Genomic DNA, 72,089 nt, shown 5'->3' on the forward strand with positions numbered 1-72,089 from the left:
TTTCGGCCCCATTTTATGGATGAGGCGGCCCAAAGGCAGACTGGTAGGAAGTCTTAATCCAGGTTTTGTTTGACACCCATGTCTCTGGGTCGAACCCCTCACTCTACCGGTTAAAATGAGCTGTTGAAATCACTAGAAGTGAAAGCTTTCCAACAGGGCCCTCCTGACCATAAAGTCACTCCTCAGAAACTCCCAAGACGGGAGGCAAGTACTTTGTGACTTACCTGATAGGCTTGATAACAGAGAGCTAAGATGGCAAAAGAGCCTGGTGGCCGGAATTGCAGCCCATTCCACGGAGAGAGGGAACACACAGTCTGTTCTACCCTCTGAAGGAGTCGGGTGGAGTAGGTGGCTGCCGTAGAAGTAGCCGTGAAAAGAAAACAGCTAAAATTGTAATGAATCCTTAAAAGCTGAATGCAGGCTGGCGTGAACATTTCGAATCCTTGGGAGCCTCAGACACAAGGAGAGCCCAGAATCCTTCAGCAGCTCTTTCCCACAAGCGTCTGCTGGTTGTTTACTAGAGAGAGAGAGAGAGAGAGAGAGAGAGAGAGACAAAAGGCACCACATATGAAGAGAGTTGACATTAATGAGGGTTGCACTCAGCTACTCCACCTGTGTTTCCTTTTATTTCAAAAAGACCTTTTTTTTCAAAATTAATTAATCCATTAAAAAATATTTTAAACCACCACAGAACTATATAGGGCAGGAAATGATAATAATAATAAACATACCCTTTCACGTCCCCGACCCTTCTAGCTATAAAGTATTTCATGGTAATGATGCACCATAGTTTAAATTTTGCTCCTGTTTATAGATACTTTGGTTGTTTTAAAAAACTCCTTTACAAAAAAATGCTGCAATAACTGTCCTTATCCAGATAGCTTTACGCCCATGAGTATTTCTATAACACAGATACATAGATAAAAATGAAATTATTCAGCCAAAGCCATGATATTTAGCAATTTTGATTAACGCTGCCAATTCAACAAAGCTGTTCCTATTTATAGCCAATTCTACTTTCTTTGGGAGCCCATGAGCCTACGCATTTCTTCCCACCCACCAGTCCTGGACGTGACTAATCTATTCAATTTTTACAACCTGGGAGGGGGGATCTCATTATGCTATTTCAATTCCTATTCCTTTTATTACTATTGAGGATGGGCATCTTATGTTTTTATTAGCCATTTGTATTTGAAAATTGAGTTCTTTTTCTTATTGCCTTACTATAGTAGAATCTTAATATGTTCTGGATAATAAGCTCTTGGGTGTTATACATACTGCAGACTTTTCTTCTAATCCTTTGCTTGTGTTTTAGTTTTGCTAATGGTGCCTTTCTTTAAGAAATACAACAAATGTTTAGCAATTACATTTTTCAGTAATTTTTTTCATGGCATCGGGGTTTTATATCCCCTTAGATGGACCTTCTCTGCCACAAATCAGCAAATTACGTGTTCTATATTTTCATCTAAAACTTTTATAATTTTGTTGGTCTGTTTAGTCTTTAAATCCATCTGTCATTTTTTGGTTTTGGTATCACAAATTACAAATCTAATTTTATGTTTATGTTTCCAACTGGATGATGAGTGTCACGTTATCATTTGTTAAATGATTGGTTCTTTTCCCATCTTTCTGAATTGACTTTTAGTGTGTATTAAATTACACACAAACATGGGTCTGTTTCAGTTTTGTCTATTCTATTCTATTGATCTTTTTATCTATACCTATAGAAACACCACACTGCATTAACTGGTACCAATTTATAGTATATTTTATTATTTGTTTGGACAAGGGATGCCCCCATCATTGATCTTATGTTAATTATGCTTGTACATTTTCTCTTCCAGATGAAGTTTGAAATCACTTTGTTAACCTTCATAAAAACTTTGTGTTTTGATTATGATTGCATCGATTTTATTTTTGGGGGAAGAATGGTCATATTCACGATATTAAGTCTTCCTATCCCAGAATGTGTCATAAAGTTATATATATTTCCATTTGTTCAAGTCTATTTTTATGTCCCCATTATATTCTATAATTGGTGAATGCTGGTATTAGGACAACAATTTTGAAATTCTGTAATCCCAAGCCTTCTTAAGTGTATTTTGTGTCAAATACACTTTAGCTAAATTTGGGCTACCTATGTGTGTGTGTGTGTATGTGTATAGACACGTGTGTGTAGTTACTAGTTAAGTTATAGTTAAGCACTTATATAGTTATAAACACATAGTTATATTTTTTCCATGTAAGTCTTATTTGTTAATTGTTAAACTTAGTTCCTATTTTTACTTGCTTATGTATTTGTTTTGCTACTATGAATGAAAATTTCCCCCATTACATTTTCAAATTGATTAACTGGTATATAGAAAATAATTTTAGAATTATATTTTCCCAAACTTCTGTCACATATACTTTAGCTAAATTTACATGTCTAAACTTATCCTACGTCTGTGTTATGGTCTGAGTTGTGTCCCCCCACTTCCCCCCATATTTAAATGTTGAAGTCCCTCACAGACATAGAGAACAGACTTGTGGTTGCCAAGGGGGAGGGGGGTGGGGGAGGGATGGAGTGAGAGTTTGGGATTAGCAGATGCAAACTATTACATATAGGATGGATAAACAACAGGTCCTACTGTATAACACAGGGAGCTATATTCAATATCCTGGGATAAACCATAATAGAAAAGAATATAAAAAAGGATGTACATATATATATAACTGAATCACTTTGCTGTACAGCAGAAATTTACACATTGTAAATCAAATATACTGCAATAAAAAAAATCGATGTTGAAGTCCGAACCTCTAGTACTTTAAAATGTGGTAAATTAAAGAGGTAATAAAATAAAAGTAATTAAAGAGGTAATTAAATAAAATGAGGTCATTAGGGAGGATCCTAAACCAGTATCACTGGTATTCTTATTTTTAAGAAGAGGAAACTTGGATATAGACACATACACAGAGGGAAGATCGTGTGAAGATTCTGGGAGAAGACAGCCATCTACAGGCCAAGGATCTGGGCCTCAGGAGACGCCAACCCTGCTGACATCTTAATCTCTGACTTCTAGCTTCCAGAACTGTGAGTAAATACATTTCCGTTGTTTAAGCCGCAAAGTCTGTGGTACTTCGTTATGGCAGCCCTAGGAACTAATGCAGTCTGTTGGGATGGGAGCGAGGGTTACAAGAGATATAGGGGCTTTCCAGGATTGTCACAAGGCTTACTATCCTTGAATGAGACAACCACAACATGCCTCCAAATTTGAAAAATGAAACTGCTAAAGTTGTATTTTTTATAGGTTGTATTTCACTGAAAAAACCCATCTGCTTTGTCTCTAGGGTGAGAAGGAATTTTATTATTAGATTCTCTGTTTGCATTCATCTTCTCCATTCTTTCTCCAACAATTGCTGTAATATTGGCCAATTAAAATAAGCATTGCCTTACAGCTCTAAGTCAAATAATGCTTGAAGCCTGGTTTCCTAAAGCATGATCACTTTTTGTATGTTTGTGTTTGGTCACCGTAATGGACCCTCTTATTTAGTCTAAATAGTTTTCAGTTGACCTCTTGGGTTTTTAGATAAACGATCATATTACCTGCAACAGCCAGTTTTTCTTTCTTTCTTAACGGATGCCTGTCTGCTCCCTCCACCACACTCTTACACTGGCCTCTAGTGTTTGCAGTCCACTGACCCCCCCCCAACCTCATGAAGCGTGGGGTGGCTCAGCGATGGAACAAAGCAGGGGGTCCAAGCCTCCCGTGAATCATCAGCAACTTCTTGATGCTGGAAAAGAGGAGCCTGACGACACAGAACCAGCCTCTTAAAAACAGCCTTTAAATGTTGAATCATTATGTTGTATACCTGAAATGAACAAAATAGTATGCGTCAAAAAAATAAATAATTGAAAATGAAAATAAAACTGTGTCCAGGGAACCACTGTCGTACTTGGGAGGGCACAGCTTTATCCTAGTGACTCTGCGTTATCACCTCTCTCCAAAGAGCAAGGGCAGCAGCCCCTGGCATTGGCTTAACAAAAGGAGACTTGGAGAGAAAAGGGGAAAATAGCAGGAGAAGCAAAAAGCAGGAAATGGGCGAGCGAGAGAGGTAGTGTGATCCAGGGGTGGGGAGCAGGCTGCGCTTATAGACTTACGTCTGTAGAAGCACATTTCTTTTTTTTTTTTTTTTTTTTTTTGTGTGTGGTACGCAGGCCTCTCACTGGTGTGGCCTCTCCCGTTGCGGAGCACAGGCTCCGGACGTGCAGGCTCAGCGGCCATGGCTCACGGGCCCAGCCGCTCCGCGGCATGTGGGATCTTCCCGGACCGGGGCCCGAACCCGTGGCCCCTGCATCGGCAGGCGGACTCCCAACCACTGCACCAACAGGGAAGCCCTAAGATGATTTTTTAAATTAGTGTTTTAATGTTTGAGCAGGCGCTAACTTTGGTGATTTTAAATATAGCTCTGAGAATCTCATTCTAATATAAGTGCTAGACATTTTCGATGCTCCCAGAGCCACTCATCAAGAGACACCATGGGGTAAGGTAAGGATCCCAGAACCCTGGTCTACTTAAAATGGGCCAAGAGAAATTACTCTCCTAACTCCAGGATATGGCATGCTGTAAAGATGTTCCACCTGTTGGCTAGTTACGAGCACCTCTAAATGGCTAGGGGAAGACAGACAAGTATCAGCTAGAATGTAAATGACTCGAAAACCTCCCTCCTCTCCTTTCTTTACTCAGTGGTGTCCTCCTTCCTACTTCAACAGTCCTGTGCCTATTTGCTTTCTCCTGCTTACTTGCTCTAAATGCTCACTTTTTGAAAAGCATCTGCTGTCAGTCATTCACAAGTTGGGCCAATTTTAGTCAATGTTCCAAGAATACTGCCATTTTAAGTCTGATTTCTTCCAGGGCAGTGAAGCTCTCGGTTTTTGCTTGAAGAAATATCAGGCGTTAGTGAGTGGATGGGGGAAGATCCTGGAGACCTGGAGACTCAGCCTCTGGGGAACCCCAGAAACCTGAATCATGACGATGCTGTGGTCCTTGTAGGTTAGGGAATGCAGAGCCCAGAAATGAACTTGCTCTCCATCATGGAGATTTGGCCCTACCCTGAGCTGTATGGTTCTCCTGGGTAGGGAAGTCTCTATCTTGTGTTTCTATCTTCATGTTGACTGTTCCAGTCTTAGTAGAGAGTAACAGGGATTCTTTACCAGAGGCTATGACTTTTGGAATCTCTGATACCTAAAAATATCAAAGAGTTGGCTATGAATCTGTTACTAAGAAAGGTTCAGGTAAGTAAATCAGTATTGAGCTGAGTTTCTTTCCAGACAGTTTCACCCATACTTTGACCTACTTTAAAAGACAAGTTGAGATAATGTGATAATGGTTATTTTATGTCCTTTGAGAATTTTTTGGAGATATTTTATGGGATAAATGAATCACTCTTTCCACACAGACAGACGGGGACTTATCAGCACAGTCAGCAATCTGCTGGCTTCCTAAATTGCAAGTCTATCAGTGGCCTTCTTTAAAGAACACTAAGGAGATGGTGGTCCTATCTCCAGAAGTTCCTGGCTGGACCCACAGCCCGACAACTGGGGCCTTGTCATGCCAAGACCCCACTCAACAGAGGTAGCTATAGTTTGCTCACCCTTTGCAGCCTGATCCCGTGGTGCCAGCACAGAGGCGGGGCCTCAAAACCTAGCTAACAATACTAATCAAGCCAACAGGTAGCTAAATTAGGTTTTAGGCTACTATTTGGGAAATACTTTGCTGTGTTAGCTTGGTTTTCAATGCAGGCTAAATTGATACTAAAGCTTATTCAATTCACCATGGTGTTCCCTCCAATTTATAAAAGCCAATAGCAATTAAGTGTGTACACAATGACATTTCAAAATTAAACAAGCTAATTTAGGAGACGTGCAATTTTAAGTAACTTAGAGCCACGTTAGAAAACTCTTTGACTCCTCCCTCCCCATCAAAGGGTAAAGAGGGCTGAAGTTGGTAAATATTTATTCACTATACCCTACAAAATGTCTTTTTTTGTGTGTGCGGTACGCGGGCCTTCTCACTGTTGTGGCCTCTCCTGTTGTGGAGCACAGGCTCCAGACGCGCAGGCTCAGCGGCCATGGCTCACGGGCCCAGCCGCTCCGCAGCATGTGGGATCTTCCCGGACTGGGGCACGAACCCGTGTCCCCTGCATCGGCAGGCGGACTCTCAACCACTGCACCACCAGGGAAGCCCCTCAGGGAGCTTCCTGCAGACAAAAGCAATGTCAAACAGGTTGGTCCATTAAATAAATGGCAGTTGAAGTGGTAGGATCTCAGATGTGTGGTCCTGGGGTGGCATGCTTCAGGCACAACTGATATTATTTGGAATGTGCCATGAGGATTGAGTATATGTGGAGACATCTCTTTTATAGGACTTGGTATTCATACGGTAGGCAGCCAGGTGAATATCCTCAACAGTAGATTTTTTCCATTTAGATTGTACTATTGATATATTTCTGAGCTGTAAAGCTTCCTAAATAAAATGGCAGTTTAAATTAGATAAGTGTGAAATGTATGCTTTTGGTAGGTGAGGTACATATGCATACTACACTATTATAAGTCGTATTATAATTTATTTTAAAAATACATGGTCATGTTAGAAAGCATATTTTACAGTGGTAAAGCAGCAGCGGTTTTTATTCATTACAAATTCTAAAAATAATCCAACTTTATAAGTAATAAGGAACACTGATTATCATTAAGGACATTTAAATTTAAAGTTACCTACTACACAAAAAAACTCTAATATTCGCATAAGACCAATGTATCTGTTGGTTTTTACAGACATAGAATTTCTGCAGGGTTTTAGGCCCTATCAACAGCTTCTATTAAGTACAATGATAACAAAATAAAGCAATGAAACAATTGGGCACCAAAGATGAAGAGCCTGTTAACCAGGCACGGGCCAGAGAAACCTGTCCTGTTGGCAACACAAGGTTCTTTACCAACTGAGCCGAGGCCCACGCACTTTCCTGCCCAAGGCTCTTAGTGCTGGTGCAGAAACTGCAGTGGTGCAGTTCCAGGAAGCAGCCATCCTTTCCATGAGTCATGGAGGTTCCTTGGTCCTTATCATTTACCTTGTACTCATGGGCTATTTGGGGCTGAAATTAAGGACCCCAAACTACCTTAGTTTCATGTGAAGTCTTTCACTTCATATCCTACCCTGTCATCACAAGCCCCCACCAACGGGGTAGCTATAGACGCTCATACTTTGCAGTCTGCCTGACCCAGGGTCTTGGTTATGAACCCCGTGGAGCTGCTGTCAGTGGTCAGTGAAGGCTCTTTAAGGCCAGAGATTATGGCAGTGGCTTCAGCCGTGATGAATAAAAGCGAAGATAGTGCTCCCAGCAAACAGGGTTGCCATTGGGTTGAGCCATAACAAAATGCATTTGAAATGAACATGACTAAACTGTGTACATATGAACAGCAATGAATGTTATGAAAACCAACCACTAAACCAACAACCACAACAGTAACAGATCAGGCCTCTCAAAATTCAGAAACCAGAAAGCCATTAAAAAATGTTTAAATATGATATACAAGGAGATAAAAAAAAAAACTCAGCTAAACAACAAAGTTAAGCAACCTCATTTTCACATCTACATGTCTGAAAAATGACCTGTGATGGCATTAGTTCCTACATGAACTTTGGTACTTTTTCCTTTGATATTTTAGGACAAGTTAGAAAACGTAGGTAGAAAATATAGAGAAGGCACTATTTTGGCACTAGTCAAAAACCAAAAACAAACCAAAAAACCCAGTTAATCACAACCCCCCAAGAAAGTCACGCTAATCATGTGAATATTAATATTCCATGACGCACACTCTAAACCCAATCCTTTAAAATTCTGTGGACATTGTGTTTTTAGTTTGAATTGTACTGTCGCTTGAAGCACATCAGGAGAAACCCAGACAGAGAACATCAGAAGCAACATCACACGTAAGTCAGAGTTGGAATCTTGGCACAATTTTATCATGTGGTTTATAATCTCAGAATGTGCTGATCTAAGAGGAAAAAAAGCTAAGACTAACCTGCTCCCTCTGGCACTACCAGCATTGGCGGCCGATTACTTTTCCTTATTCTCCCTGCATTCAAAAATATTTCGAAAATAGTTTGGTAAATACAAATTCTAATTCAAAAGATTTTAACGTCTACCTGTAAATACCCAGGACTTAGAAGATATTTTGGCTAATATTTAAAATAAAAGAAGTTTAAAAACCTTTTATTCAGAAAAATTTGAAGAAGACAGGCCCTTGTCTTTTAAAGGAAGGTAGTTCTGAAACATATTTTCTACCAAGTGTGGTTGATGACAGTAAAGTTTTATAGATATCATCATTAGTTTTTCATTAATGTATATAATACCTCAAATGATGTTTTGGCCTTTTCTTGATATTCATCTCTGGGGAAAATGTGATTAAGCAGTACTCTGTTTCAGTATACATCAAAAGTTCTAAATTTTCTCATAAATACTTTTTAAACTTGGATTTGCATAGCTACCTAGTTAAATGTAGGGTAGGCATGGCCTTTGTATGTTATTCACAAATCATCTTTCTTTTTTAAGAGTATAAAATAAAGGTGCTATTAAAGTTTTCCATTGAGAATGTTCAGAGAGCATATTTCCTAGTGCAAAAAAGAAAGGTAATTCAAGCTGTTTTTACTCAGTCACAATTAAGAGAACGTATATGTATTTTTTAATTTCTGAAAAGGACTTTATATAAGTGTGACTGATTACCAGTAAAACCTGTACAGAACATTTTGGCAATCCTAGGAAAGTAAAAACAAAATTTTGTTCAAAAGGTTATAAATTCAAATGTAGGGACAGAGAGGTGATAAAAGACCTGGTAGTACTGGCTTTTCCTAATAAGCACAAACCAAGACAGCAATGTCAGAAAAGGTGCAGCAGAAGCAATAAACAGAAATCCCCTAATGCCCCCGCCCCCAACTCCATTTCAGATCATAAAGCTCCTGGTATAATATACCAGACTTCAGTGATCTCATATTAGAAACATTATAAATATATTTTCCTTAAAGAATCTATCTATAGAAAATATTACACATATAAAATCGCTATATATTTCAAAATAGTTTAAAACCTAAAAGTTTTGCATAAGCATACCTATCAATATAAAACATTATTTTTTCTCCATCAGTTGGGTTTTTAAAATCTAGACAACAGTATTATTTCCAAACCCCATCCTAAACCCAGCTGACTTCTACACTGACGTTTGAAATATACACACACATATATATACGTGTATATGTACACACTCACACATACATACGAACATACATTTGACTTTTCACAGAAAAAAAGCATAGTCACTGACAAAGCATCTTTTCATAGATATTTGTATTTGTAAAGTGTTTCAAGGTAGAAAAATAATTTTTAACTAAATTCTGCTCCTAATTGAACACAGTGGGCATAATAGTTTTAGCTGCCTGTCATGTTCTAAACAAATTTCTTGATATTGTTACAGTAGAAGTTTTAATATTCACATATGAAATTCTTCATGTTCCCTGTGTGAAGGACCTGTTCTAGAATGATTTCAGAAAAAAAGGGCTTCTCAGTATACGGCAAATAACAGCAAGGACTTATGATTAGGCCCACAGTGCTTACAGAAATACTTTACCCCTTGTATAGCCAACTCTTCCTCTCCAGTAAAACATGCAGCTTAAAAGAATTCCGGGCTTCAGATTTTACCGTGTGCACCCTGGAAATTGTGGAATGTTAGTACTGAGTTCTATGTCAGAGATGCTACAACACTAGCAGCCAGAAACCCAGGCCTTCTACCTGTTTATTGGATATTTAATCACAATAAACTCCTTAACAATCATAACTTGCTTTTTAATGAAAAAAATAAAGTGACATCTCTTGGAAAAGCTGTCAGAAAATAAATGTTTTCCTTGCCTTTGGAGTAAGCTGGTCACCTGGGCTTGATAATGTTCTTCCTGGAAATATAACCCATACATATGTAAGTGTTTAGACTCAGTCTCATCTAGTGAACCATATAATTATTTGTAAGAAAAATAATTCATGAGAAGCAAAACACACTGCAGATAAGTAGTCCACTATTAGAGAACCCTATAAAGTAAAATACAGTAATTAGAGAATCTTACATTTAAAAACGAATTATTTACTCATACAAAGGTTATTGTGTTTCTATGGCTTTAATTCAATTTGGTTAATTTTTCAGCTTGACGTTTTAAACGATCATGTATTTTACCAAAATATTCTATTCCCCGACCACTGATGGGTTTTTGTAGAATACTAGAGCTTGTATCAATAGGTTTAGTGTAGTCATTTAAAAATAAATGAAATAAAAAGTGCTAAACAATTTATGGGATGGGGGAAGAAAAACATCCCTGTTTCCAAAAGAAACATCAGAGGCAAATTAGATCTGAACCCCTAAAATTGGGTCAAATGCCCTTTAATAACTGAATAGGCACTTTAAAATCAGAACAGGGGAATTTTCTTTCCTTGTATCCCTTCATTTTTTCCTTCTTTTTTGCATATAGTAGAAAGAGAATTTGCTACTGAGTTAGAAAAAAAAGTTGAACTGTGATTGTTTATTAAGTAATGGAAAAAAGTATGAATCATTCCATCAGTTGTGTGATCTGGGAGATTCTACTGGCTTATTTTAACTGACTTTTAAAACAGGGGTGCTTGGGGTCTACTTGTCCAAGCACATGTCTACTCTGATCTTCAAACATATCCTCATCTTTGCCACTTACATGAGCTTCCTACCCATGGGGACCGCGCTCACTCTCTAGCACAAAGGGTCCCAAGTAGATCACACTACCTCTCCCAAGCCTCTGACTGGACTGGGACAGGGCAGGGGGGAATATATCATTCACAGAAGGTGAAGGCCTCACATTTAAGGACCACTGTTCTCAAAGAAGACAGCAGTTCAAAGGGGTGCCTGACATCTGATGACACAGAGGGCTACACCTGCCCTGCGCAGCCCGGCAGACACGAACACTCCTATTGGCGAAGGTTTTAGCAAACTGTCACACCTCACGGAAGAAAAATCTGTACTAAAGCCACTGCTGGCACTTATAAGTTGTAGAAAAGGCTCATTTCCTATCCCCTCCTCTTACTCCAGACCAATGACAGACACTGTGATGGGTAAATGCATTTTTAGTATGTTCTAACTTGACATTAATAAAGCCTAATAAGGAAAAGCAACAGCTATTTCCCCAACCACACCCAGCACATACAGAATATTTTTCTATTCCGTGATTATCTCCATTTCAGTATGTGCAATATATGCTACCGATTAATGACAACACTGGAAAAATGCAATACAATAATAGCAAAACACCAACAACTTTTAACACCGATATTCCCCAGCATATACAAACGTACACACACACTCCCACAATCCCACCATTTGGGGGACATTCATCACTGAGGAGCGAGCTCAGGGTATTTTCCCTGGATGTATAATTCACCATCTGAGGAGGTGCTGTCCAGGCGAGTAAGTATAAATTAGGGTGAACTGTGTCTGCAGCAAACCGATGACAACCTAGCATGACGATGACATCCGTCATGGTTCACTCCATGTAGGATATGTACGTGAAGACTGTGGACCAGCTCTGCTCGTGCAGGTACTAGCATTCACTTGTCTTTTCATGGAATATGAAAGGTAAACTCAGGTTTCTTTGGTGATGGTCATTTGCTTGAATGGCAGATTTTTCTTCTGTCGCTGCATTAATGTTGTCTGAATAAATATCTTCATCATCATCGTCATCCCTCGAATTACCCTCCAGGCTGTGTCTAATGCCATAAGCGAAGTAAATCAGGAAACCTTTTAGAGAAAAAAATCAGTGTCTTAGGTGTGTCAGAAAATGGCTGTTTGTATATGGAAAATTTAATGCAGAACTTAATAGTGCCTTTTGCCTTCTCTTTCTGTGCTGTTTTAGAAGGACGGAATGCAAGTACAGGATATCCCATAAAAGGTCCTTGATAAACATCTTCCCAGTAGAATGTGCTTCTTCCTTTTTAACCTGCAATCTTTATATGCGTGTTTTTTTTCAATAAATATTTTTCAGATGTTTATGTAGAGAAATTTTTTTTTTTTACTTTCTCAACACTCAACACTCCACTTTAAACAAAAGGATCTGTGGGGGAAAATCTCATATACATCCCCCAGAACGAGTGGCGGGTTAACAAAGACACAGTCAGATATTTTGGAAAGCAGGCCCTGTGTGAACAGGGGACATGTGTGTGCCTTACACACGTTACTGTCACCAGGAGAGGATGAAAAACTGTGTACTAAGCCAACTGTTTATTAACAGCCATGCTGACTGGGGATCAGAGAGGAATGTTTTAAGTATTCTCGCAAGATATGTAGGCATTTTGCCGTATTGTAGCTATATTTTAAAAAATTGGTTGAGCGTTTTGGGTTGATGTGAAATGCATTATAATTTTCCCATGTAAAATCACGGGAAGCAGGCTACCAATGAGTATTTGGTAAGTCCAGTTATTAGGAGTGATTCTATTTCCTCTCATGTCATTCGAGGTTTGAAGATCCAACCCTCCTTGTCCTCAAATAAAGGTACTGTTATCACCATTTTACAAAGAAAGTGAGGCACAGAAGCAGGGGTATAACATGGCCTAGGTGACACAGCTAATACATGGCAGGGGTGGATCGAAACGTGGAGAGTCTGGCTCTGTAGTTCATGCTCTTCACCAAGGTCAAGTACATGACTAAACCTCAGTGAGCTACAACTTGAGGAAAGAAGCAGTGGCTTTTGGAAAGGCAGGAAGGGTAGAGAAGCTCTCCACCAGATTACAAAGAGATTCTTCTGGGCTCAGAGTAGGGGAGAGAGTTCTATGGTCCTGTTCCCCGGGGGTTTGGGCTCAGCTTCCTGGCAGCACCTGGGGAGGTGGCGAGATCACAAAGGAATGGCTTTGTGGTACATTATGGAGGGCAGAGCCGACTGCCAAGTGATTATCGTCAGGATCCTGGCCCTGAGGCAACAGAGCCACCTATCAGAAGTGGCCACAGTGACAGAGAGAATACTCCAGAGTAACCTGCGTGGAGGGATAACCTTTGATGCACCCAATTCCTTGACACAGTGTCAGATCCCCCAAATATGGGCAAAACTCTAGTGTGGGTATGGGGGGGGATGGGCAAAAGTGACTAGGTTAAATCGCCTATCAACTCAAGTGGGTTGGTGGCTTGAGACTGAAATTAAGTTAATTTACAGCCACAAAAGAGATTCATTCGTTCATAATAAGAGATTCATTCTTATTAAGCGAATGGGAGGACTGTCAAAAAGCATCAACTCTCAAACTCCTCAGGCCATCAAAACCAGTGCAGACTTAGCTCTCATTTCTCACTGCTTCACCTTTCAGCCACTTCAATTCATATTTTTAAAGACAGTTGGTGCTCAGTGCTTTAGTTACAACAAAGTTAAACTCTTCATTTCTATGTCAATTTTCACATAGGAAACTGAAGAAGTCATGATGGAGAACAGTGCAGAATAGATATAAGTAAGCTCACTCATGTTACGCAATGCCAAATTCCACCCCAAGGCATTCTGATATCAGAAAAGAAATTTCTTGATATAAGCACATTCAAAATGTTGCCAGAAATCCACTGGCACTCTGGAAGGAACTGGCTTTGGAATCAGACTCTAGGGCTGCCATTTGCAATTTAGATTCCTTGACTTTTAGGGGCTTCATTTTTCTCACTCAAGAAGTTAGAAAAAATAGGACCTATAGAGTTTTACAGGGCTACTGGGAGAACTGAATTTTACAAAAGTATCTGGAAAAGTAAGTACTCAGATGTTTAAAAATTGGGAAAGGAAGAAACTGAAAGAAAAGGTCTTTATTTCTAGGAAGGGGGAGTGGATGCATTTCTCTAATCACAGTGCATGACATCAGAAAAAGAGAGCCCACGTTCAGAAAGCAAAAACATTAAAACACCTACCAAGCGCCATCCAAATGCTAAATCTGATCCAGGTGTCTGCACTCAACTGGACCATCAAGTAAATGTTCACCAGGATGCTGAAGGCTGGCAAAAATGGTAAGAATGGAACCTAAGGGGGGAAATATCTTCTTAAATATACTCAAATTTTGAAAGCACATTCCCCAAATTATTTCGACATGGTGGCAACTAATTTGACATACATACTTTCACACTGTGTCAGTAAGTTTATATTCTCACAGAAAGGACAACCTGAATAAAGACCACTCATCTTGAAAATACTAAAAGGAGCACCATATTTCACATTGTTTACTGCAGCCCAAAGCAACAGGGGATTTATCCAGCCCGCTAACACCTGCATCATCACCAAGATGCAATTGGTTTCAGGGTTTAGTTTACTTTAGGGTTTACCGGTTTAGTTCAGATATCAACAGGGCATCCCTCTGGAACTGGCTACTCATGGTATCTCAGGGGGATCCTACTCTTAGTTCAAATGGGACAAGAAAATTTCACTTGCAGTGGAAGGGCTTTTGGTGGAAATAATCTTCCTGGGAGGGTACTGAATTTCCAAAATAAAATATTCTAGTTATTCTTCTGATACTTCAGAATATCGGACAAGAAATTTGCTTACTATTATATAGAATAATGTGATGGGGGCACATTCACGTTTTTGAAAAGAATACTTTAGACAAAAAGGAGCATCTCAAAGAATTGTGACACTCTTGTTCATTGGTTAACGTCATCAGAAGTGCTTTTTTTTTTTAAAGAAACAATTCACAAAAACTAATGTACAAGAGAAAATGTGGATAATATTTAGGATTTCCAATCCTCATGACACGTACCATAAAGGCTACTTTTTGCTGATTCTGAGGCTGCCTCCAAATGATGAGCACAATGGCAATGCAGAGAACAAGCAACAGGACAAGAAGAGCGAGGCTCCACGCTTCCAGCCTGGCAATCGTGTGGACTCCACGCGTGGTCAAAATACTCAGGCCCAAAATGAGAAATGCTGCAGAGGTGACACGTTCGGGAAACAAAATCGGCACACGCCCTTCACTCAGACTCCTATGTTCAAAGAGTCTATTTTGATAAGACATCAAGTTCTTTCTAGATCTGCTCTGCCAAATACTAAAATTCTTCATTTTTATTCTGGGAAGAAATGGCTAATTTCCCTGATTTAAGAAACACAGCTCGCTTACTCATGACTGTCTCCCCTTAGAAGCCAGCCTCCCCTCTGGGCACTACCATCTTGCCTTTCGGCTCATGGGCTACAGTCTCAGATGAGACCACGTGGATTGATGGGATGTTGTCCGGGGTGGCTACTTCCCTTTTTGCAAATGGGAAAAGCAGGTCTGTTCATGTTCAGCTGTTGTAAACGCTGTTTATGTAAACAAATAATATATGATCTGCATCTTTTTTCCCTATTTCAGAGAGCGACATCACCGCCCACCCACCCTCCTCTGACCATCAAGTCTGCATTAGGGGTCCCTCCTATGTGCTCTCAGAGAAACCTGTACTGCTCTTAGCTTGCCGCCAACAGTCCTGTTCTGCAAAACCCAGTGAGAGCAAGGACCATCCCTCTTGATATCCCAAGTACCCAGCAGAGTTCCAGCCACACTAAAGATGCTCAATAAGTGTTTCTGAAAATATGCAAGATTACATAACTGTGGGTGAGCCAACAGGATCTGCTATACTGCCTCGCAGTCTCCTTGGGTCTCCGTTCAGCTATTGCCAGGTGTACTTTGCTTCACACAGGAAGCATCCTCACAGCTGACAAAATGGACCAATTTTGTACTTCTGCCACTCTCACCTTAGGGAATTTCTTCCTTTCTTCTTCAATTACCAAGATATAATCAATTTATCCTGCTAATACAGAGATGAGCTCAATGACAAGTGACCAGTTAGGTTCAAATCTCAGGACTGAGGGTAATGCTAACATATCCTTTCATCCTCTTTCACATCATACCTGCTGTACCTACATATACCTGCTGGGTCTTTATAATGTACACAGTTGAAGCGGACTTACCGAGGAATCCTACCAGAAAGCTCACGAGAGAAGCCGACTGTTTTGTGGGCAGAAGCGAGGGGCTGACGAGGGTTCGCAGGCTGAAGCCCTGTCCTGGCAGCGCAGTGACCTGGGACGCGCTTTTGGAGGCAGTGTTGGCACACGATCCCAGAGCTTCTTTCTCAGGACAATATTTGGGTTGCTCGTAAGATAAGCCAGGCTGGTACCTATTCCCAAATAAAGGCATGTGTCTTTATTCTCAACGGACACTTGGTCCAAATGAAACGAGCATCTGAAACTCTAAGAGAGACATTTCCATTCACAGCTGGTGCAGTAAATCCACACGTCTTGTGGCTGCAGCCCCAGAATGTACTGAAGCAAGCCACACACCTGCTCAGTAGAATATCTGCAGCAACTCTGAATTTCCTCTGATAGCCACTTGATTAGAAAGTTATGTACATTAGATGCCGACGAGAGTTACATTTTATTTTATTTTATTTTTTTAAACATCTTTATTGGGGTATAATTGCTTTACAATTGTGTGTCAGTTTCTGCTTTATAACAAAGTGAATCAGTTATACATATACATATGTTCCCATATCTCTTCCCTCTTGTGATTTTGAATTATGGTTTTCTCAGGGTATATGCCCAGTAGTGGGATTGCTGGGTCATATGGTAGTTCTATTTGTAGTTTTTTAAGGAACCTCCATACTGTTCTCCATAGTGGCTGTACCAATTCACATTCCCACCAGCAGTGCAGGAGTGTTCCCTTTTCTCCACATCCTTTCCAGCATTTATTGTTTCTAGATTTTTTGATGATGGCCATTCTGACTGGTGTGAGATGATATCTCCTTAAGAGTTACATTTTAAAGTGAGGCAAGTGTGACAACAGGATGATTATTCTGGAAATATCTATGTCCAAAGGAGACGCACTTCACAAAAACAGCACAGAAACTCAGGTTAAATATCAGCTACAGAGTAACATACAGCCTTCGCTTTGGCCTTCAAAGGCCTCATTGCAACCTGTCTCTCCGGCCTCATCTCCCTCATCTCATACAGCCACCTCCCACCCATTCTCCTCTATCACTGATCCCCTTCACCTTTAGCTGGCATCAAGATATCAGCCTGCTTCAATTCCTAGTATCTGCCCAGTCTCCCCAGTGTGGTCTTTTCCCTCTGAGCAGCCTTTGGTTAAACTTAAAAGTAACATTTGTCCCCCATCCAAAGAAGAAATATGCTCACTGAGAAAAAAATACACAAAAAGGGGGGTACGCAGAAGAAAACTGAAGCCACCCATTACACCACTACTCAGTATGAATCACTGCTAGCATTTTGGTACACTTTCAGCCAGGTATAAATGCAAATATGTGTATATATACGCAAAAATCATTTCTTCGTGCAAATGTATGTTACTATTTAAATAAATTCAGATGCTACATATAGCTTTGCATCCAGAAACTGATATATTTCTCCATATAATTAAATATTTTATTTGCTGTTAGAAGAGTCAAATGATAAAGGTACCCTTCTTTATTTAACTATTCTTTTTTTTTATTGAAGTGTAGTTGATTTACAATGTTGTGTTAGTTTCTGGTATACAGCAAAGTATCTGTGTGTGTGTGTGTATATATATATATTCTCTTTATCATATTCTTTTCCATTATGGTTATTTTAGGATATTGAATATAGTTCCCTGTTCTACACAGTAGGACCTTGTTGATTATCTATTTTATTAACTATTCTACTATTGATATTCAGTTTAGTTCAAATTTTTCACTATTGCATATATCTGTGTGTGCCTCTTTGATTAAATCTTTAGCATAAAAGCTTAGCAGCTGGACCACTGGGATTAAAAATATAGTATTCTTAAGTGTTTTTATACATTATGAGAACTTGCTGTTCCCACAGATTAGGCCTACCTTTGGTAATTCTCAATTTTAGTTGATTCTTTGCTTACAGACCAAGTATGCTAATTATGCTTTGTACTCACGTTTGTATGTCTGCGGCCTCTCACCTCTGTGAGACAGCTAGCTCCTTGAAAGCAAGGTCAGTGAGCCCTAATTTTCCCCAGGCCCCACATGACACACACTCTTCAGAACCATCCGGCAATGAGGACAACTCACCTGAGGATGAGAACACAGGCTGCGACCAGAGAGTAGGCCAGAAGGGTGCCGATGGACATCATGTCCACGAGGGCCTTCAGGTCAAAAAGAAATGCCATCACAGCTATTGGGAAAAGAAAGAACAGGGAAGAAAACAGCCTGTGAGAAAATTCCACACAGTTGATAACTTTCAAGTCAGGGATAAGTGATGGGCACTTTTTTGTTTTAGTGCCAATGGTAAGTCAAAGTGTAGAAAGTGTATTTCTCACAGTTAATGAGATGTTCTTTAGGTCATACAAACTGCTAACAGAACTTCAAAAACCCTCGGCTGTCTATCTAACAAAACACATCTACTTTGATTACTTAAAAAATATTGGCCTGACAAAGAGTGAAAATATTATATGACAGAATACTCTCCTTTGATGTTTCAGAAGAAAAACACTGCTAGGAAATATTGGCTGGCTCCATTTAAAAAAAACATAAAAGAATTTGAACAGAAGAGCTTTCATTATAGATGTTATATCATCATCTTAATTCCCATCTGCATTCTGAGTTATATCTTCTACAGAATAAAATAATGTCCAATTAAATTATGTTTCTGATAGTGGCTAAATTCTACTCTGATTAAAACCACACAATCTGACTAAATTTGAGTGATCTGTGACCCGTCCCCAGGCCCCAATAATGTTAAGAGGCAAAGTATAATTTATACATATTGAATAGTCAACTTGCACTTAGCAACGTTTTTTCTCCATTGAAACATCAAAATAGTGATGATATTAACTTGAATTTACCAAATAGTTGTCCCTATCATAATAAGTAGAAAACACCACATTCCACTCATGGGGTGTTCCAGACACCTCAGCAAGCTTTCTATCTCTATGATCTCCATTTATCTTCAATTCAATAATCCTATGAGACAGGGGAAATTATTTAGATTCAGCTTTATAGCGCAGTATTTGACTGTTTTTAAACAAAACCCCAGCAATTTCACATGGTTTAACTTAACAGGATTATTATACTCTTTTTTATAGACAGGCTAACTTAACAAGGTTACAACTAGTAGGTAGAAGCGGGGTTCCAGCTAAACCAACATGCCCGTGCCCCTTCTATAATAGCACATTGTTTCTTTAAATACACCCCATGCCTTACTCTGAAAAATCTCCATTGCTAATATAGTTATACATCAGATTAAAATTTTAATATGTTTTGTAAGAACCACAGATAACCAAAACAAGGTAGCCAAAACAGAAGAAAATGATTAATTATCCATACAAGCTCTTTGATTTAAGTTAAAAACAAGCAAAGCAAGATGTGGGACTACAGAATAACAAAACATAATATTTTAGAGCATTAAAAATGTTATAATTATCTTCTTTTAATTATTAATTTCAATATCTTATTATGCTGGCAAATTAAATTCTTCCTGAAGGAAGAAGAGTACATTTTAAAAAATTATGAATACATAGTAGAGAATTAATGGGCAAGATTTTACTGGGAAAAAAAAGCTTTTATGGAGTAAATAAAATATGTTTTTCTTTGTCAAGATTTATGAACTATCTTTAATATCATAATGCACTGTTTAATCATAAAGTGGGCCTTAAATCATCTAGTGCAACCTTCATTTTATGGGGGCAGAAATCTAAGCACTGAGAAAATAAGTGATTTGACCTCCCAACATACATCTAATAAAGTGCCAAATTTATTACAAAACATTATAAAGTGCAGTTGTTTAGGCAAATACTTTCTGACTCTGAAAGAATCCCATTTCATACATAATTAAGCATTAGTGTTCTCTAATCTAATTTCCCCCAAATTCAGAGCCTCAACAAAATTATCATTTTTTGGTTTGAATTTCTACTACCAAGAGTGTTTATTGTTTTATCTATAAAGCTGGCTAAAGTCTTTCTCTTCCTCTCTTCCTTAAAACAGGGGCTTTAAGGCCATTCTCTTGATCTGTAAAATCTCTTTGAAAATTTCCACATGGAATAAGAATCTGGACAACTAGGGTGCCTGCTGGATGCTGGTGGGAGACCTTGACGCCCAAGGAGATGGGTGGAACCCCCACATGAACCGGTAGGACGTAGGGGGACTGAGAGGGGAAGAGAAGTGGAGGCCGGACAGGACCAGTGCCCTGGAGGGGTGGCTGGAAGGGGGAGGGGTTCCCATGCCTGGAGGGACACTCGGGACTCGGATCAAAGGGGAATGCGCTGAGCATTTCCCCTGCCCAATTGGCCCGGCTCTCAGGCAGGTCCTACACCCTCAGAGGGCCCCTCCAGGCCGTGTTGCTCCTGGGGGCTAGGAGGGAGGTTGGGGGAGAACAGGAGAGGCAGGCGGGAGGGGCCCTCCAGGACCGGAGGAGCAGGAGAGGAGGGGAGGGTGCTTGCCCCTCCGACTCGGACCAAGAAGCCTGCTGTTCTCTCAGGCCGGGTCCCTACCCTCTGAGACCAGAGGCACAGCCAGGACCCCTTCTGTTGAGCCTAAGCCCCACCACCCGCAAGGGCCTTTTCCAGCTCTGTGGGTCCTAAGCATAGGTCCCACCCACTGCCAAAACCCGGCGCCTGCCTAAGTCCCGCCCCCACAGCCAAGGCCTTTTCCACCTTTTTTTTTTTTCTCCTCTTTTTTACTATTGTGGTTCTGTTTTACCTTCCAAAAGTTGTTCACCTATATTTTTATTTTTATATTCTTTCTGACATATCTGTTAGTTTCCTAGTCTAATTTTATTTTTTACTCTTTGTTATTGTTCTCCTTTTTTTTTTATTGCCACCCCATGCAGCTTGTGGGATCTTGGTTCATGAGCGGGAATTGGGCTGAAGCTCCTGTGGTGGGAGCTCCCAGTTCGAACCACTGAACTAACAGAGAACCTCAGACCCCAGGGAATAAGAGTGAGGTCTCCCGGAGGTCCTCATCTCAGCACCAAGACCCAGCTCTACCCAAAAGGAATCAATAACAGAATAACTGAGGCAGAAGAATGAATAAGTGAGCTTGAAGACAGAATGGTAGAAATAACTGCTGAAGAGCAGAATAAAGAAAAAAGAATGAAAAGAATTGAAGACAATCTCAGAGACTTCTGGGACAACACTAAATGCATGAATGTTCAAATTACAGGGGTCCCAGAGGAAGAGGAAAAAAAAAAGGGTCTGAGAAAGTATCTGAAGAGATTATAGTGGAAAACTTCCCTAGTGTAGGAAAGGAAATAGTCACCCAAGTCCAGGAAGCACAGAGAGTCCCATACAGGATAAGCCCTAGGAGAAACACACAAAGACACATATTAATCAAACTGACAAAAATTAAATTCAAAGAGAAAATATTAAAAGCAGCAAGGGAAAAGCAAAAAATAACATACAAAGGAATCCCCATAAGGTTATCAGCTGATTTTTCAGCAGAAACTCTGCAGGCCAGAAGGGAGTGGCAAGATATACTTAAAGTGATGAAACAGAAAAATCTACAACCAAGGTTACTCTACCCAGCAATCATTCAGATTGAATGGAGAAATCAAAAGCTTTTCAGACAAGCAAAAGCTAAGAGAATTCAGCACCACCAAACCAGCTTTACAACAAATGCTAAAGAAACTTCTCTAGGCGGGAAAGACAAGAGAAGAAAAAGACCCACAAAAACAAACCCAAAACAATTAAGAAAATGGTAATAGGAACATACATATCGATAATAACCTTGAATGTAAATGGATTAAATGCCCTAACCAAAAGACACAGACTGGCTGAATGGATACAAAAACAAGACCCATATATATGCTGTCTACAAGAGACCCATTTCAGACCTAGGGACACACATAGACTGAAAGTGAAGGGATGGAAAAAGATATTCCATGCAAATGGAAATCAAATGAAAGCTGGAGTAGCAATACTCATAGCAAATAAAATAGACTTTAAAATAAAGACTGTTATAAGAGATAAGGAAGGACACTGCATAATGATCAAGGGATCAATCCAAGAAGAAGATATAACAATTATAAATGTTTATGCACCCAACATAGGATAAGGCAAGGACAATACATAAGGCAAATGCTATCAACCATGAAAGAGGAAATCGACAGTAACACAATAATAGTAGGAGACTTTAACACCTCCCACTTACACCAATGGACAGATCATCCAAACAGAAAATAACTAAGGAAACACAAGCTTTAAATGACACAACAGAGCAGATAGATTGAATTGATATTCATAGAACATTCCACCCAAAAGTGGAAGAATACATTTTCTTCTCAAGTGTACATGGAATATTCTCCAGGATAGATCATATCTTGGGTAACAAATCAAGCCTTGGAAAATTTAAGAAAACTGAAATCATATCAAGCATCTTTTCTGACCACAATACTATGAGATTGGAAATCAATTACAGGAAAAAAACTGTAAAATACATGGAGGCTAAACAGTGCACTACTAAATAACCAAGAGATCACTGAAGAAATCAAAGAAGTAAAGAAATACATAGAAACAAATGACAACAAAAACACGATGACTCAAAACCTATGGGACACAGCAAAAGCAGTTCTGAGAGGAAGTTTATAGCAGTTCAATCTCACCTCAAGAAACAAGAAAAATCTCAAATAAACAATCTAACCCTACACCTAAAGCGACTAGAGAAAGAAGAACAAAGAAAACGCAAAGTCAGTAGAAGGAAAGAAATCATAAAGATCACAGCAGAAATAAATGGACTAGAAATGGAGGAAACAATAACAAAGATCAATAAACCTGAAAGTTGGTTCTTTGAGAAGATAAACAAAATTGATAAACCCTTAGTAGAGCTATCAAGAAAAAAAGGGAGAAGACACAATTCAATAAAATTAGAAATGAAAAAGGAGAAATCACAACTGACACCGCAGAAATACAAAGGACTATAAGAGACTACTACAAACAACTATATGCCAATAAAACGGGCAACCACGAAGAAATGGACAAATTCTTGGAAAGGTACTGAACCGGTAAGACTGAACCAGGAAGAATTAGAAACTACAAACAGACCTATCACAAGTAATGAAATTGAAAGTGTAATTAAAAATCTTCCAACAAAAAAAAGTCCAGGACCAGATGGCTTCACGGGTGAATTCTATCAAACATTTAGAGAAGAGCTAACACCGATCCTTCTCAAACTCTTCCAAAAAATTGCAGAGGGAGGAACACTCCTAAATTCTTTCTATGAAGCCACCATAACCCTGATACCAAAACCAGAAAAAGATATCACAAAAAAAGAAAATTATAGAGCAATATCACTGATGTACATAGATGCAAAAATCTGGAACAAAATAGTAGCAAACAGAATCCAACAACATATTAAAAGGATCATACACCATGATCAAGTGGGATTTATCCCAGAAATGCAAGGATTCTTCAATAAACACAAATCAATCAATGGGATAGACCACATTAACAAATTAAGGAACAAAACCCATATGATCATTTCAATAGGTGCAGAAAAAGCTTTTGACAAAATTCAACACCCATTTATGATAAAAACTCTCCAGAAAATGGGCATAGAGGGAACCTACCTCAACATAATAAAGCCCATATACGACAAACACACAGCAAACATCACACTCAATGGTGAAAAACTGAAAACATTTCCACTAAGATCAGGAACAAGACAAGGATGTCCATTCTTGCCACTCTTAGTCAACACAGTTTTGGAAGTCCTAGCCACAGCAATCAGAGAAGAAAAAGAAATAAAAGGAATACAAATTGGAAAAGAAGAAGCAAAACTGTCACTGTTTGCAGGTGACATGATACTATACATAGAGAATCCTAAAGATGCCACCAGAAAACTACTAGAGCTAATCAATGAATTTCGTAAAGTTGCAGGATACAAAATTAATGCACAGAAATCTCTTGCATTCCTATACACTAATGGTGAAAAATCTGAAAGAGAAATTAAGGAAACACTCCCATTTACCATTGCAACAAAAAGAATAAAATACCTAGGAATAAACCTACCTAGGGAGACAAAAGACATGTACGCAGAAAACTATAAGACACTGATGAAAGAAATTAAAGATGATACAAATAGATGGAGAGATATAACATGTTCTTGGATTGGAAGAATCAATCTTGTGAAAATGACTATACTACCCAAAGCAACCTACAGATTCAATGCAATCCCTATCAAACTACCAATGGCATTCTTCACAGAATTAGAACAAAAAATTTTACAATTTGTACGGAAACACAAAAGACCCCAAATAGCTAAAGAAATCTTGGGAAAGAAAACTGAGCTGGAGGAATCAGGCTCCCTGACCTAAAACTATACTACAAAGCTACAGTAATCAAGACAATATGGTACAGGCACAAAAACAGAAATATAGATCAGGATAGAAAGGCCAGAGGTAAACACATGCAAATATGGTCACCTAATTTACAACAAAGGACACAAGACCATACAATGGAGGGAAGGCAGCCTCTTCAATAAGTGATGCTTGGAAAACTGGACAGCCACATGTAAAAGACTGAAATTAGGATGCTCCCTAACACCATACACAAAAATAAACTCAAAATGGATTAAAGACTTAAATGTAAGACCAGACACTATAAAACTCTTAGAGGAAAACATAGGAAAAACACTCTTTGACATAAACCACAGCAAGATCTTTTTTGACCCACCTCCTAGAATAATGGAAATAAAAACAAAAATAAACAAATGGGACCTAATGAAACTTAAAAGCTTTTGCACAGCAAAGGAAACGATAAACAAGACAAAAGGACAACCCTCAGAATGGGAGAAAATATTTGCAAATGAAACAACAGAAAAAGGATTAATCTCCAAAATATACAAACAGTTCATGGAGTTCAATATCAAAAAAAAAACAACCCAATCAAAAAATGGGAAGAAGACCTAAATAGACATTTCATCAAAGAAGACATACAGATAGCCAAGAGGAATGTGAAAAGATGCTCAACATTGCTAATTATTAGAGAAATATCAAAACTACAATGAGGTATCACCTCACACCAGTCAGAATGGCCATTATCAAAAAATCTAGAAACAATAAATGCTGGAAAGGATGTGGTGAAAAGGGAACCCTCCTGCACTGTTGGTGGGAATGTAAATTGGTAAAATCACTATGGAGAACAGTATGGAGGTTCCTTAAAAAAATAAAAATAGAACTACCATATGACCCAGCAATCCCACTACTGGGCATATACCCTGAGAAAACCATAATTCAAAAAGAGTCATGTATCACAATGTTCATTGCAGCTCTATTTACAATAGCCAGGACATGGAAGCAACCTAAGTGTCCATCGACAGATGAATGGATAAAGAAGATGTGGCACATATATACAATGGAATATTACTCAGCTATAAAAATAAACGAAATTGAGTTATTTGTAGTGAGGTGGATGGATCTAGAGTCTGTCATACAGAGTGAAGTAAGTCAGAAAGAGAAAAACATATACCGTATGCTAACGCACGTATATGGAATCTAAAAACAAATGGTGCTGATGAACCTAGTGGCAGGGCAGGAATAAAGACACAGACATAGAGAATGGACTTGAGGACACGGGGAGCGGGGGAAACTGGGGTGAAGTGAGAGAAGCATCGACATATATACACTACCAAATGTAAAATAGATAGCTAGTGGGAAGCAGTGGCATAGCACAGAGAGATCAGCTCAGTGCTTTGCGAGTACCTAGAGGGGTGGGATAGGGAGGGTGCGAAGGAAGCTCAAGAGGGAGGGGATATGGGGATATATGTATGCATATGGCTGACTCACTCTGTTGTACAACAGAAACTAACACAGCATTGTGAAGTAATTATACTCCAATAAAGACGTATTAAAAAAATTTAAAAAGAACTGTGAGAAAAAAAAAAGGATCCGTCCAAAAGCATTTTACGTGGATATTATGACATGCCAAAAGGTAGGCAAATGGAATTTGTGTTGTGTTTTTTTTTTTTAACATGACTTAATATCAAAACTGTTGAAAGGGAAAATAGATTCCTAATGGGGTTTATGACCGTATAGGTATTAGTAACTCTTAGAGAACCATGATGGCCCAGGAAGTGGGGTTAGCCACCATACTGAGGGCAGTGATAACAATGACCAAGTATAAATTATCTTTGACATTTCTTATATTTAAATAAGAATGGGTAAACTTTAGCTTTTCAAAAATCCTATGGTCGTTTAGCAATATTCAACTTAAATCCTGGACGAAAAAGAAAATATTGAATCATTATTTTTAATTAACAATTCAAGTATTAAGTAATCATTCTTTAATTAACATTTCGTATGTCAATAAATAATTTTATGTGGTCATTCATCGATCTGAAAAGCATTTGATAGCTGATATATAGTGAAGAACCATTACAAACCTTTGCACATTAGTTAGAAGCCCCAAAGGTTAAGATAACGAAATACGACCAAATCCCAAAGGGTCAGTTATGAATTTCGGTAGAGCACCGCCACCACAATTTGCAGATGTGATTCCAATGTTTATACCCTAATTTATCAGTGATTTTGTTCTTAACTTACATGCACAGCAAGCAGACCCTCTTTATAAGTCCATGCATGCGCATAAAATGCTCAAGTCCAATGTTGAAGAATCCTATGTTTGTAAAGCTTACCAGAGATGACCCCTGCAGTCAGTGTGGCAGCTACTGGTGACTGCCTCTTACTCACTCTGGCAAGAAATCTAAACAGTAAACCATCCCGGGCCATGGCAAACAGAATTCGGGGCAAAGGAAACATGGAACCCAGAAGACTAGAACAGAAAAATTCATAATCCACATGTGAGTTATTACAAGTATTATTCTAGATGAGTATATACTGGTAAAGACTGGACACACTAAAGTACAGAACCTATAGCAAAAAAAGAAATTCAAAATCGGAAATATTCACAAAAAAGTTATTAATCGTTATATATATATAAACAGAAAATGACCTAATTTTCCCTTTTTTTTCCAGAATCCTCGATGAAAAAAGATCCCCCTTTACTTAATAAAAGTCAACTCTCTCACCTGCCACCGCACCCGATGATAAAGTAGCAATTATTGGTGTCTTCGTTTTGGAATTGATTTGAGCTAGACATTTGAAAAGCAACCCATCCTCCGCCATAGCATAGATTACACGAGGCATTGGGAAAATGGATCCAAGAAGACTGAATAAAAAGCAAACACATGCAGTATGGCAAACACATTCATGCAAGATTACATCCCAGAACTGAAATTAAGTAATCGCATAAAACTCAGCATCACAGCTATGATTATGAAGTCTTGTTATTTTTAAAAGGTATTATGATTGGGCATTTAAAAATAGATACCAATTAACCATTGTGCTACTTATTATTCTCTTACAGATATTTGCCCAGCACAATTATCAGACTAAAAACGATACTGCAAATAATTTGTGCAGGCCCATGATTACTACTAGATTAAAACTAAGGAATTAAGACCAAAAAAAAACCAATTATATCATTAAGACATTTTTAACTTAGAAAATAAAATTTATAAATTGATATGTAATTACAGAAAAGATTAAGTAATTTGATTTTATAGTATAGTCACTTCATTTATTCAATAACTACACATTTTTCATATTTATTTTACCATTATTTTTCCTCATATAGTGTGATCTTTGATCAAATTAATAATTCTTAGCATCATAAGACAATCAAGACAGAAAAAGACACACAAAAAATCAACTCACTGTATATTTAGTACATAAAAACAGCCGCAATTAAACGTTAGTAACAGTGCAGTTTAAGAAAACGATTTTTTGCTTTAGATGTTTTGAATTACTTGTGCGTTTACTGGCTGCATCATTCCATACATGAATTAGTTGTAAAAAATAACCACTGAAAGAGAAAGTAAGTAAAATGTATTTTTTAAATCCGTCTTCTTTATTTTTTAATAAAGCTGGGTTGAGTTGGCCACAAATAAATCTTTGTCCATCTCTCTTCTAAGACCATGGTGGCAAGGTATCACCACAGTTCAGATTTCTGAAACTGTTTGAAACTATTTAGAATAAACCTCAACACTGGCAGATGGCTAAGAAACCAACAGGGGTAATTTCTAATTGCTGCTTAATATTATCTTGAATACAAAATAAAAGAGAGTTTGAGGGGAAAAAAAGCTAGGCTGATGAATTATACCAAAAAAATTCTTTTTCCAATTTCAGACTTTTAGAAAATTATTTTCACTTCAAAAAATTAGTAATCAAGCAGAGATTAATTTTTCTCTTCGTAAGAATGCCCTAAGTATAGCATACTATAAAACTCAAATGAAATATCTTATGATCACATGTTAAATTAAAATATGAGTAGCTCAGGAAACTTGAGAAACGAATCGTAAAATATTAAAATAAGCAGCTACTGAAAAAAAATAAATAAAATAAAATAAGCAACTACTGAAAATCTGAATACTTGAGATTCAACTACTCTTTTCGCATAGATTTATACAAATTTCCACCATTAACTTGAGAACAGTAATTTCCATTTCTACACCAAATTCACTCTGATCAGTGCTGACAGGAAGAAGTCTCAGTGCTTCATAATAAAAAGCACATTATACTTAACAATGCCACAGCATATAGCTTCCACTCATTACAGACATGATATTATTTTAAAAGACAGCAGAAAATGTCAAGTCTGCACATAAGGTCTCAATTGTCTGTAGCACTACAAGTAACACCAAAGCCAGCAGGGGAACATACTAGTATAAGTACATATATATATATGAATATGTATGAAATATATAAGTTTGTATTAATGCCATTATATATCCACAGAAGCTTGGATCATCATTATCTTGAAAAACTGAGTTTTAACTGACGGGGGAAACGTTTTTATCACTTAAGGTTTTGATATGGCAATTTGGGCGAACTATTCAGAGAATACAGTTGTATAATGTGTTCCTCCTATTAGGATTATTTTTAAAACATACAAAAGCAATTCTTTAGGCACTGACTACCTTTGCAGTAGCCCAGACAGCCCTGCCCCAAAGGCAATGCAATGTACCTTGTTGACAAAGCACAGAGGGAGCCTGCTGCAACGACATATTTGGCTGGACCCCATCCAACGTACTCAAATGCTACAGGAAGGGGGCTTTTCTCATCGAGGAGGTAGTATGGCATCATCAGTGTTAAAGCTGCTGAGACCCCAAAATAGGCCATAAAGCAAACGAGCAGAGAAGTCACAATTCCAATAGGAATAGCTTTCTGAGGATTCCGGACTTCCTCACCTAAGGAAACATAAACGAAAGATTTGCATATTTAATAAAACATGAATAGGTAAAACATGAATTCTTCATAGTAATTCTACTCTGCTCTGTCCCTTCTGTTTTCTCAGCTTGCTCCATCTATGCTACATGACGCTTCTTCTCTTCTTGAGGGTCCTGTGCTGTCACATAAAGATCAAAGCCCGGGTTTCCCTGGTGGCGCAGTGGTTGAGAGTCCGCCTGCCGATGCAGGGGACCTGGGTTCGTGCCCTGGTCCGGGAAGATCCCACATGCTGCAGAGCGGCTGGGCCCGTGAGCCAGGGCCGCTGAGCCTGCGTGTCCGGAGCCTGTGCTCCGCAACGGGAGAGGCCACAATAGTGACAGGCCCATGTACCGCAAAAAAATAAAAATAAAAATAAAATAAAATAAAAAAGATCAAAGCCCAGAGGCAAGAAGAGAAAGCAAGAAATCCTGCAAGTCAGTTTCCCATTTCCAGAAAGAAAAAATGTTATCCCAGCACTATTAAATGTTTAGGGATAGAACAGAAGTCTTAATCCATTTGGAAAATGATTCCTCCACAGAGATTACACATCATGGCATTCTGCAGGCCCTTAATTATGAAGGCTTCCATATATATGAAGACAAACTTCTACTCAGTGCATTGATTTATATTAAATTTTAGTTTTAATAAAAAACAGCACTTTTTCAATCTTTCTAATACAATTTGGCAGTTAAAACACCCTAAATATGGTCAATTATAAGGCCATGCAATAATGTGAACCCAGAGGAAGCATTTAGAGACTAACTAATTGTAGCATGATTACTCTGTTGTACAGGATAAAGAGAAAAGAATTACCACAACGTATTTCGTCCTGTTAAAGAAGAAACAATTTAAGAGCATGATCATCGTTGTTACTCACTGTGATAGCACTTTCAGACCAAAGCCCTTTCAGACCAAAGGTTAAGGGTAGTAATTATGACCAACACTTATAAAGTAGTTGACAACTTGCAAAGTATTTTTCATAATCTTAGGTACCCTTCATAACATCTGAGAGGTAGGTATTGCTCTCCTGATTTTGACAATATGGAAACCAAAGCTCAGAGAGTTTCACTACGTTTCTTTTTATACAGCAGGTGTTACTTCTGGGTCTGGAACAGCCCTTATTATCCCAAATTCTACTCTCTTCCCTTGAACCTCTGTTGTCTCCTATGGGTACCCATGTGGTTCAAAGAACAATTTTTCCTTCGACATAGAGCTAAGAGTTTGCTCTTACCAGTTGTTGCAATGCAGTCAAATCCCACAAAGGCATAAAAGCAGGTTGCAGCCCCAGCCAAAGTTCCTGCAAAGCCATAAGGCATAAAGCCACCAGCCCCATAGATACTTGTTCCATTTTCAGAAGGTGGCTCCCTAAGGAAGAGAAGAAGCACATTGGAAAGTCATTTTCCTAGAAAACTGCTTCTTCAAGCAATTTGTCTCAAACTACAGCCTCGGAAGGTTATTGTGTCCATCAGCCCTTGGAAGCTGATGTGTACAAAACTGAAGGTAAACTCTGATTTTTTTCACCCTATCCTAGAGGATGTGGTGGTGTTCTCAATAATGGCACCCCTCTCTGATCACCAGCACTCAACTAGAGGCTGATCATTAGCATAAGCAGAAGACTCAGATCCACTCTGGCTGGAACTCATAGCCAGGCAGGATTTTGAGAACAGAGACCCCATATATGGGCCATGATCTGAAATAAAGACAAGAGACTTTCTCTTCTCGTGGACAGTGGGGCAGACTGTACATCTGAAAATTTTACTAAGAGGACTTTTGACAAGGTGAAATAAAATTCTCTAATCTTGATTAATAATACTGAAGTTGAATATTCTATTACATGTGAAAAATTGTATAAAACCAGAGGATACTAAATTTTTGTCTCATCAGAATGGCTACAAACAACATATGTAAAGAAAAACATGTACATGTACATCACTTCATGTAATAGACATTTTTGTGATCTTATTTACACATAGGAATATTATGCTTAAATAAATATTAGGATGAAACCTTTCATATATAATTAATTTAATATTTGAGATTATCAGGTTTAAAGTTAAATACACAGACAATTCTGCTTATGCAATCAATAACATTCTCAAAAAAACGAGCAGGAGTGAAAATTACTACAAGGTTGAAAGGATGCAATGGAACCAAAGAGTGTCCCCAAAGGAAAAAATAAAGGATGCATGACTCAAAAATGCTCTTTGTTATTTTGAGGTGACAAGTCTTTGGAGGGAAAAAACCATCCTTCCAATGGTTAGGACCTGTCCTTGCTCTTCCTTAAAACTGGAGCCAGGCTTGAGATTAAGAACCAGCAACTGCATGGCTTTAAGCAGCTGCTCCGTAGTGAGCACACCTATGCATTCAGGAAGAACAGTCTTGAAACAGAACAGACCTTCAGAAAGTTCTCTGAAGCAAAAAGTTTGAGAACAGTTTTTCTAGAGGAAAATGTAACATAAGACAAAAGCAAGCAAATATTTTAAAAAAACCTCAAAATAGGAGAGGAAAAACCCGAATATTTAACCTGGCACTTGCAGATATATTTTTGAGAAACTCTTCACTAATCTTCCAGTTTGCCACGTTTCCTTTCACAAACCCAGCGACCATAACAAAGAGAAGGACCAGGATATTAATGGCTGTGAAGACTTTATTCACCCAAGCAGACTCTTTTACTCCAAAAGATAAAAGACCTATGGAAAAAGAAAGGATATTTTAGTGTTTACCTAACCTTTAGGAAAAGGCAACAGCATTTTGAGACAGTTACAAGCTTTAGGATATCAGTTCATCAGCATTCATATATTTAACTGACATTTACCCCTTTCTATTGAGGGTTCTTAGTCACCTAACTGTGAATAAAACTAACTTGATTTCAGAATGCAGACTGTGCTCATAGCCAGGAGATCCCAAACTCTCTGATAAATGAATAAATTTAGTAACTGGCTTTTATTATCAATGGGTAGGTAAAGTAACTTAATTTTAATGAAATGCTGTTCTAAAAAGCCATTTCAAGGTTAATGGCTGAAAAATTTTTAAAATAAAACTCAATCATATTGTCTGCCTCATATTTACAGAATACATTAAACAAAATAATTATTCAATTGTCATGACAAAAAATATTTTGTTAAGTCTATTCATTTTAATAGTTTTATTTTTATATTCTGATTGTAAATGCAATCAATTTCCTATTCAAGTAACCTGAAGATACAGAAAAGGAAAAAAAAGAAAGGAAATAAAGATCAAGTGTAAATTCCTTTCCAGAATTTTGCACACACACACACAAAGACACACAGGCGCACATTTACATGTCAACAAACATATAACCTCATTTTTAACAATCACATACTCTTCTACTGTATGGAGACACTACATTTTACTCCTATATTTACAGACCATCAGGTCACTGTTAGTTTCTTACAACCATAAACAGTACTGACCTAATCATCCTTTTATAAATATCTTTTTACACTTTCTAATTATTTCTTTACAATAATTTTCTATAAGGTAATACCATATCAATGGTATACACTTTATGTAAGACTTTTGGTTCACACCATCAAAACAGTCTCCAGAAAGTTTGGCCCAATTTAAATTGTCCATTTTTTCCCATTAGGCTATTCTTATTCATATTGATTTATAAGACTTATTTATACAATAATGCTATAAGCTCTCTCACTGTATATGTATAGAGCATGTTTTCCCTAATTTATCATGTACTTTTGATCTTAGCGTTGATTAAACATGTAAGAAAGTTTTAGAATATAAATTTTTCCTCTTTAGTTTCTACCTCTAGAAAGATTTTCCCTAATATTAACACCAAAACATTCACTTTAGTTTCCTTCCACTACTTTCATGATTATATCTATCATATCTATATCTTTAATACATCTTGTATAAGATATGAATTATGGATCAAAGAAAGTTTACTTTTTACTGTTGGGGAAATAACTGTGACGAAAGGCTTATATCACATACATACTTGCTTCTTCCCCGTATCTGTACCACCCATGATCAAATAAGCAAAATTATCCAAGTAGAGATGAGAAAAGCTGAATTTCATTCTCCTACCTGTATAATTCCCAGAATTATACAAGAATACAACTATACTAATATAAAGGAAAACTTTATGGTCAGTACAATTATTGACTCTGTCAGTACAATTACTGACTCTGTGACTATCTGTCAGATTAGGAAACACTATATAACTCTACACCTTGGAAATATACACTGTACTACTATACATTTGGGAAAATAACAAAGCCACCACCAAGTTTTATAAAAGTTTCCCAATACCCCAAGTGCACTCTCCATTCTGAGATCCCCAACTCCCACCAGTAAATTAGCCTTCTCATCTAAATGCTGCATACATTTCCCTTGTATCTTTAATAAAACAACTGCCTCAGTTGACAAGACATTTGGCATTACAATATGAATAAAGATTACAACAGGAGGTTTTTGTCTTTGAAGTTTCTAAGAACAAAGTTGTCATGTAATCTTAGCCTGTCCTGAAAGAAAAGACATGATGGTTGATGAACATGGGACATAAAATACAGGCCAAGGCCTGAGTCTTGCCATGGAATTTAATGACTGAAACTGTGTCATAACTACATGCTTCTCATCGTTTAGAGATTAAAGCTGAATATTTAAGGTCACTGAAACCATCCTTAAATAAAATGTGATGTAACTAATTTAATGTTAGCTAGGCGGTTGAGAAACCGAAACAAATAAAACCTATCACCTGTTGAAAACAATTCATGCAATTTTTCTTGACATTAGAAGGAAAATGCCAAATAACTTGGACCTATAAATTTTGTTCATGTCCCTACCCATATCCCTACCTAAAACATTAAATTAATGGCTAACATTTTAAAGGGTAAAGTTATTTTTTTAATTATGTAATTTTATAAGGAAAAATTATAGAAAGATAGGGAGAAAGTAGCTAGTGATAAGGTTGGACAGGAAAGCAAGGGTCTATCAACCAGGAAATGGGAACAAACATGGACTTTATTCTTAGTGCAATCCTTGATGGATTTAAGCAGGAGTGCCAGGTAGTTTGACAATCAAAATTGAAAACGCTCAAATAATTAAAACAAATATTAGGGGACAGCAGGGATGAGCTATGCCTACAAAATAAAACTGCCGGCCATCTAAGAGCTTACTATGCATCAAGCAAAAAGCCTGCACAAGATAAACATTGACGTCCTCATTTTATGGATGAACAAACTGAGTCATGGGAAGATTAAGTCACTCAATGTTCCAAAGACAGGAAGTGGCAGAGTAGAACTGAAAACCTGGTCACTCTAATTCCTATGCCTTTCTAAACTATTATGCTACACAACTGATGAAAACAGGAAAATTCTAGTATCAAGTATGTTTGTCTCCATAATGTCTGCATTAAAAAAAATGACGGATGGTTTGAATATGCTCCCTTTTTCAACCAGATGTCTACATTATATAGGCATAAATAGAAAGAATTTCTTCTAGAAACAGTATGCTTGCAAATATCCTTAGTTGTAACTAACAAGATGAAATAAGGCCAAAAATTTTATATCCTTCCTTATTGAAGCTTTGTTGCCATTCCTGCAAATCTCCAATTAGTATTATAAAATGTATGTACCATATCTGATTATTTAGTGCATTCCAGGTGTCACGGACTCAGAAGTACCATTTCTACCGTTCCATGTAATTTAGATTTATTTTTGAAACATACTTATGACAGAAGATAAAATGTGATTCTAGCTAGTCACAAGGCCCACAGATGTCCAATAGTAACTTATGTGTATAAGTATGCTGCCTAACCTTCGAACTCAGGTCCCAAATTCAGTGGTAACCTATTTTCCTGGGACAACTAGCCCGGCTCATCTTAGGGAGAAGTGTAATTGGTTTTCTTACCTGCTAGAAGTAATATAAGGCACACAGCAAAAAAGTCAGGATACTCTGCAAGGCCAGTATAATTCATTTTGAAGTATGTCCTGAAAAACTGACCAATCTGTTTGCTAAGAAGTTCATCAAAGGTGCCACTCCAAGCCCTTGCAACACTTGACGTTCCTTCCAAAACACAGAACATTCAGAGAATACAAAGTCAGTGGGAGAAAATTAACATAACATCTTTTGCTACTCTATTCTAGGATAATCATGGGTTAGTTCAGACAGAATTGAACATTTAATCACACATAAAATTATCTTGATAACTTTATAATTACACAACAGCAATGAAATGCTCAAGTCCATAACTGTGGAATCAGGCAATTTTATTTGCATTAAAGAGCTATCGTTTTTTAAGAAAGGTTTTCAAACCCACTAAGTGATGGCATATTCAGAGATGAAGCAGAATCACTGAATTTTGCAACTAGAAGGAGACACTGTATTTAGAGATGAGAAAAATGAGACACGCAGGGATCAATAGATACATTCTGATCACCTAGTCGCTAATTAATGCAGACCTATCACGGAACCCTAAGGCCGCTGACTCAGGAGTGCCATTTCTACCATTTTACCCAATTTGGTTGATTTTTTTGCACATACCTATCACATAAGATAAAATGAGATTCCAGCCAGTGATGAAGGCCCACAGTTCTCCGACAGTAACGTAAGTGTACAAATAGGCAGACCCAGTCTTGGGAACTCGGGCCCCAAATTCAGCATAGCATAGGCCTGCCATCACGGAAGCCAGCGCAGCGATGAGGAAGGAGACCACGATGCTGGGGCCAGAATCCGCTTTGGCAACCTCGCCAGCGAGGACATAAACTCCGGCACCCAGAGTGCTTCCAACGCCCAGGGCAATGAGGTCCATGGTGGATAAGCAGCGGCACAGTTTGGTATCTTCTAGACTGTCCAGAGTGACGATTTTTCTCCGGATCAGACATCGCGCAAAAGACAGCGCTGCTCTGCAGGGAATCATTCTGAAGATGGCAACCTGAAGAAGAGAAGGGAGGGGGTTGAAAGCTGATCTGGAACTGCCATCCGTCCAGTTACCCTCCCAGCTTCTCCGCACAGCTGTGCCACCTGATTGCTTTCACTCCTTGCTGGAGGTGAGGCCCGGAGCAATCAGAAGGAGGGTTGAATGAGCCAAAGCTGTGATTTTCTCAGAGCTCACTCTGATGTGGCCTTTTAGAAGGATCTGCCACAAATGACTTATTTGGGGAGCAAAGGAATAGGAGCCTTGGGCGATTAAAAAGATTTGCCATTTTTGCTTGTTGTTGCAATTTTTAAGGATATGCCGATAGAAATATATTCCAAGAGGTGGCTTATTTGTTGCTTCAAGCAAAGGGGTAAATCACCTCATCTTTCTGGTTCTCTCTCTGTCTCTTTTCTTCAATCATTCCTTGAATTCATATTTTTTTAGGCCTTATTACACGCCAGGGATTGTGCCAAGATTATGTCTAGTATGGTATGGAACGCTGGTATGGCCTCCAGCTTTACCAGACTTACATTCTAGGTATTGCCTAAAAGCAGGTAAAAACGCCATCATTATGTGGTCTACAGCTTTATCAAATATGTGTGAGCTCTGCTTTCATTTCCTTGTTTCATTTTAATGTGGAGCCACTTGAACCTTCTAGAATTAAAAGAATTCCACCCAAAACATGCTTAGGGTTTTCTAAATAAAACTGCTATTCACTTATGCTTTAAGTATGAATTTGTAATAAAACACACATGCTTATTCATATTTACTTGCAATTTCTAAATAAATAAATAAAGTCAAAGTCCATGCCAAGTTGGATATATTCTTTTTTAAATGGAATTTGAATAAGGTAGACAGAAGGTCTCATTTGCCATACCTTACAGGCCCAAACAACCTAACACTGAAAAAAAAAATTCGTCAGGTTATAAAACGTGGATTTAGTAAGGAAAAAATACACATATTATAGTAAAAAGTCTGAAGCAAAATATACCAAAATATTAACAGTAATATTGGTAATATACAATATATATTATATAGCTAATATGTTTCTAAATTTACCTCCAATGACTATGTACAACATATACAAAAGAAATATAAAAATGAAAAGGCACTATATGGCCTTGTCTACAGAGACATATAATTCAGAAGACTAAGAAATAACTGAGGAATATAATAGTATATACAGCTTCTCAGTCAATAAAGTTAAACGTATTTAACTTTTAGAAGTTCAGAGTCATGTTTACTCTGATTGCACAGTGATCTACAGAGGCTGAATGTTATCCCTTCAATCTTGTTATGCTCATTATCAATAGCTTAAACTCATGAGATCACAGCTTGACATCTTTGAAGAACTTAGGGCTTTCTATCCTATGAAATAAATCCTTGAACATTTCTCGACCTTAATCTCTATAAAAGAAAACTATTATTAAAACTTATTTTATTTAAAAACAGTAGTATAGGGCTTCCCTGGTGGCACAGTGGTTGACAGTCCGCCTGCCGATGCAGGGGACGCGGGTTCGTGCCGCAGTCCGGGAAGATCCCACATGCCGCGGAGCGGCTGGGCCCGTGAGCCATGGCCGCTGAGCCTCCGCGTCCGGAGCCTATGCTCCGCAACGGGAGAGGCCACAACAGTGAGAGGCCCGCGTACCGCAAAACAAACAAACAAACAATAAATAAATAAATAAAAATAGTAGTATAATAAATTTTCTATACTGAATCTCAATGACTTACTGCTCATAAGAGAAAAACATTTCTGGGATATAAATAATCCAGTTTCATGCTAACCTTAGTATATAAAGCTAACTCACTCAACATTATTCACACATCAATATAAATGCAAGTCCTTGATGTTGAAAGCAGCTGATTCAAAGAATATAGAGAAAAATCCTAAAGAAAAATGAAAATGAGTGAAAAGATCCTTGATAATAAAAATAAAGTTTTACACATCATTATCTTCCACACCACCTGGCACAGTGCCAAGCATGGCACTTCACAGATACTTGTTGAAAAATTTGCAAAAACAGATGACATCTCCCATTTTGCCCATACTTGCGCTTCCAAAGTCAAAATCTATCAAACTTCCATAAATCAAATGTGTATCAATTTCTACCCTTACCTAGCCCTTAAATAGCTATTTCTCATATAACACATCTAGAAGATAAGGGAGAGAAGTGTTTTGCTTAAAAAAGAATCAAGTGAAAAGCTGGAGTTGTACAAAGGCCAACTGAGGTGGGAGGATGGCAGTTGAAGGGATTTATAAATGCTGACCTTCAATAATATTTAAGCATTTTTATACAACAGAGATGTGCAAAGATCAAGAATTAGGGATAACTGCCAACTGAAAAATGCTAAGAAATGAAGACCCACTGAATTTTAGTAATGATTTAAGATCACAGGAAAATGGAACATGTCATACACAACTTTAGGAGACAACTGATGTACAGAATGAGGCACACCTGTTAGTCATTAATTAAACAAAACACTCTTGGTAAAGTGATTGATTAACCTCACATGTTATGAATAAAAGACAAATTCTACAACTATTGCAAAGGAATCTGGAAGGAAGCAAGGAAAACTAAGAAGAAAGGAGAGTGGTATGACTGTGGGTGAGCTTTTATTTATTTTTTTAATCCTTTTTTTGGTAATACGGTCACCATGTTGTTTTCGAAGTTTCTAAACCTCCCCCAACACACAAACACAAGATAGCATAAAAATAAAAAAGAATAAGCAAGCCAACCGATAAACAACCTTCTTTGAAATGCTAAAAATAGTGAAAAGTTTTCTTAGTAACAGTTACCCAAAATGAATAAATGAGTGACCCTCATCCTGTCAATAGAAAAGTGAATTTAATTCACTCCAGATTACATGGGAAGCAGAACTATTTACAGAAACATACAGCTTTAATCAGAGAAGATCTGATTGCTACTGCCTCTTTGCTATTAAAAATGGAAAGTATTTCATGTTCAGTTTTTCTGCGTTGCCCTGAGCAAATAAGTCAAAGCTGCCACTTGTCAAGCATTCATTTGCTTTTGAGTAACAGAAATGCAGACGTCAGAAACGCTTCTCTGAATTGACAGGTTAGGCAATGTCCTTGGCAAACAGCCTTAACTACGCACAACTGATAAAATACTGATTGCAAAAGCTATGATACAAAACCGACTTTGCAGAAATATAATGAGATGGGAAAAAGCAATGTAAAAACATACTGGGTCAATTTAATGAATCGTTTTTAAATAAACATTTATTAAATCCTAGCAGGTGTATCATATAGTCAATAAAGAGAAAAGAATCCCGTGCTTTGGTTAAATATGTTTTTGTGGAGATACACTGATATATGGAAGTAGAGTAGCAACAGGAGAATGACAAAAAATAAGATATTTGTGTCTAATGTAATATAATCTGATATTTACTTTTTTAAAATTTAGTAACTTTTCCTTTAAAGCATTTAAAAAGATATGTTCCTTATGTAAATGGTTATGACAACCTTACTCTCATTTCTAGAAGGTCCTTTCATTGCTGAAAAAAATCCACTCATACTTATTCTTTGACACATGTCCGCATTTGCTGTCCCTGCCTGGGCTCTGGTGTGTTGTCGCATCAGCAAACGACTATGCAGTGAAAATACGCAAGGATTTTGAAGGTGATTCTATTTGGTCTGGAGGACAGAGACTGTTTTCCCAATAGCAGACAATGATCCAAACCATCATACCCACTGTCATCTGTTGCCACCATGACCAAGGATTGGTACTGAGTATGAACCCTACATAAATGTAAGTAAAGGACAATGATGTTAGACTTTGGGAAGAGGCCCATGCAACACTCATACCCATGACCTGAACCTTAAAATATAAAACTCTAATCAACATTCCTATGAGGTCACAAATGATTCTGGTGATACTAGAAACAGACACGTATCCTTTTTCAATAAACAGTTATTTTACTAATTGCTAAGACAGTGGCCTCTCTACTGAGGCGTAAAATATGCACATATTTGCTTAGATCTGAAAATGTAATTAGCTAACAGAAAGCCTCGGAGGGATCTGCAACAGCTCAGGCAGCAGTAAAGTCTGTGAGTGGATTTACTGAGTCTGGTGATAGATCTTTCTGAGTCCCTTCCCCCATCCCCAGCCCGAAGTATAACAGTTTTAAGACATCTAACTCCCCGATGGAGCCCTTATTAATTCTTGCCAGAAAGCTAAATTCCCTCCTCAGCAACTTGGAATTATCCCCTTCTCAAACTTCTTCAATCCAGGTTGTAAACTTGACCATGTAGAGTTTTAGGTCAAATAAATCCCTAGGCCTGATGATATAACAACACTATATATAGAGCAGACCTCTTTTCCACAACCACAGAAATCTTGCAAAATCTGCTAATTACAGTCAAAAGTTGATCCTGGATTTTCACTTCGGTTCAAAAGTTTGACGTAGCATTTAGCTGCACAGAAATGCAGCTCCTCCCCTACATAAAGGCTGAAATTTCAAACTTAATCCTCGGTATCAGTATCACAGGCCCTGACAACAAATCTTATGGGAGATAGGAGCTGCGGGGGCAGGCATTCCAACAAATCCTCACTGGATGCTCTCCTCTGAACCCTATAACCAACTTTCTTTCCTCACGTGATTGCTGGTTTCATGGTGAGATATTTGCACTTTCTGTTTTGGGCCTGATAGGGAAAAAGGGATTAAACCATGTTAAGCTTGGGAACTTTGCCCCATTGTGTGTGTGTGTTTTCTCTGAACTAGAGCTTTGGGGTTTGCAATCTCCAAACTCAACATCAATTACATTTCTATAACTTTTTTTTTTTTAACATCTCTATTGGAGCATAATTGCTTTACAAGGGTGTGTTAGTTGCTGCTGTATAACAAAATGAATCAGTTATACATAAACATATATCCCCATATCTCCTCCCTCTTGAGTCTCCCTCCCTCCCACCCTCCCTATCCCACCCCTCTAGGTGGTCACAAAGCACCGAGCTGATCTCCCTGTGCTATGCAGCTGCTTCCCACTAGCTATCTGTTTTACATTTGGTAGTGTATATATGTCCATGCCACTCTCTCACTTTGTCCCAGCTTACTCTTCCCCCTGCCCGGGTCCTCAAGTCCATTCTCTACATCTGCGTCTTTATTCCTGTCCTGCCCCTAGGTTCTTCAGAATCATTTTTTTAGATTCCATATATATGTGTCAGCATACGGTATTTATTTTTCTCTTTCTGACTTACTTCACTCTGTATGACAGACTCTAGGTCCATCCACCTCACTACAAATAACTCAATTTCATTTACTTTTATGGCTGAATAATATTCCATTGTATATATGTGCCACATCTTCTTCATCCATTCATCTGTCGATGGACACTTAGGTTGCTTCCATGTCCTGGCTATTGTAAATAGAGCTGCAATGACATTTCTATAACTTTAAAGTTCAGAAAATATTTTCAAATTTTACTGTAGGCTAAATAATTTAGTGAAAGGGGGAAAAAAGATATGGACATAATACCATGGAATTACTGATCTTTCTTTCATTCCTCTTACTTTTAAGAGATTAATTTCTCATAAAATACACCAGAAGTACAATGCAGGATAAAAGATAATCAGAAATGGTAACTGTTCACTTTGGTAGGTAAAAATCAAAAACAAACAACAACAAACTTTTGCATTCAAACCTGGAATGCAAATACCAGGAAACAAAATACCCTTTCACATACATTTCACTTATATTTGGTCCAAAACTTATCTTTTCACCAAAGCAAAATTTCTGAACAGTATCATCCTCCAAAGCTTTCCCCAGAGAGGTGAACACAAATGCAGAAATAAGTAAAAGTGAAGGACACAGCTGAGACCACTATAAAGTCACAATCATTGTGGCAATAATATTTATGTTTCCTCCCCTTTTATATCAAATCGGTACTACCAGGAAGTTAAACTATTTCAAGATTTCTGACACAGAATCCAGACACAGACAAGCATCTTTCTAAGGACATCCAAAGCAAACAGCTGATGGAGAATTCTAGTTTGTATAGGCAGCTGGTGCTTCAAAACACGTCAATCCATCTAGCTTTATTAAAGGCCAAATTACAGGAATAAGGCATACCTAGCTGTCTCATTCAAATAGATGCAGAGCAATTTAAAAAATTAAGCGTCCAACTTTTGTTTTAGGGTTGGAGAAGAGAGGAAGTAAAAAGAAAAAAGAAAAGAAGAAACAGAGCCCCCAGCAGCTGGGTAATCAGAGTATCTGCCCAGTCAGCGACCCACTCACAGTCAACGATCTTGGTGGCTCGCTTCAGCCCCGGGCAGACGCCCGTTCCCATTTAGGCTGAGCAATCTCCGGCTAATAAATCACTCCAAATGCCAGAGGGTACCACCTGTTCCCATTCTCCAAGCAGCAACTGAAGGAAGTGTCCTTGGCTAAGCCCAGTCACCCTTTACATGCCATTTCAAACATCAAGAGATACCCTTTGCAAAGGTATTTCACACCCGTCACTACTCTAGGAAGTGCTAGGCTAATAAAGATGGCTAATGTTTGTTGACCACTTACTGTGTGCTTACTAAGCCCCTTTAATTTATTCTTTCATGAACCTTCACAATATCCCTATAAGATCAGGACTCATATAGTATCGATGAGGAAACTGAGGCAGACAGAGGTCAGCCAATGTCACAGGTAGATGTGGAGCCAGGGATGAACCCAGCAGCCATGACTTTGGATCCTTTATTCACAGCCACTAGGTTGAGCTGCCATCTCGCCAGACAGCTTAGTCATTGCCCACCTGCCCACACCTCCTTGGAAGAGAATCTGCTCTCCTCATAGCACTCTCCTCCCATCCCCCAAGCCACAGGTAACCGGACCAGACACCTGACTCTGGGTTTAATATCCAAAGGCCAGGTACACTCATTCAATATTCTTGAAAATCTGAATGACACCATTGAATGGGTCAGGTCCTTCCTGATGTTGAGTGTGTGAGCCCTCTGTATCCATTCAACAAACTTCCTGTTCACTTACTCTATTTTGAGTGATCTCTGTTCCCTGAAACCAGAGGCAACTGATGAAGGTCAAGGTGGTATCAGTAGGGCTGGCTCCAGCAACCTTACTCCTGATTTCAACCCTTCAAATCTTCTGCTGCTTCCTGCCATATCTGGTGGGTTTCCTGATAATTCCTCTTCTTTCTAGAGCAGGTGTCCTGATGGAATAACTTGAATTTGTTTATATATTTCTCCAGTAAGGTACCCATAGAGTTTAATATGCATTAGGTCTGTCCTTTATGCACACGCACAGACACATATACCCTCTACCTGAGAAAGGTGACTTTATATAGGGCAGAGAAAATCTATTCTTAGACATACATCCAACCTGGGTTCCTGGTACCACTATTTCTCCAATGCCCACTACTGAGCCAGGAACATCCTCCACCTTGTCAAAGACCCAGAAATAGCAAACAGAGGCTCTATAGCGCTTACTAAAGATGTTTAAAACATTTTGTTCACCAATGAATTATAGTAGTAAACCAGTAGCAGAGCCATTATTCACCTAATGAAGGGAGGGAAAATAAAGGAAGCACTGGAAATATTTTATCATACTCGAGAGGGTTTTTAAGAGTTTCCTGAGTCACAGAAGAGAAGTTTCTCCACACCCCTGCCTTTAGACCTTAACGTTAGTGGGTTATTTTTTGTTAAAAATTGCAGATTTCCTAAAAGCACTTTTCACCCTTTTATTAGTTCCACAAATACTTCGGTGCACACCACTAGGCACGGAAACAGCCATGAACAGGCTGCCAGAATTTCTCCCCTCATGGCACTGACAGTGGAGTGGGCGGCGCAGACAGCGGCCAGTTCAGTATCCTGAAGCAAATGCTTCTGCACAGGGGAAGGCGGGAGGGGCCCACAGTGAAACCACACAACTCAGACTGGGACTTGAACCCAGCAGAATTCAGACTGAGACTTGAACCCACAGTCTTTTTTTTTTTTTAACATCTTTATGGGGGTATACTTGCTTTACAATGGTGTGTTAGTTTCTGCTTTATAACAAAGTGAATCAGTTATACATATACATATGTTCCCATATCTCTTCCCTCTTGCGTCTCCAGGTGGTCACAAAGCACCGAGCTGATCCACGGTCTTTTAATTAATTGAGATCACACACCTCATCTTAGGATTTACTGAAGCTCAGGTTCTTTATGTCTCATCGCAGAAAGAATTCAGTGAGAGACAAAGTGGTAGATAAGAAGTGGATTTATTTAGAGAGATACGCATTCCATAGAGAGAATGCAGTCTGTCTCAAAAGGTGAGAATGGCCTTGGGAGAAACACACTCCACAGACAGAGTGTGGGCCATTTTCATCTCAGAAGGCAAGAGGGCCTGAAATATAGGTGGTTAGTTTTTATGGACTGGGTAATTTCATAGGCTAATGAGTGGGAGATTATTCCAACTATTTTGGGGAACGGGAGGGGATTTCCAGGAATTGGGCCACTGCCCACTTTTTGCCCTTTTCTGGTTGGCCTTGGAACTGTCATGGCGCTGGTGGGTGTGTCATTTGGCTAGTGTATTACAACGAGCGTATAATGATGCTCAAGGTCCACTAGAAGTCAAATCTTCTGTCAACTTGGACCTAGTTGGTTCTAACGCATTTACGTCACATCCTCAAGGGCTATGTCATTCTTTTAAACGTTGTGCTCTGCCCCCTTCCCTCTTGTTTAAACAGGAGGGGCTCCTCACTCAGACTCTGACTGGGGTTCAGGTAGTCAGAGGAACTTTCCTAGCGAGAGCTATGTCTAATCTGAGGCCTTTGAAAGGATGAGTTGGATTTAGCCATCTGAAGGTGCAATGGGAAGGAGGCTGGGGGGGAGTGGTGGGATGATGAGTGCTCTGAGCAGAGGGAACAGCAAATGCAGAGGCACAGAAAGTAGTTTCATGCATATAGAGCTCAGGGGCTGGGGGAAAAGCTAGAGGGAAGTAGGGGTAAGCAGAGGCGTCCCCAGGCCATGCAGGGAGCTTGGACTTGACCCTGAGGGCAGTGGGGAATCACTGAAGGACTTTAAACCAGATACACAACTTGACAATTATTGTTCTGATTCTGTCATACGGAAGGGATGAGAAAGATCAAGACTGGAGTTAAGGGGAAGGGTAAACAGGCTACTGGGAAAATCTGGGCACGAGGGACTGTGACCTGTACCCTTTTCTAGGGTAAAGGCAGTGGGGTGAAGAGAAACGGATGGACTACAGTGCCCTTTAGGAGGTGGAGGATATAGGGGTTGATGACCATGTGGATCTGGGACCCAGAGCTGCTGGATGGTTTGTGTGCCTTATATGAGGAATTAGCAAGAAGGAGGTTCTTTCTGACCACTCTGATTTTAAGGAATGTGTGGAATTGCCATGTGGTTTCAGCAAAGCTCAGGAGAGCACAGAAGACAAGAAATCTGAGAATGATCAGCATAGAGATGATAGTTAAATAGACAGTATCACCCAGGGAGAGACTGTACAGAAGGGAAGGAAAGGAAATACCAAAGATGTACACTTTTTTTTTTTTTTTTTTTTTTCGGGCTTAATTTCACCCAGAGAAGAAGGAGAAGAAGAAGAAGAAGAAGAAGAAGAAGAAGAAGAAGAAGAAGAAGCAGGAGAAGGAGAAGGAGAAGGAGAAGGAGAAGAACCACTACCACCCCCACAGAGGAGCTGGAAAGGAGAGGCAGGAGTGACGGAAGGAACCAGGAAAAGTTCTGACCCAAAAAAGGAGTGAACTTTCAAGAAAGAAGGAGTGGTCATCAGTGTCAGATGGTGCTCGAAATGAAAGGACAATGTTTGAACACTGCAAAATTATGGGCAGTGCGGAAATGAAAGCAATACGTTCAGGTGCCTTTTTCAAGCCAATGTCCTGAGGGGTCCATGGAATCAAGGCAGAGCATTTTATACAGAAGAAACTTAATCTGTTTACATACCAATGGGAAAGTGCCAAGAGAGAAAGAGAGGTTGAAAATCCAAAAGGGAGAATGGATAAAGCAAGGCACTTGAGATGTGGAAGACTGAGATCGGTGCTGGGTTGAAGAGCTGAAATTAGGTAGAAGGAGAAATGGCATCTCCACCTTAAGGGTCAAGAAGGAGAACAATGCGGGACGGGCCAGACAAGTTTGTAGGCTAGGCGATCGACTGTTGAGCTCTTATTCTATTTGCAAGCTCCAAAAAGCCAAACCTTATAAGGCATGTATTTTATAGATAACAATAAGAAGGGATGAAGAAATCATGTCCAAATGACTTCAGTATAACTTTATACAAGGACAGTTTTGTTTGTGTTTTCACCATTTAAAACTTGCACTCCCATTCTAAACACAAAAAAATAAACAGATAGTAACTTTAAATATATGCTTCTACAACATAGTTAAAATTTCCATGTCAATCTCTTTGAACTGTCAGAAAACTAAACACAGGAGTTTTTGGCATGACGTTTTCCCGAAACAAGGTATTCTAGATGAATGGGCTCTCTAGATTACTGACGTTTAAATCTGTATATCTTTGATGATTGTTGATCAAATCTTGCCACAATTCAGTGATCTTCCTAAACTCTACTGAATTTGATGGCGGCTGTCTGCTACGGTACCAGGCATGCAAGCTGCCCGTCTTTACAGGAAGGTGATTCATTCCGTATTACTTCTTAAAACACTGTTTAATAAGACTGACAGAACTGTTTTAAAAACAAACAAATAAATACTCACTATTACCTTAATTCCAATTTTAATCCACCGTCCACACAAATTAGAATCAACTCAAGGATGCCAAGGAAATCCAGATGACCTGGACGAACCCATGCTCTGTCAACAAAGAGCCACTGCTCAAGAAGTTTATTTTTACTTATTTCTGGATTAGTAGCTGAATTTCAGATTAAAGATGCTAGAAGTACATTCATGGACTAGGAGGTGTGTTAAAAGTACAAGAAAGCTCTTTTTGTCTGAAGGCAAAAACTGAGAAGTCCTTTAGAACACTCTGATTTTTTCTAATCATTCTCTTTCCAGAGCCAAAGTATCCCTCTTAATTCACTTACCCCACACCCTCCCCAAAAGGCTACCTAATTTAGTCGTTAGAATGCAGCCACTTTTGTTTCAATGCTAGGCAAAATTCCTTCCATCAAACTGTGGCAGAAAAGGAATTCAACCAGAATTCACATTCGTTTTTAATTCATGTTCAAGAAATTTAGATGGATACCATGTCGAGTATACTTATGGTTTATGGTTTTGCTGTAAAGTCATTTCTTGAAAAATAGTCATTTTTGAAACTATATTTTTAATTTTGAAAAGCATGTTCTGATTTGGTACTTCTTAAAATACAGAAACAATATATCACCAGAGATTTTTATCCTTAGCATCTTGGCAGATTGTTGAAACACTGTTATTGGCTGAGAGGTTTGGAAATTCATGTTGGCTTCCAATAAATCTGAATAAAACCTTTCTATTATGTGCTCAGAGAAAGTAATTAAAACAGTGCCAGCTCTTCATCATCATGATTCAGAGCCTCTAAATTCAAGTTTAGAATATGCAAACTAGGAAGAATTTTAAAAATTAAAATAACTTGAAATGGCGAGGTCCTTAAAACTGAAGTCTGATAGTCTTGTCACATTTATATTCTAGCTATTAATATGCAGTAACTACAAACAACTTCTCCAACTTAAGTTTTCACCAGATTTTTCTATTTTTATGTTATTGCATAGACTGAACTCAACTGATCAGTTGCTTAATGACTGTCAATTTCTCTAAAAAAATCAAGCCTTAGAAATTAAAAAAAAAAAGGCAATTTCTAAATAATATTCCAGGGGGCAGGGGAGATACAGGCAGAGGGAGAAAGACAAATACAACAGACCATTATCATATAGTGTGCTTGTGGGTAAGGGAAGTCCAGGGCACTACCAGAACACACAGAAGGGAGTGCCCTGTTCAGAGGGCTAGGGTGGGTGTCAGCAGGGCAGTCTTCCTGGGGAAGCCATGACTGATCTGATTCCTTATCCATTCTTCCATTCCAGAATTTATTTTTTTTAAAAAAGGCTGAATACCGCTTAAGGAGTCCTTAGAACAAAGAATACAAATACGAAAATCAATATTGAATTTTTCTAATAAAGAAGCAGTATCCAACATCTTTAATATTCATTTTGAAATTGACAATTTATACAATCAGCCATTTCTTAAAGTCAGTTATTTAAAACTTCAATTTTTCTTCTCTTACTTTATTTGAAAAAACCCTTTTGGTGGGTGGGAGGGATAAATTAGGAGTTTGAGATTAACAGATATACACTACTATATATAAAACAGATAAACAAGGACCTACTATAGAGCACACGGAACTATATTCAATATCTTATAGTAACCTATAATGGAAAAGAATCTGAAAAAGGATACACATATAACTGAATCATTTTGCTGTACACCTGAAACTAACACAACATTGTAAATCAACTACACTTCAATAAAAATATTTTAAAAACAAAAAAAAATTTCTTGGAAAAAGATACTGAGTTTTATATAAACACTTAATAACAACTAAAGTTACTTCCCTAATAAATAGTAACCAATCCTTAAAATAATCATATTAATTTGCAAATTCTTAATCAGAAGTTCCTGGAAATATCTATCTTGATTTTTAATTTTGAATAGCAATACCTTAAATTACTATATAATTTAATATTCCTGTTATTTCATAATCTTCTAAAAACTCTATTTGGTAATCAATGATTAATAAGAGTTTTCTAAACAAACAAAGTAAATAATGTGTGAAGAATGGGCTCTATAAGGAATAGGATTTATAAAAACAAAATATATAAAGCATTGTAAAACCTCCTGCTATTTAAGCAGAAATTTAAAATATGTATACACATATAACTACTACTCATCAGGTTTCTCAAATTTTGTTTTTCCTTTAAAGAAAAAGAAAAAAAATATGTTCTTGTGATGTGAACTCTTAGGATTTACTCTTAGCGACTTTCAGATATTAATCATGTTGTACATCACATCCCTAGCACTCATCTAAAACATTCATCTTTAATCTTTTTGTTACTAAAACATAAAACTGTAACTTGGCCTCTCTAATGGCTCTGGACTACAATCTGGCAATGGTGTACCTGAAGTATTAAAATAAGAAGAAGGCACTCTCCTGCTGCTTCTTTGCAAAGCAAAGAGCTGTTTCATCTGATCTTCAGAGTATTTAGCACCAAGATGCAGAGAGAGAAATATCTCCCGTGGGGCTCTGATTCCTGCTCTGTCCAGGAAACCAGCACTGTTATTTCCCAACCCTGACTTTAAATGAAACCATACCACGCAGAGACTTGTAGATGAATTGTTTTGGTCAATCAGGGCTTAGTGTCCGTAATTTTAAAATATGCTTGGAAAGGTTTGTAAGTATCAGCACACTCGAACAGAGAATTATGAAATATGCAGAATGAGCTGAATGTTAATGCTTCCAACCCATCATATCTAATCTACCGTATCTAATCGGCCTCCTGCCAACTTCTCCAACTCGAACAATCCAGCCTGGGTTTCAAAACCACCCCCTCTGTCATCTGATCTCAGCCTGCCTTCCTAGCCTTATCCTTTGCTATCCTCCACATGAATACTGTAATCCAATTTGTCCATCAACTGCCCCTAGAATACTGCCCTCTTGTCCACACACAGGTGACAAGATTTATTGACCTGTCTGATTCTGGTTGCCCCCTTGTCCTCTAGGGAGGGTTCGGTTCCCAGGCCTTCTGAGCTACTGCAGGGACAGCAGGAAGGTTCTTTCTTGCCTGTCTGCCAGCTCCTGAGCTTTCCTTTGACTCAAGGAAGAAGAAACCCACCTTATGCTTAGCAAATATAAAGCCAAGAAGCAGGCCGATTTATATAATAAAGGGCTGGGGGTGAGAGAAGAATCCACAGCCTAGAGAGAATCCACCTGGCAGAGAGAAGTGGGGAGGAGAGGAAAGGAGGATTTTGAGAAGTGCTGGTATGGAGTATGAGTTGGATGTCCTTCAGGAGATACAAGTGAATGTGGAAATTCTTTTCAAATATACTTTGGGCAGCTGGTCAGCGTTTCTCTGAATATGACCGACCTCCCCCACAAAAGAGTATGGCTCCCGTGGCACTCGGGTAGGAGGGACACTTGGTTTATGCTATGTGCCCTCCTATGCGCCCTCCTGCTCTCTCCCTGCCAGAGAAGGTAAAATTGCTGGTTTGGTATAAAACAAAACATACACGTTTACATACCATCACTTCTAAATAGGATTTATTCAGCTTAACAGAAATGACTGGCAACAGATCCCTAGAAACAAATTTAATAGAACAAGTCAAGTAAGGGCAGCTGAGAGAACGTCAGAAAAGGAATGACAGAGTTGTACCAAAGATGTGAGGTTAAGGATAATTGCTGTAATTACAGCAGAGGGTCAGGAAAGACAAATGCATCTAAATAATTCTGCAAAGTCTTCTTTGAGATATAACTGACATATAACATTGTATTACAAAGATGTTTTAAATGAATTCAGTTACTTAGTAATCTCCCAATGATATTTAATTTTAAAGCCCTTTTAATGCTCTTACTTTTTAATTATAAAGCACGAGGAAATGTATTTTACAAATCTTAACATCACACTTGAACCCCTAGTGGATACCACACTGGGTTTCCTTTTAATGTCTTCAGAGCTCCTGGTCTCTCCGCGCCTCCCGGCTTCCTGCACAGAGGACCTTAGAGGCAAACACCCCTCATTCCACGTTCACTGCAGTATCCCTTGCATCTCGGACGGGTGGCCATCCTCCACCGGCAAATACTTCTCAAGGCTCCTGCTCTCAACTTGTGTAGCTCCCACTGCTAGAAGACCCTTCTTTTACAGAGCCCTCCTGTAACTCCTACCCATTGGCCTAATTCTGCCCTAAGAATAAAGGCAGAAAGTCCTGCCATTCAAATAATTCCAAATGGCTATCATCCCAAGATTCCTCTCCACACAGATAAATACATTCATTCAAAGTACAACACTGATAAACACTAACTTAAAGTACGACACTCCCAGCAAGTCAAAGCATTCCACATGTGGTCAAGCAAGTACAGAGTCTAATTTATTACCTTCTCCATTCTATATACTTCTATCATTCTTTCTGCTTTTTTATTAGTCACCTCAAACCATGGCAACACAGTGCGCAGAGCTCCTCTGGGTCTGGCGCCTTGCCATCTCCTCGGGACATCCCCTACCTCTTCCTCATACCCTTGTGCTACGCGGGGCTTTCCTTTTAATGTCCTCAGAACTCTGAGCCTCTTACTGCGTCCAGGCTTTCTGCATAGTCGCTGCTCCTTTCTGGAAAGTTACTCTTTCTCGTCTTCGCCTGGAGACCTCCCAATCCTCCCTGACACCCTCCCCCAAGCTAAATTAGGTCACGCTATTGCTTGTGCTCACAGCACTCCGTAGTTTTGTTTTTTTTTTTTTTTTTTTTTGCGGTACGCGGGCCTCTCACTGTTGTGACCTCTCCCGTTGCGGAGCACAGGCTCAGCGGCCATGGCTCACGGGCCCAGCCGCTCCGCTGCACGTGGGATCTTCCCAGACCGGGGCACGAACCCGCGTCCCCTGCATCAGCAGGCGGACTCTCAACAACTACGCCACCAGAGAAGCCCTTTTTTAAAAAATTTTTATTGGAGTATAGTTGCTTTACAATGCTGTGTTAGTTTCTGCCGTACAGCAAAGTGAATCAGCTATACGTATACACATATCCCCCTCTTTTTTGGATTTCCTTTCCATTTAGGTCACCACAGAGCATTGAGTAGAGTTCCCTGTGCTATACAGTAGGTTCTCATTAGTTATCTATTTTATACATAGTATCAATAGTGTATATATGTCAGTCTCCATCTCCCAATTCATCCCACCCCACCCCTTTCCCCCTTGGTATCCATACATTTGTCTCTATGTCTGTGTCTCTATTTCTGCTTTGTAAATAAGATCGTCTATACCAATTTTTTTCAGATTCCACATACATGCATTAATATCCGGTATCTGTTTTTCTCTTTCTGACTTACTTAATGTAAGGCCAGACACTATAAAACTCTTAAAGGAAAACACAGGCAGAACACTCTTTGACATAAATTGCAGCAAGATCTTTTTTGACTCACCTCCTAGAGTAATGAGAATAAAAACAAAAATAAATGAATGGGACCTACTTAAACTTAAGAGCTTTTGCGCAGCAAAGGAAAACATAAGCACTCTGTACTTTTACGACACTTTTTCTTTATCACAATCATGCTCAGCTACCTGGAGGAACATGTTTAACTCCTTGTTATGGGTTGGACCCATTTAAAAAGAAGAGAGAGAGATGCTGAAGTCCTAAACCCTTATACCTTATTTGGTGACATTATTTGAAAACAGGGTCTTTGCTGGTGTTACCAGATTAAGATTAGATCATTAGGGCGAGTCTTAATCCAATATGACTGGTGTCCTTATAAGAAGAGGAAAATGCTGTGTGAAGACAGATGGGAAGAATGCCATGTGATGACAGAGGCAGAAATTGGAGTGACGTAGCTGCAAGCCAAGGAACACCTACAATTGAGGACCACCACCAAGCAGCCAGAGGGGGAAAGAAGGGATTTTTCCCTCCACGCTTCAGAGGAGCGTGGCCCTGCTGCCACCTTGATTCTGGGCTTCTAAGTTTCCAGAGCTGTGCAATGATACATTTTTGTTATTTTAAGCCACCCAGTTTGTGGTACTTTTGTAGTGGCAACCCTCGGAAATGAATACGCTCTTTTACTCTAAGTTTCTGGAAAGGAGGGTCTATATTTTCTTCATGTGCTGCATTCTCACTGTGCTCACAGTGATTAAATACAGCGAGGAGTGCAGCACACATTTGCTCCATGAATGAATGACTCACACTTGGTTTCTAGTTAACTAAAACCTTCAGGTCTTTTTTTCTCAAAGACATCAACATAGACTGGTCTTCTTGATTCCATGTTATTTCATTGATTATTTTCAAACCTAAATTCAGAATTTTAAGTTTCGTATTATTTGAGATTATGTGTAACATAAATCCACACATCGGTGTATTAAGCATCTTACCTATCTTTATGTCACTGCGAATTTAACAAGAATGACTTCTACCTTGATCCAAGTAAATGATAAAAACGTGACAGGGCAAAGGACAGAGTACCATGGCATGCCACCAAGAATGTCCCTCCAAGCTGGTATCGACCCATTAATCAACACTCTAAGTATATCGTGCAAACAACTAGAGATCCACATTTCTCTCCTGCTTATCCCAAGGTTATCACAACACATGGTATTAAATGCTTTGCCGAAACGCTAATTGTTATGTTGAAGCTTTTGAATTCCACCATTCTGATCACTACGTAACAAAGAGGGTCCGCAGTTTGTTAGGCATAACTGTTCTTTATGACCTCACGATGCCTTTTGGGGACTGGTCACTTCTTCTCCAAACCACACCACACAGTCCTAGAATTTTTCTGGTGAACTGTATCCAGCCCCCTGATCTGTGGTTTCCAGGATCTACATTGGCCTCCATTTTGAAAACAAGGGTTACTGTCTCTTTCTTGCTGCTCCCTTTCTTGTACTTCAGGGCACCTCCAAGATGACAGATGGTCCCGCTACACTCATATCTACAAATTATTTTAATATTGCAAGATGTAATTCATCCAGGCCTGAAATTGTGAGATAGTTTAAAGCAGCTGCATTCTCTCTCACCAATTTGGGTCTCAGCTTCCCTTTCAGTTATGTGTTCTATCCTTCTGGTCAGAGAGCCACCCTTCTCCTAAATACAAGAGCAGCTCTGCTTTCCCTCAGTCATCTACTGCTACCACTCTAAGGTCGCCCTTATTTCTCCTTCCTGATTAAATATTTCATAAAGATTCAACTCAAACATTCCTTTGCTCCTTTAAATAGATTCATACTTTATTCTTCCACCTTTGAAGTCTGAGTCCCTCAAATGAATTCCTGTGACAGCCACAATGAACCTTTCTGGTGTGTGCCCTTCTCATTCCTCACTCTGAGCATTCACTATCTGATTAGGATTTTGATTATACAATCGACCCTCGGGGGGGATTGGTTCCAGGACCAGCCATGGTTACCCAAATCCACTGATGCGCAAGCCCCATAATCAGCCCTACGTATTCACAGGTTCCCTATTTGCGGGTTCCGCATCCGCAGACACAGAGGGCCAGCTCTATTTGTCTTTTCTTCTTTCCAAACATTATTACATACAGTCCATGAAATTATATCCATATTTTCTCTGAGTATTTAAAAGTCTAACTTTTAAAAATCTAGAGTACATAGACCGAGTCTGCCAGACGGCCGTTAGGGAACATCCTAAGGTTTAAACAAATAATGTCCTTGTCACCAAGAGACAAACATTTTGTGAATATCTCCAAAAAGTAGAGCTTGTGCAAATTCTGTGAACCGCCTAAGCTACTACTTGGCCTCCCTATTTCATTTATCTTTGGTCAACAAAGACCAAGTTTGTTTAAGAATCTTTCACAGGAAGGTTTCAATGAATCCCGCTTGCGGGAAGGTCGTTGTTTGCAAGCAGCAAAACAACGTTTCATCATCTACGGCCCTCACACCATCCAGTTGCTTAATGTACTCTGAGCGCAAGCTCACAGGCACCCAGCCACGAACAGAGGTGTAGAAGACAGGATTCTACCGTGGTCATTTGAAGGTAAGCAGCTCACTGTCGAATTAAAACTCTGGCAAACAAACCCTCCTGGATTATCACTTGTGCCTCCCTCAGGACTTGCCTGCAGTTCTCCAAACCCGTATCTGTGTAGTGTCCTGTTTCTAGGACGGCTTTCTGGGAGTGTAAAGACAATTTATTGAGGAATCAGAAGAAAATGCGACAAATACTAACAATTACAACTTTGATTTTTGGCCACTTTCTTGCTTCATATTCCAGAGCTTACTTACTTGGTTTTCGAAAAGACTTCTAAATACTTCCTTTTTCTTCAAATAGAGAAATACTTATAAGCAAAATGTTATCTCTAATGGGGCAGACGAAGGGTCCAGCACATTTAGGACACCCCGTGAAGGATATTATTCAACTTGAAAAGTCAAGGCAAACTTCTCTGGTGGGCTGAAAGGATAATAACACAACTGTAGCCAAAATATGGGGAAAATACACAGAAACATGGTTCCACACTGCACTACAACTTTATCTAGGTGCAGGGATAGAGTCTAGTTCTGAGTCATCTTTGACTCTTGCCCCAATCGATAATTTTTGGTAATTTCTCCATTTCCAAAAGTTAAAGTGCTATCACTGTGCACAGCCGAGGAGGCACAGGGCAACTAACCACGTGTGCTAAGAACTTGTTTCTAGTGGCATGTTGCGCCTCTGTATTTTTCCCTGCTGCAAACTAGAAAAAGTAAGTCAGGACTAGATGTGAACGTCACAACTATGTACATAAATGCATAAACACTTTAGCCAATCATGGTACTCATTCCTGAAGCAGGGATTGAAGGGAGAAGGGGCAGACAAAATGCTTTTCATTTGCCTCTTTTCAAGGGCGATAACCACAAAACAACAACTAGGATGCCCCCCCTTCCAGGCATCAAATAGAAACTTGAGATTATTTTGCCCTCGTGTAAAATTAAACACTTTAAAAATTCTAATGAGATCAAGTGTAATGATAATATTACCATCCACACTCATTTGATCCTATAGCTAAGTGACAAAAGCAGACTCCTAAAAACCACCCAGAGGGAAGACCTTGGGGTTTTAGAGGCAGGTGGACCAGTGTTTACTTCTTAGCCCTCATCTCCTCTCTGGTAAAATGAAGATATTCTCCTAAGATGGTTTTGAGGATCAAATGAGATAATGCATGTGAAGGGCCCACTACAGAGCAGGCACTCACTCAGTGGATGGCAGAGGCTGTTGTTAAGTTATTATTATAATATAAATGAAGGACCCAAAGACATGTGTTTGACATTCATGTCTTGGAACACCAAAAAGAGTCCGTTTATAAAAGCCATTTACTTTTATTTTAAAATATTTGTAGGTACATAGAAATTAGGATTTAGAATGAAACTGATTGCCAATCCAGTGCTCTAGATTCAAAGGAGAAAACTGAGGCCCAAGGACTTTTTCTGGGCACACAGATAGCTAAGGAGACTGGCTCAGGCTTCCCCATTCCACCCTACCTCTTGGGTAGGACAAAGGGAGTTAAAGTAGCCCAGCTCAGTAGCAGTTTTATGCACCTAATCAAATAGTCTCCTAGCTTGTTTGTATATATAAATGCAAAACCCACCCTGGTTTTCCAAAGGAAAACCCACCCTGTTTACATCTTCAGGGTTCTCACAGATTAAATTCAATGTAATATGTGTTCACAATCAAAAATTCCCCAAGGGCTTCCCTGGTGGCGCAGTGGTTGAGAGTCCGCCTGCCGATGCAGGGGACAGGGGTTCGTGCCCCGGTCCGGGAGGATCCCACATGCCGTGGAGCGGCTGGGCCCGTGGGCCATGGCCGCTGGGCCTGCGTGTCCGGAGCCTGTGCTCCGCAACGGGAGAGGCCACAACAGTGAGAGGCCCTCTTACTGCAAAAAAAAAAAAAAAAAAATTCCCCAATACATGCAATAAAATAAACCACTACTTTTTTTGGGGGGGGTGGTGGTTCAAACAACAGAAATTGATTTTTTCACAATTGTGAGACTAGAATTCCAAGAGCAAAGTGCCAGCAGGTTTAAACCACTACTTTTAATAGTCAGTGAAAACAGCCAACAGATTGAACCCCCCTAAGTCTTCAGACACTAGAAATACCAGACAAGCGTATGGAATAACTATGCAGAAGTTGTTTGAAAAATTAAAAGATTAAATTTTTAAAATGAATCAAAACAAGAGACCACCAAAATAAAAAGGCAGATTTTTGAAAGAACTAAATAAAACTTACATAAATAAAAATATAATGGTAGAAATTAAAAACTCAGCATATGAGTTAAACAGCATATTAGAGAGAGAAAGAATTAGCAAAAGAGAGAATTCATGAACTAAAATGCAAGGCAATGATTACATGTAGGTTGTAGGTCATAAATTCTAAGTTTTTTGTATTATTAGGGAAGAGATCTGGGAGACTTTTTAAAAGTATGCATGGTAAAATTTCATATGGTGTACACTAAAAGAACAGAAATAGAGTGCATATCATCTAAATAAGTAGAGGAAATAAACGGAATAACAAATAAAAATCCCCCAAATGCAAGAAATAATAAAAAATATAAAACATAAATTAAGATGATAGAAACATGTCTAAAAGATCAAGAATTTATAGTAAATATGATTGACTAATTTTACAGTTAAAAGTCAAAGAGTATCAGATTGGATTTTTAAAATTCCAGTAATATGTGTTATCACAGAGATACATCAAATCAAAAGAACCTGGAAGTGTTGAAAGTAGACAGAGAAAGAACAAACATGCAAGTGCCAATAATAAATAGAGATAGAAAAAACAAGCAAATAAATACTAGTAAAAAAGAAAGCCAACGTAGTTATAGTAACATAAGATACAGTAAACATTAAGACTAAAAGCCTTATTAGGGCCATTACACAATGTGAATAGATTCAATTGACGAGGGAGAAATTATTTTGAATTTGTATACACTAATAAAATAGCCTCAAAATACATGAAGCAAAAAGGGAGAGAACTATAGAGAGAAACTGAAAAATGCACACCTTTGGTAGGAGATTTCCACTTACCTCTCTCAATTATTGACGTTAGATATACAAAAAAAATGATCATTGCTACAAATGATTTGAACATCACAATTAATTTGACTTAATTAACATCTAAACTGTAATCAGAATCTGCTAAGTGTCAGCCACTGTTCTCTAGGCACCGGAGAAAGAGCCATGAACAAAATACAGTCCTTACCCTAATGGAAAGCACAACTTAGATGGGGAGACAAACAATAAAAAATACAGAAAGAAATGGAGGGTATTCATACACACAGAACACTCCATCTAACAAGTAGAGAATCCACACTCTTTTCAACTCCATAAGAAACATATATAAAAACTGATATAACTTAGACCCTAAATTAATCTCAACAAATTTCAAAGAAAACCAAATCATACAAGTCTGACCACAATGCAGATTGGTCAGTTAAATCAATCACACAGCCATTTCAAAACCAAAGCTTATGAAATTTAACAGTATACTGAAGAAATTTAGAATAAAACTTTATAGCTTTCATAGAACTACAGGTTTAGAAAAATCTTCCAACTATCAAATGTCCCATTTTTATGCAAAAGAACTACATATAAGCTACTCTAGTATAATTGGACTGAACTTTAAAATATCTTCATCCCAGAACTTATCAGTTCCTTCTAGGTTTTATTCTGTTTTTATAACACTCTTCACCATTAAAAAAAAAAAAAAGAAAAACTATCCTATGTTGAGATTTTAAATCTCTTTTGCCTGTCTTCATTTCTACTTCATTTCTACTACCACAAAGTCCCTGTATTCATTATGATTTAGGTTCAGCTGGCACTGACAGAAAACCCCAGATAACAATGGTTTGGACCGGAAGCTCTTTTCACTGTTGTGTATAGTAGGTCTACAGGCTGACTGCCTGGGCCCCATTGGATCAAGGGCACAAGCTGCTTCTAGCTTGTTCCCCTGGCATCCTTGCTATACAGCATTCACCTCATGGTCTAAAGGCGATCATCAAACTCCAGCCGCCACATCTGCCTTCTAGTCAGTGAGAAGTAGGAAGTGGGAAGTGTCCCAGTCAGCTTGGGCTGCACACCAAAAATACCATAGACTGGATGGCTTACACAACAAACATTTCTTTCTCACAGTCTGGAGGCTGGGAGGTCTAAGATCAAGGTGCCTGCAGATTCAGTGTCTGGTGAGGGATTCCAGCCTTCTGGTTCATCCATGGCCATCTTCTTGCCCTCACATGGCAGAAGGGACAAGGGAACTCTCTGGAAACTCTTCTATAAGGGCATCAATCCCATTTATAAAGGTTCCATCTGCATGACCTCATCACCTTCCAAAGGCCCGCTTCCTAATACCATCACCTTGGGGGTTAGGTTCTAAACATATGAATTTTGGTGGGGGGCACAAACACTCTGTCCATAGCAGAAGGGGTGAAGAGAGAACCCTTTTTTAAAGGATACCTCCTAGAAGTCACAGAGGTCGCTTTTCGTTACTTGATATTAGCTAGAATTAGTCCAACACCACAGAATGCTTCAAGAGAAGCTGAGAACATAGTCTTTATTTCAGGTGTCCATGTATGGGTCCATGTATGGGAAGTAGGTGTTGAGGACAAACATCTGAGAAAATGTGATAAGATACAGGAAGAATCCTGCCCAGTCCTCTCAGCCAGCTACCAGGGTGGTCAAATGAGTGCACAGTACCCTTGGGTCCCAGGTCACGTGCTCAGCCCTGCTTCTCTGTGGCCAGTAAGGTTTTTAGTCTCTTAGGCCACAAGTGTATCCTGGATCATTTTCCTCCCCTTGCCTAAGAGGTTGTGCTGCTGCAGCCATGATAGTCTTTAAGGCACAGTCTCAATGATATTCTGAGGCTTCAGTTAAAAGAAATTCCAAATACAGTTTCCTAAGCATGGCCACTGGGTCCTATCTCCCTAAAGAAGTTGCCTGACAGAAAATTTTAAAGTGGGAAATGAAAGCATTAAGAAACTTGCCCTCACGTTCAGGTTTGATTTCTCCCTTTCATAACTGGCTACATGCTAGCAGTGCATCATTCTGGGCAGGGACACAAGTAAAAAGCTAGGCTCTCTTCAAGGCTTCTCCTCAAGTGTTCCTCCTTAGCACCCTATGCTAATGAGGGACATGCTGCCAGAAAGCCAAAAAGAGGCCACTTCTTCCTACTGGCACCACCTCTGGGCTGGGTGTTGCCATGGCTGTCTTCACAGCGAGCAAGGTCTGACCCAGGATTCCAGAAACACTGGATGGATGGCAGTTCCGTGTGGGTCAGACAGCAGAATTCCCTCGGTGTGAGTTCTTAACCAAGAAGGTTACCCAAACTAACAGGATGGACACAATGTGCCTAGAATTAAACATCAAGAAACTATCGGCATCCTGCCAAATTAATCTGATATAAATTATTCCAGTCCTACACTATCCCTTTCCCATCAATCACAAAGAACAAAAACACAGGCCATTTACAAGCTCTTTTGTGTGTGGGAAAAACACAAAGCATGCCAAATGTTGCCTAAATTCTAAGGGGATTTCTCTGCACTTTTTCTGAAGTGTAAACATATCTTTGACCTCCCTCTATCAAAATATACAATTTCATCTTTGGAATATATTTTTCCTAGAAGGCAAGTAATGTAAAAGCTCAAGGAGTACAAAAAAGATGAATAGGGGAAAATATGTAGTCACCTGGCATATATTAGCCTAACCAATAATGTCAACAAACCAGCGAGAGTAAATATCATTATGGTACTATGTGTTTTCTTTCAAAATCAAACTGTATCTGAAAAACGCCAAGCCTGAAATAGGTTTACAGAAGATCATTTCAGTAGCATGCATTTTGGCTCAAGGTTAAAAATTTAAGTAACCTTAAGGCAGGTAACAGAATTGATTTGCTTTTAAGATACAAATAGCAGTTCTTTGGTCACAAATCAATAATGGAGTATAAAATAAACTAACATCCTACTCTACTAAAAAATATATTCTCTTTTTTTGAAGACTTGGAATTTGCAAATATGAAAACACTGACACTGCTGCCCATGGGGACTTCATTGTTTGTGTGTGGGGGGGGGGGGCAGGGGAACTTCTAATATGCCCAGTTACCCTGGTTAAAACTTCCTGTGAACACCCTTCTTATTGCTGTAACCTCAGTTCATCCATGGTCCTCACTTCACAGGAGCTCAGTTATTCCTTGTGGCAATTCAGACTCCTCACTGCCAACCGAATGACACACTCATTACCTCATTATCCAAAGTCTGAACTGAGCCAATCTGTGCCTCCGGCCTTCTCTTCCTTAGGATTAAATCAGTCAATGCAAGTAAAGTGCTTAAAACAATGCCTGGCACATAGTAGGTACTCCCTAAACATTAGCTATTACTATTATTCCTCTTCTCTTCCCCTTCCCTTCCCCTCCCTCCAATTCCCTTACATTCCACCTTACTTTGGTCAAAGAGAAGCATGTGCTCTTTTGCCAACAGGTCTCATACTTTTCAGGGTCCTTTGCTCACACTGTTTCCCCATCAAGAATGTCTTTTAAACCTCAATCTCTATTTGTAGATACCTCTTTACTCCTTTTTCAAGATCCTTTTCAAATCCTACCTTCTCCATGAAACTTCCGCATGATCCCTCAAACAGAACCCACATCTCTGGATGGCATTCATCACCTATGCCCTGGACTGGAGCATCACATATATTTGGCTTATCACCCCGTCCCCAATACATATCTATCTGATAAAACTGCAAGGCAGAAACTTTGTCTTATGTGTCATCATATAACCCCTTTGGAAATAACCACACACCCTTGAACTGAAAAAGACGCTAAAATATGTTTAATTTTTTGAGGTGAAAGTAATTTTTGTGTTGAAAAAGTACTGGCCTTTTTACTTAAAGAACTAAAGGATATATGTGTGTGTGTGTGTGTGTGTGTGTGTGTATTATCTATTAGAGCCAAAAATACATTCTCATAAATCCCTAAGCTTGATATGACTCGGCTTTGAAATATATTTTGATGGAATGTATGCCACAAGAAGAAACTTTCTACTACTGATGATTCTTTGCTAAAACACATTTACTATTTTTTACACAAAATGTGTTTAACATTTGAAACATATTTGTCATTTATCATAGTCTCAGAACGTCCCAAATTCTAAAATCAGTGCCAAATAGCATTCAAAACTAAATATACTACAGCTTTAATATATGTATTTCACTAGAATAATCATTAATAATTTCTTCTTATAGAAAACTCTTCTTTTCCCCTATTCACTGTTGGAGAATAAGATGTTTCAATCTATCAAATGCTCTGCTGGTAGACAGTGACGATGGATCCATTACCAAGGTTCACAGAAGAAGCAGGGTGCTCTTCCTGGATCAGTCTAGAAGGCCTTATAGAGAAGAGGGAGAAGAGACTATTTTAAGCAAGCAGAAAGAGTCAGCTTGGCAAAGTAAGTGTGAACGCTGGTTTTAGGAACCTGGCCACCCCTATTCAGAAGACCTGAGAAACTCACATCTTCTTTATATAAGTGACCTTTGAATGAGTGAAGGGGACAAGATGGAGCTGCAGAGGGAAAAGTAAGAGAAACAGTGTGAAGGGTATGAAGCAGAGATGAGAAATCCACAAGGCAATCGGAAACAAGCACCTACATACAAGGTGGCTCCAGAGGCAAAAGAGCCCATAACTCCACATCCTCCATGGAGGCTGGCCTGGGGACACAGAGCCGGAGGAAACAGGATTCAGAGACAGGCAGCTTGGAATTATCCAGGGAAGGAAAAACGCAGCAAGAATAAAAAAGAAGAGCGAGACTTTCTTAAAGATATTTCTTTAAGATATTGCTTAAAGACAATTCGACCATCAATTTAAAACTTAAGAAGAGTTCTGGGAATTCCTGAAATGAGATATGTTCATAAAATATACACAGATAAACTGACACCACTAAGACTTTTTCTTTTGCTGCTACTACTGAGAGCTAACGTTTATCAAAACACGCTAGGTTTTAGGAGGTAGGCTAAGCGCATTACATACATTAACCCAACTAAATTACCCAACAACCCAATTGGGTACTAGCCTACACACGAGAAAACCAAAGCTTAGAGAGGTGAAGTATTAGCTAGTATGTATCAAAGTCAGGACACAAAATCAAGTCTGACTCACCACAGTAAGATATGATACTGGCATTGACCTTGTGGAAGCAATGGAATGAAGTCTCACAATGTTTCTATTTTGTTACAGTCACTGAAGGTTTTTACTGGTTTGTGCCACCTAAAGATACAAGCACGAAGTGTGTCTTTCAGAGTTCAGCGCTCCCATGATGAACCCTGGACCAAGGAGACAGCGCTTGGACGAGCAAAGCGCTCACCACCACGTCCTGCAAGTGAAGCACAGGCACTTCTTTGCCAATAAATAGTCCGGTTATGAAGTACAGATTCTAAACTGAGATGAAATACTATCCAGAGCATGCCTTAAGGAAAGAAACTTGTCGCCACAGCTTGGTTCAAAGCCAATGTTAGCTAACAATTACATCATGTAGCTCAAGATAGCTTGCTGAAGAGAAACTCAGAACCAACGGAGCTGCAGGGTACTGTTCCTTTAGTTTGGGATATGGTGGGGGGAAAAAGGAAAGAAAGAAAAAAGTTATAAATACTTGAGACTATCCTCTGGGGAGAAAAAAACTGAAAGAATTCCATTCATAAGCAAGGCCATTTACCACAGGCTTAGGGATATGAAAATAAAAAGTAATCACTGGGGTCATTCATTGCTCTTGTATTATGTTGTGGGCACTTGATATACATTATTTAATCCTCACACACCTCAGAGGAAATGTTGTCCAATCCTCAGTTGACAAAACTGAGGCTCAAAGATGTTAGGGAACTTGCTCAAAATCACAGACTTAGATTTGAACCCAAGGTCTGTGTAGCTTCAAAGTCCATGCCCTTTCCTCTATGCCACATAACCATTTCAGCACAAAGAAATGCAGAATTCTAGCTGTTCCCAGGCTCCTGGCAGCCCATCTAAGACCCAGCTGATGATGAAAGGCATCACCCAGATAACAAAAATATATTCGGCAGACTTTGGAATTTTAAAACCTCATCTCCAACAGTCTAACCTTCCAAACTCATGAACCACTATTACCTTAAGATTGAAAGTATAATAGTTATTAAAATATAAGCAATGGAGGGACTTCCCTGGCGGCGCAGTGGTTGAGAGTCCGCCTGCCGATGCAGGGGACACGGGTTTGTGCCCCGGTCCGGGAAGATCCCACAGGCCGCGGAGCGGCTGGGCCCGTGAGCCATGGCCGCTGAGCCTGCGCGTCCGGAGCCTGTGCTCCGCAACGGGAGAGGCCACAGCAGTGAGAGACCCGCGTACCGCAAAAAAAATATATATATATATAGGCAACGGGGAAAAATTTTTAAGGACCAATTAATTAACTAGATAAGTATCATAACTGATGTCTGTATTAAAAATTCTAACATATATTAAAACTCATTTCTTCTAGCTACAAAAATTTCAAAGAATTTCATAAAAGAAGGCTTCCTGCAATAAAAAACTGAAGACTTTTACTACTTTTACAAAAACATATACCATTTTCTGAGACACTGTATTCAGTTTACGATTATCTAGTTCATTCCTTATCCATCTCTTGGGTTCTCAAATATCTCGTATTCTTAGTCCTCCCCACATGTCTGAATTCAGAACATACCCCAGAACAAATAAAGTCTTGGGCCCAGCAAATCACATCTTACATGCTTTCATTTTGCTTAGATTTTATTTCAAATGGCTTCTGATAATATCAGAGACCTTTCTCTTCTATTACCAAAAGTTTTTCTGTGGCCTCATTTTGTGCCCGGAAATAAATTGGTATAATTCAATAGAAGTCAGCATTATTCTCTCAATCCACAGAAGGAATCTGTTTGAAGGGATGAAAAGGGGGAAATGAGCAGAGATATTATATTTTTTAATACATTATTTTAAGTTTTCATATAGAATTCCCATCTTAACTTTTTTTTTTTTTTGGTTGTACCAGGTCTTAGTTGTGGCAGGCGGGCTCCTTAGTTGTGGCATGGGAACTCTTAGTCGTGGCATGCATGTGGGATCTAGTTCCCTGACCAGGGATAGAACCCGGGCTCCCTGCACTGGGAGCGCAGAGTCTTATCCACTGTGCCACCAGGGAAGTCCCCCAATCTTAACTTCTTAAGAGCACAGAACCCGCTATTCCAATTCTTCAGTCCCCTGTTTCAAACTCCTCTTGGGTGTTGCTGTGGGGGAAGGGGTCTGAGCCCTGTTGGAAACCCTCCGAATGTAAGCTTCATGAGGGCAAGAACTTGATTTGACTGCTTTGTTTACTGGTATATCCCAAATACCTAGAGAATGTCTGGCACATAGCAGCCACTCAAATATCTCCTGCATGGATGGATGCTTGGCTGTAGCTGCCGTCTTTTTCTTAAATGCTGACCAAGTATGTCCAGTAAAGAGTGACCAGGGTAGGGTGAGGGGTCTGGAAGCCATGTCATGACTTGAAGGCAATTAAAGACAATTCAGGTGTTCAGGTACGATAAGCAGGGAGGCAGCTGGGCCCCAGAGAGGGAACCCTGCTCTGAGTCTAGCCAATTAGCTCTGAGAGTTACCGGCCATGTGTCTGGGCAAGTCACTGGACTCTCAGTCTTCCCATCTTGGAAAGAGATGTTACAGAAGTGATATAAGGGTTAAGTGAACAAGAAAAGTGCTGGGCAAAGAGCTTTAGAAAGATAAGTTGCTCATATTTCTACATTTTGCTTCTTTTCACTCTTGGGGTGCGGAAAGCCTGAGAGAAGAGATGATAGCTTTCTTTAAATATGTGAATGGCAATGTGTAAGAAGACAATGACTCCATATTACACTAGAAGATAAAACTACAAAAAAAGGATATAATATAAAAAAGAGTAAGACACTGACCCAGTACAATGCATCACACCCTAATAAAGAGTGTTCCTGTCCATTAGAAGCTGCCTTCCAAGAAAGGTGTCAGATTTCTGTCATTTTAAAGAGAGGACAGGTGATTCAGAAATGTGAGGAACCAGGTCTAGTTAAAAGGGTATTAGCTAAATTATCTGCCAGCTCAGATTCTGTGATTTAATGATACAACTTTTTTGTGGCTGATAAACTAAGTTTGTCATGATTCTCTGCAGACATAAACCAATAGTCAGAGAACAGGTAGTTCGTTCACACCAAAGTCCATATTGCCAAAACCCTCCCACCCCACTCAACATCCTCATCTCCCCAAAAAAGTGATAATCACGTAAGTTCACAGTGACTAGAAAATTCTAAAAACCCACAAGGTATGTCCTCATGATACTGATGACTTGGAAAAACGTCAAGGGGTATTACACCATTACATATCCCCTATTCAGATCAAATAGATACTGATTTGGTAAACCTTTCTCAAGTTTAAAGGTTCACCTTATGCAACAAGCCTATTTTAGTATTCGCAACTGTAATTCCTCTGTCTCTCCCCTTCCCCAAGTACCCCTGTATGGAATATTTAACTCTGAGTAGCGAGTAATAAAAACCTCTACCAATGTACCTACTTATCACACACAAAACAATCTTCTACAAGACCAGAAAAGCAAAGCTCTATCATTCACCCACATAGCCTAGAAAATCACAATATTAAATGCTGGGAATATTCAGATCACACACAAACAGGAGATTTTACCTTTCTCATTTCAGCAAAATTTATCAGTCTCCACTGCCTTTATCCTCACTACTGTATGCTTCCAAGACCTAAGGAAGTTGTGATTCATAATTTGAAAAAGTAGAATCTGTTTGGAGATGAGGCTTCAGTTGACCATTTTTACAAGAGAATATTTTTGGCTGAATGAAAGGATAATGAAGCTAGCCTACGAGACAAATACGAGCTCTAAGAAGCAGGGAGAGGACATTCTGCCAAGATTGAATTTTGCTTCCACTCAGAGTATCCTTAAGAGAATAGGGAAATCCGGAAAACCTGAAAATTGATGGGAGTCAACTCCCATCAATAGCTACTATATGGATATTTCCCAACCTCTTTCTTTCTATGTGTCTTTTTAAGAAAGGAAAATAGATTTGGAATTGCTTCATTTGCCAGTGTGTTCTGACATATTTAAAGGGATCTAGGATACAAATATGGGTTTTCTTGGCTGCAGTCTCATTCCACAATGTGACATTCTCACAATGTCAGGAACTCTGCTTGGTTCTGTGTAAATCTTTTATCAGTCACTCTTCCCAACTCCCAGTGTATGTTTTTGGGACACATGGTATTTTAAAATGGATTGCTCTCTGGTTCACAGTTCCCAACCATTCCTTACTATTTTGCACTAACCTGTTTCACTCATTTGTATCACATGCCTGTACCCAGGGAATTGGGATCAAATCAACGGGAGACTCTGTGAGGTAAAGGAAGCCTCATGAATGTGCTCAGCTACTTTGCTCCCAAGCAATCCTGTAAGGGCAGAGCATGTACTCTTGCAGGGAAGAATCAAGATTATTACGTGCCTTTGATATCTACATGCTGTTTGTGGGTTGAGAGAAGCCCAGGATTTTCCTTTTTGACCTACACTGTTACATAGACGTTTGGGGGATTAAGAAATTAAGGACAAAATGCTGATTGCTTTCTTCAGTTATAGATAGTCTCAACATTTTGTTTTTAAATATGAAAATATTATTATTTATGATACTAGTTAGGAAATTTTGACTCTCCTGCAGCTATGTCTGCACATGTACAATCTCCAGCTCACTCTTACATAGTACACATGCCTATGAGGAATGGTTGGGCATGGTTCTGCTTAAAATGAAATGTATAGGCTTCTTCTGAGCCTAGAATCTCATGATTTATTAAACTAGCAATGCATATATTATGCCTTTAAAGACATGGAAAATCCAATTCAGAAAATAATTGCAGTAGAAGTTCTGTTGACAAGAATACTAGAGAAACATTACTTTCTCTGCCTTAAAACATTATTCTAGGGCTTCACTGGTGGCGCAGTGGTAGAGAGTCTGCCTGCCGATGCAGGGTACATGGGTTCGTGTCCCGGTCCGGGAAGATCCCACATGCCGTGAAGCGGCTGGGCCCGTGAGCCGTGGCCGCTGAGCCTGCACGTCTGGAGCCTGTGCTCAGCAACGGGAGAGGCCACAACAGTGAGAGGCCCGTGTACCACAAAAAACAAACAAACAAATATTATTCTACATACATCATTTTGGGGAGGGCAAAAAAATAAAGATTTTTGCATTCTTTTTTCCCCTTTTATTTCACTCAACAGAAATTATACTTAGTTCAATAAAATGAGCACCTTTCTTTCAATTCTTGAAAACAGTCTGAATTCTGATTCATGCATACAAAATTAGAAGTGAAATTATATAGCTCCACTTTACTGATTTCTCTGGTCTAATATGTAATGAATTAAAATTGTATGTGATGAAGTAAAGCCCCATTCCTAAAACAAAAGACTCTTGAACTTTCAATTACCATTGGTACCAACTACTAAGCTGCTACCTGCACTCCTCACTAGTCAAGTTACCTCCACTTCGGTAATACCATCCTGCCCACCATAGGCCACCATCATGTACATATTTCCCACCACACACAAGCATCGACCAACAACTATGAACAGGCCGGTGATGGTGAATCAATAGAAAGTCAAATATTGGATTGCAACTCTACTAAATTCTTTCAAAATTGGGATTAGCAAAATGATGTGGGTTCTTGAAACTTTAAGGCTTAAAACGCTTATAAAAATTAATTTACTACCAGTTCTAGTAGTTCAATGAGATAAACAGTTCCTTATGCTTTCAAAGTCACTAGAACAATTTTTTTGCAAGCAGCTCATGGAACATACCCAGCATTAGCAATGCAGTTAAGAATAGAAAAATACTTTAATTCACCAGAATAACTTTTAAAATGATAATACTAGGCTGTTTGTCCTTCACATTTCTTTCTTACGCTGTAGCAAAAAAGATCAGAATAATGTAAATATGCTATTCATTATTCAGAAAGTTCATGTGATCCATTTCAGTGAAATAAAATGCACCATCAACAGAAATTTTATGCAAAGTCTGTTCTTTTTTTGTTTGGTTCACTGAACTAAGTGCAAACCATCTGTTAGCTATGATAATCAGAAAAAGCAAAAATTCAAACAGGTTTTTTTTGAAAGATAGCACAACAGCACTCCACACAGAACTTGTTTAAAAGCACCACTTACGAGGTATAAATCCTGATGACTTCAGATGGCTTAGAATCCATGTGTGAAGTCTTTTTATTTTTAGGTTAAGATTACATTTTTCCATTTTGGGGGCTAAAATATGCTATTTAATAAAAACTGTTCACATCACGAGCTTGTCGCTATTACTAAAATGTCTTATTCAAATATGTTAATTTCCAAGAAATTTTTAAATGAAAAACTTTCAAGTTAAAATTGTCTTTTGATCCCCACTTATAAAATTCCTACCACCTAAGTAGTGTTAATATTATAGTGATTAGGATTTGCTTTTACACAAACGGAATGGCCTGGAATAAATCAGCGCTTTTGCTAAGTCAAAAAGCTTGAAATCACGTCTTCACTCTGCTCCTAGCTGTCCTGACCTCAGATGAGTTACAACTCTTAAGATCTCACTTTCTTAACTGTTAAAAGAGAGCTCTAAAATGTCATTCTCAGGAGCCTACTTCCCTTCCAAACCTGCCTAGCACCGTGCTTGGTACACTTAGAGCCAAGAACTCAGTAACTGTCCATGACCACAGGGGCTGGAGGTGAAAGCTTCCAAACTTCAGAAACTGCCCACAAGACAGCTTTCGGTGTATTGTTAAGTTTAGGGAATGGAATACAAAACCTGCCGGCACGACAGCGTGTCACCATCCTTACAATGGTAGAACCAAACTTCCAGGATGCAGTGCCTTATTCATGTACTATCATCTAATGAAAAAATGATTTTGTTTTAAAGGTGGAATTCTAAGTTTCAGAAGAGTTTACAACAGGCGCGTTTTCGAAGCTCTAGTACTACAAATTTTATCAACACCCGCTATTGTTTCTCCATGGCCTGTAAATGCGCTTTGTGCTATTTTCTTGATGAATACTGCACACAGATCCGACTCCACCTACACAACCACCATGTCACAAATGTAATGAATGTAAGAGAGGGCCTTTTTGCAACAAAACCTTACAGATCTTAATCACTTACAAAACAAGTCTGGCAATGGATAAGAATTTCAGTAGAGAAACCAACTTAAAAATTCTTCACTCTGCTGTGCTATTAGTCATTAGGCATGCTATTAAACAAACATGACAAGTAAAAGGAAAAGCTTTCAGTTAGTTATTTTATTTTTTTTGCAGTATGCGGGCCTCTCACTGTTGTGGCCTCTCCCGTTGTGGAGCACAGGCTCAGCGGCCATGGCTCACGGGCCCAGCCGCTCCGCGGCATGTGGGATCTTCCCGGACCAGGGCACGAACCCATGTCCCCTGCATAGGCAGGCGGACTCCCAACCACTGCGCCACCAGGGAAGCCCTCAGTTAGTTTATACTTTGAAAACTGACAAGGCTCTGCGGTGATGCTTACGTCTTTATTATGACCTCTTTAGTTCTATTAAACTATAAGTTTATTACATTTCAGAGATTTCTACAAGAAGATCCATGTCAGACGGACATTGAGCCATAAGGTTAGATTTCTAATGTCACTCGAAAGATATTCCAATTTTAGATAAGAAAAGAGAGCACTAATTATTCTTATCCATTCTTTCTTTTTCTTCCCATTTGTGTATATATTATACATACTCAATGATCTCAGTTTAACTTAGAATCAAATTTATTTCCGTAGACATAGACATCTGTGAATCTCAGAATTTGGAGGAAAGAATTCTGAGAATTTTGGAGGAATTTGATGCTGGTGACAATTAAAGTCCAAAGTATCCCTTCAAGGCCAGGGAACTGCTTCCACCATGGCACAAACGGGAATGGTCATCACTGCATTATTGTCTGGGCTCTTTAACTCGGAGCACCCCACTGCCCCACCCGCCTCTGAGCCCATCCTCAGCTCGTCCTCGGAGGCCACAAGCAATGTTATATCAACAAGGGGAAAGGACGTATGACCGGGACGGCCCCATCCTGCCCCAAAGTGCTCTCTCCTAAGACAGTTTTCCCACGGGTTGAAATGGCTTCTGAGTCACAGGGTTCTTTCTTATTCTGGGTTCCAGAGACCCTAGGTGTCCACTGGTTGGAATTCAGGGATTCTTGAACTCCCATGGGGTGGGGGCACTTTACATGCATATGTGTGATTCTTCTTTCTTCTACTGAAGTATAGACATTATTAGAATCAAAAGAATTTGACATCTTTGATATCTTTGTATATCAAAGAATTCTAAGTACTACAGGACTTATACCAAAGAACTGTAAGTGCCATTAGTTCAAATACAGTTGATCAAAACTGTATGAAACTTGTCATGAAGTCTTTCATTAGAAAAGACATATGTCAATGTAATCTTTTCTTTTTCAACCTGAATCTCTTTAGTTCTCCCACCTGATTCACTTGTCCAGTCTTTTAGGAGGTACACAGTTACATTTCAGAGACTGCTTAAACAGCATGGACCTCATGTTGTAAACATTAATATGATTCTATGAAAAAGAATATGACCTTGAATTTCTGCTCCAAATGTGTCTATGTAAATTCATAGTATAGGTTAAAAAGCCAAAGAGAGGAAACTATTCACTCTGAACACCATGAAGCTCCATAGAGACTAAAGTGGGAGCCCCACCGGCCTCTCTCATTCACCTCTTCAGACACGTGCTCACACGGCACGGAGCTGGTGTTCAAGACTTACTCCAAGTGCTGAGACGCACTAAAAACTCAGCAGTGCCCTTTAATTTCAAAGGGATGAAAAAACTGAACTCTCAGTAAGTTTTACACTTGGATGAAGGTTGTTAGTCCTTCTGTCAACTCCTTCCTGAAAGTCCAGATCGCTGCAAAATGTCAAAAACTAAAAGCTGAAACAGCAATCTCACTTCGCCTGATTAATCATGGTCAATTTGACTTCATTTTCGAGCATGGGCTGCCTTGGAACAAAGGTAAATTCCTAATGTCGCCGAAACACTCCAGAATGTTATTAAGCCCTTAGGATGGAGTGTCAAAGCTCACCCCAGGCTCCTTCTAAGTCTCACGAAAATATCTCCCAAACAATTGCTCAGATTACAACGGAATTAAATAAACCACTTAAATCTTTGTGTTGGATTGAAATACAAGTATAAAATTGTGTTGCTTAATATGATAATTAAAGCACATAAAAAATCTATACA

General features: G+C 39.0%; 1 protein-coding gene across 2 annotated transcripts; it reads right to left on the reverse strand.

The window, feature by feature from the left end:
* Window positions 1-10,596: 10,596 nt before the first annotated feature.
* Window positions 10,597-36,185, reverse strand: SLC7A2 (solute carrier family 7 member 2). 2 transcript variants are annotated; one of them, XM_024759956.1, is made up of 11 exons: window positions 35,808-36,185; window positions 35,175-35,330; window positions 31,810-31,975; window positions 30,517-30,650; window positions 29,044-29,266; window positions 26,654-26,790; window positions 18,101-18,203; window positions 15,999-16,204; window positions 14,815-14,981; window positions 13,976-14,084; window positions 10,597-11,845 (listed from the first exon to the last, which is right to left on the reverse strand). In XM_024759956.1, the coding sequence occupies exons 1-11, from the start codon at window positions 36,181-36,183 to the stop codon at window positions 11,649-11,651; spliced, it is 1,974 nt and encodes a 657-aa protein (XP_024615724.1). In that variant the 5' UTR covers window positions 36,184-36,185; the 3' UTR covers window positions 10,597-11,648. The 2 variants fall into 2 exon arrangements, with proteins under 2 accessions (XP_024615724.1, XP_024615723.1); XM_024759955.1 differs by lacking the exon at window positions 26,654-26,790 and adding an exon at window positions 27,047-27,186 and having other exon boundaries at window positions 11,649-11,845; window positions 35,808-36,183.
* Window positions 36,186-72,089: the final 35,904 nt, after the last annotated feature.

This window comes from Neophocaena asiaeorientalis, unplaced genomic scaffold (genome assembly GCF_003031525.2).
Source record: "Neophocaena asiaeorientalis asiaeorientalis breed wild unplaced genomic scaffold, Neophocaena_asiaeorientalis_V1.1 scaffold521, whole genome shotgun sequence".
Taxonomy (NCBI): Eukaryota; Metazoa; Chordata; class Mammalia; order Artiodactyla; family Phocoenidae; genus Neophocaena; species Neophocaena asiaeorientalis.

What these genes read in the sequence shown, in the direction of transcription:
- SLC7A2 (XM_024759955.1), bottom strand. Translation starts at nt 36,183, where the DNA reads ATGATTCCCTGCAGAGCAGCGCTGTCTTTTGCGCGATGTCTGATCCGG. An exon ending in AATATATCTGCAAGTGCCAG is followed by an intron (nt 30,651 to 31,809) that starts GTTAAATATTCG and finishes TCTCTTCCTTAG; the next exon opens with GGAGCCACCTTCTGAAAATG. An exon ending in AGCAAAAAGTAGCCTTTATG is followed by an intron (nt 14,085 to 14,814) that starts GTACGTGTCATG and finishes TTCCCCCCTTAG; the next exon opens with GTTCCATTCTTACCATTTTT.